The 72,089-nt window shown below is 35.4% G+C and overlaps 1 protein-coding gene and 1 long non-coding RNA gene across 2 annotated transcripts; one reads left to right on the top strand and one right to left on the bottom strand.

Annotated features, from left to right (window-relative positions):
• Nucleotides 1-42,242: 42,242 nt before the first annotated feature.
• LOC115712841 (PHD finger protein Alfin1) lies at nt 42,243-46,908 on the bottom strand. Its single transcript, XM_030641231.2, has 5 exons — nt 46,366-46,908; nt 46,190-46,222; nt 44,806-45,034; nt 42,993-43,122; nt 42,243-42,867 (listed from the first exon to the last, which is right to left on the bottom strand). The coding sequence occupies exons 1-5, from the start codon at nt 46,460-46,462 to the stop codon at nt 42,595-42,597; spliced, it is 762 nt and encodes a 253-aa protein (XP_030497091.1). The 5' UTR covers nt 46,463-46,908; the 3' UTR covers nt 42,243-42,594.
• A 142-nt stretch (nt 46,909-47,050) lies between these two features.
• On the top strand, nt 47,051-50,016 carry LOC115724542 (uncharacterized). Its single transcript, XR_004013220.2, has 3 exons — nt 47,051-47,181; nt 47,323-47,396; nt 49,489-50,016. It is a non-coding gene; the product is annotated as an uncharacterized LOC115724542 (long non-coding RNA).
• The last annotated feature ends 22,073 nt before the right edge of the window (nt 50,017-72,089 follow it).

Below are 72,089 nucleotides of genomic sequence, written 5' to 3'. Positions count from 1 at the left end.
CTAATTCTATTCAAATTCAAATTACACTAATATCTTGAATTAAATTAAAAAAAAATTAAATTAATTCAAAATGATAATTAGAATTGAATTAGGAATAGTAATAGTATATATACAAAACCATACAAAAAATTGGAAGTTAATTCCATGAAAAAGTATGAAAAATTGAAGAAAAAAGAAAAAATTCGAAACTGTACGGACAGTTCTGCGATCGCAGGAAAATATCAAGAAATTTCCGATTTTGTCAAATCTTCAAAAAAATCATAACTAATTCAAATAAAATCCAAATTGAGTTCTGTAAAAGGCTAACTTGCTTAATTTTTTCCATACTATCCAATAAAAATAATTCCAGAAACGAAATCACAATTATGTTTCACGAAAATTTCACAAACATCAATCAATCATCAAATAACACTCAATACAACATGATACCATCCAAAGAACATACAAACAATCGTTTTAAAGTCCAAATTACATGTAAGTAAATCAATTACCATGGCTCTGAGGCCAGTTGTTGGGAATTATTTTACCAGGATGTTAGATCTACTCACAAGTATGTTTATTAACATCCTAAATATGAACTTTCTAAAACGATAAATTAAACACATATAAAGTTAAGAAAACCTTACATTGATGCAGCGGAATAAATGTCTCCTTCCACTCAGATCTCTAACCCTTGATTCCTTTCTGTAGCAGAGTATAATCAAGATCTGAGCCCGAATCTCCTTCTTCTTCAAGCTTTGATCCTTCACAGTCTTCCAATCTATGATTGAGTTACTGCTTGCTGTGTGTGGGCACTTACTCTTTCACTAGGGTCACGAAAAAGATGAAGGGAAAAGAGAGAGAGGTATTTCGGCCAAGGTAGAAAGTGAGGGAAGGCTCAGTTTCTCTGAAGAGAGAAATTTCTGTCAGAAAGCTGATCTGAAAACTTGTGTTTTGACTGAGCCATCACTTTCTATTTATAGGCAACTACTAGGTCTAGGTTTAGAATTATTTGGCATTAAAATAATGAAAATAATAATTTGAAAAATCATCATTAAGTGGCCGGCCATATGGTGTTAATGGGCCTCACTTAATTTTGCAATTTTATCAAATTTTATCTCTATTTTCTCAAAAACGCCAATTTTCCAATTCTAACCTTTTAAATGCCAAAACTAATTATTTAATAACTAAAATAGATTATTAAATAATATTGTCATTTAATTTAATTATTAATTAGACATATAAAGTCTATAAATAAATAAACCTAGAAAACTCTTTTCCTTACAATTTCACCCCTGCTTAGTGAAAATTCATAAAATTAGACATAGTCTAACTTTAGAATTATAATTGACCAATCACGAATCAATTAATGAGTCTTACAAGCAGAATGTTCTCAACTAGAATGGGGACCATGGATCTATATGCTGAGCTTCCAATAAGTGAACCAAATTTACCAAGTAAATTCCTACTTATTAATTCTTCGTTGAATCCACTCTTAGAACTTAGAATTGCACTCTCAGACTTATATAGAGCATATTGTATGTTTCACGATACCAATATACTATCTCATTTAACCATTGTTATAATCTTATTGTGATTTAAAGATCCTCTATATAGATGATTTACATCGAGATGGGATTTCTTTACCGTTCTCACCCCTCAATGTATTTTGCCCCTTAAAACACTTAGCTACCTGTAAATGGTGTTTAGTGATCTAATAATTAGTCAGTTAAACAAGAGCTCATCCATTTACTTCTATTTGCTAAGCTCGAAGGGAATCATCACTTGACTTCTATACACCAGTAGAAGCTATAGATTCCATATTTATGTTCAGGACTCCCACTCAATCATACTATCATGTTCCCAAAATATACGTATCACCCTGACCCAAAAGTAGGCTTAACTAATAAATCAAAGAACATGAATAGCACTCCTGAGTTGAGCCCAAGCATATCAGGATTTAGATTCTTTTAATCTTAAGATCAACTACTGATATTGACTTGGAAAGATATGTATAACGCTAAGTTTGTAATATCTTAACTTAGTTGCAATATCGGTCCAGTCCAATGTATACTCCATACATTCGAAACTAGTATACTTTACTAATGTCCTGGAAAGAACATAACACTTACTCCAAGTGTAAGTACACATCATCGCTGATTATCACATTAGTGTAAATCCAATAACACTGATGAAACAGGGACCAAAACTTTTGATTCATATGATCACAATCACATTCCACTGTGTTGACGATACTGCAATTGTGAATAAACATATGATCTGGATTTAACTGATTTTGTGTGTATGAATGTAATAAACATATTAAACATGTTCAACATATTAAACCATTAGCATGTAAAATTCATGCAAACATCAATCACTTCAAATTTCTTATGTTGATTACTAATCAGATTGTAAAGAGTTTTATTTAGGGCATAAAACCCAACATTTTACTGTGGAGAAAAATTTTAATGTTATTGCTCATAAGCCTTTTGGAGTATATAACATGTTGAAAGAAAGACAATGGGTAGATACCTTGATCGGTTTTGATGGGTATGTGGATAAAATTGTGAAGGAATTTTATGCTAACATCACTGATGAGTTTCTCGATGAGGACTCTTTCATGTTTGGCAAAGTTTTTGTCAGAGGGCACTGGTATTCCTTTACTGTGAAGGATGTTGCTGAGGCTCTCAATTTTCCTATGGGAATTGAGCCAACTGATGTGGAGTTTGATCGTCAAAAGGTGTTCGGTTATCTCTCTGGTGATAATGAAATTGAACTCTCTGACACCATGCATATGTCTCAACTCACCTATCAACATGCTGCTCTCATGAGGTTTGCCCTATCCAATTGGTTTCCTTGCTCCAATCCGGTAAATGTTTCAAATGAACTTGCTTTCTTTTTGTATAAAGTTTCAATTGTTGCTAAAATTGATTTAGCTGACATGATTCGGGAGCAAATTGTTTCTCTTTGAAAGGGTAAGAAACCTAGGCTCAATCTCATTTTTTCTCACTTAATCTATAAAATTTTATCTGATCAAGAGGAATTGATTCTTGAGAATGAATCAATTGAGATGCCTGCTGTTGGACCCACTTTCAAAATTCCTGAGAAGCCTCCTCAAGGAAAAGCTGCTCAAAGAAAGGCTCGGTCTGCTTCCCCTGGTCTTACAAATGATCCTGCTGCTGCATCTGCTTCAACTTCTGCTCCTACAGAAATGGCAGAATTCAATTTGCGTTTGGGAAGAATGGAGACTAGTCAGGCCCTGCTTCTTAGGAAGATGGACAGCATCATGAAATACTTCCGACCCAATGATGATGAATAAGTGGTTCAATCTTTTATATTTTGCTTTTTATTAATGTCTGTTTGAACTTATGACTTTGTCCATGTTTGTTTTTGTTATCTTTGGCTCCTTGATAGACAAAAAGGGGGAGTAGTATTATTTTTTGAACTCTTTGTTACAGCTCTGGACCATTGGTTTTAGGGGGAGTTGCTTGTTAGTGGTTTAACACTTTTTCATTTAAAAAGTTGTGTTCTTCGGTTTGTAAGCTTTTCCGTCCAAAAAAAGTTATATGTTTTATGTGTTAGAGAGCTTTCATGCAGGGGGAGTATTTTCTATACTCTTGTATCTTTAAAAAGCTATTTGCTTTGGTTTCTAACACTTGATGCAGGTTTTCTCATAATAAAATGTTTTGTCAATCAAAGTGCCAAAGGGGGAGATTGTTAATTCCATTTTTGGCATATTTAATTGACAATTTTATTATTCTTTGTATATTTCGGCTGGCATATATTGATATGGTTTCCCTATTTGTGTATATCTAAACTTGGAAGGAAAGTTGACTAGCTTTCCTATTTATGGAATTAAGGTAAATATGGTAAGTTTTGATTACACATTGATTCTTTGCTAACCAGCTGTTATTCTGATCTTGTGTTGAGTTTCCCATTTTCTAAGATCAGGTTTCTTGAAGAGAAAACCGGAGCTAAACTTTCCTTTTCTATAAAAGGAAAGTTGTAGTTACTGCCCACGATTCTCTAGGTACATAAATGGAAATTCCTGGACTGATTGAAGAATTATTTTAGGGAAGTTTCTAGTGGGTTGAGGTCTTGTTCAGACCGAATGTAAGCTGTCTATGAGATGTATATTCATTATAAATACATCTTATAGTAGCTAGGTTTGATATCTCTTTCACACACTTAGAATTGTATTCATATCTTAAGGAAAGAGTGTCTTTGTTTTGTTAAACTCTATTCACTTTCATATCTTAAGAAAAGAGTGCCTTTGTTTTGTAGAGAAGAGTTGTTCTAATCTTACTCTGTTTATTTGTTGTTTGTATTGTCTTGAGTCTGTATTCAAGTCTGCAACAAAGAAGAACATCAGTGCACCTTCGGGAGAAGGGTATTTACAAGCTTTCGGGAGATTGCTTTTGAACTCTTGCATCGGGAGGATACAAGCACACAACCTTCGGGAGATGGTTGTATAGGCTTTCGGGAGATAGCCTTTAAGCCTTGAATGGGGAGGATTCAAGCACTCTTCAAGGTGATCGAAGGTAGTTCGAGCTCTTGGAGTTTTATCAAGATTCGGTTAGTAGGTGGAATACATCAAGCTTGCGGCATACAATAAGAGGGAGTCTATTTATGCATAAGTCAATTACTTTGTATTTTTGATACCGATCTAATGAATCTTATCTCTTGGCGTGGCCCCGTGGACTAGTAACAATCTGAAAGGATTGTTGAAACCACGTACAAAAATCTTGTGTGTTTTTACTTTTATGCACTGTTTGTTTTTCTGGAGTTACAGAGTTATATTCTGTAACTACGAAAAACTGTTTTCAGTACCAATTTTATTATTCCGCATTTAATTAATCACTTAATTAAATAATCAAACTGGGAATATTAAAATACGGAATTTCATATATAAACATATATTTAGTGTATCGTGACCTTAAAATAATATTTAAGAACTTTAACAAAATATTTACCTTAAGCCTGGGCAGAGACTCGTGCTGATAACATGTTATAAAATAATATAGAATAAGAGAGAAAGAAAAACTGAATGAGAATTTTTCAATTGTTTATTCCAATAAGGTGAATCCCTATTTATACAAACATATGACTAAAAGAATGGAAAACTAAATCAATGTAATAAAGAAAAATACAACCAAGCATTAATGGTGATAATTAATTTAGTAATTTGGACATCTATAAATAATATTTCATAGCAACATATTTTTTATTTACTATTAATAGTAATTTTTTCTCTTGATTTTGTTCTTGTATATTATATTTTTGTAAAACTTAAGTTTAAATCTTTTCATTTTATTGAATTAGAAATTTTCTTAATTATTTTTACTCTAATAAGATTTTATTATTATTTATATTTTATATTTTTTTTATCTAATTTGTTATATTTATCATATTTTTAATAGTATAGAAATTGATTTATGGAGTTGTAATTTTTATTAAATATAAATATCTCTTGTTAATTAAAGTAATTTAATAGTAATATATTAATTTTATGAATAATGTAATATTTTATTTTTTGAAATTATTGAAATTTCTTTTATTAGTTTAATATCATCGCTAGGGGATCAATTCATTTTTTATCTTATTTTGTTTTGTAGATGTTTTGAAGACCATTTTTGATATGTTAATGAGTTGGTGTGTAGTATTCAGTAATACAAACTAAAGCTCTAGCTATTTGGATGTGCTGTTTGAGGACGTTATAGCTTTAATGTCTAAATTTTTTAGGACAGTTTTATCGTATAGTATTGCTTGCTGACTTTAGCAGTTCATGATTTGATAAAGCATGCCATTTGGTTAGATGAAGAGCTATCTAAGTTCAAGTTCTTACACTATTTGTTGATGTTTGCATCGTAAATTCATGAGTAATCTAATCGCCACGTCAAATATAATATATAGTAGAACCTCTATTTAAGAATACTCTATTCAAGAATAACCTCTAATTTGTTATAAAAAAATCAAGTCCCAATTTGGGCCAGTTATAAATAAGAATAACCTCTAAATTGTAATTAGTTATATATTTTTTAAGTCCCGTATTACCAAAGTATACCTCTATATAAGAATAATTACATCTTAATAAAATATATATATGTATTTTGTAAATTTATTTATGTAAAATTAATAATTTTATTTTAAATTATAATACATGTATGAATATTATATTTACTCTAAAATATTTCTATTATGGTATAGTATTAATGATTATTTATTGTTATTATTGTTACGTTGATATTTTTTGGTTTTTTAATTTTTTTTTCTAGTATAACTCTATTTAGTTATAACCTCTCAATTAGAATATAATTTACTTGGTCCCAAGTGTATTCTTGGATAGAGGTTCTACTGTATATATAATGGAAGAGGTTTCAATGGTTACATTTTTATTGTAACTATCATGGTTACATTTTTTTTTAAGCCATTGGATTACTATTAAATGGTTGTGATTAATTTGAAAATTAAATAAAAATAAATAATAAATAACTTGTAACCTGAAAGTAACCTAATTATTTATTTCCTTATAAGACTTTAATTAAGATTAATTATATTTTAAAATTAAATTAATTATAATTATTAATTAATTTTTTTGCAATTTATTACTATATAAGGATCTTTTAGCAATTTATTTTTTTATACTTAAATTATTTAAAATTTTATAGCAAAACTTTTTATAATTTAAAATTATACACATATAATTTCATAATTAAAATTTTATTATACTTGTAATCTTAATTTTAAATTATTACACTTAATTATTTAATTTTTTTTATTTAAATATTTAAAAAGTAAAAAATGAAATAAGTTGAAGGATTTTTTAGAAAAAAAAAATGGCTGCACTTGTTATCGATTGATTAGCTTGAGGCCTCATACTTAGTTCATATATTTGTAACAAAATAATTAAATATCATTTAAAAATAGTTAATTATTTAAAAATTTATTATAAGAAGAGAATTTTAATTTGTGTCAAAAGAAGTTTAATTTTTGTAAAAAAAATAAATTTTATTGTAAATATTATAATTAAATGGCTTAATTATTAAAATAATTCAAGTAAGGATTTACATATAAATATTAATAGCTAAAAGAGGTCTTGTTAAATATTTAATTAATTATTTTAAGAAAATAGTTAATTATAATTAATTAATTCAAGTTCAAGTTCTCACACTATTTGTTGATGTTTGCATCGTAAATTCATGAGTAATCTAATCGCCACGTCAAATATAATATATATATATATAATGGAAGAGGTTTCAATGGTTACATTTTTATTGTAACTATCATGGTTACATTTTTTTAAGCCATTGGATTACTATTAAATGGTTGTGATTAATTTGAAAATTAAATAAAAATAAATAATAAATAACTTGTAACCTGAAAGTAACCTAATTATTTATTTCCTTATAAGACTTTAATTAAGATTAATTATATTTTAAAATTAAATTAATTATAATTATTAATTAATTTTTTTGCAATTTATTACTATATAAGGATCTTTTAGCAATTTATTTTTTATACTTAAATTATTTAAAATTTTATAGCAAAACTTTTTATAATTTAAAATTATACACATATAATTTCATAATTAAAATTTTATTATACTTGTAATCTTAATTTTAAATTATTACACTTAATTATTTAATTTTTTTTATTTAAATATTTAAAAAGTAAAAAATGAAATAAGTTGAAGGATTTTTTAGAAAAAAAAATGGCTGCACTTGTTATCGATTGATTAGCTTGAGGCCTCATACTTAGTTCATATATTTGTAACAAAATAATTAAATATCATTTAAAAATAATTAATTATTTAAAAATTTATTATAAGAAGAGAATTTTAATTTGTGTCAAAAGAAGTTTAATTTTTGTAAAAAAAATAAATTTTATTGTAAATATTATAATTAAATGGCTTAATTATTAAAATAATTCAAGTAAGGATTTACATATAAATATTAATAGCTAAAAGAGGTCTTGTTAAATATTTAATTAATTATTTTAAGAAAATAGTTAATTATAATTAATTAATTCAAGTTCAAGTTCTCACACTATTTGTTGATGTTTGCATCGTAAATTCATGAGTAATCTAATCGCCACGTCAAATATAATATATATATAATGGAAGAGGTTTCAATGGTTACATTTTTATTGTAACTATCATGGTTACATTTTTTTTTAAGCCATTGGATTACTATTAAATGGTTGTGATTAATTTGAAAATTAAATAAAAATAAATAATAAATAACTTGTAACCTGAAAGTAACCTAATTATTTATTTCCTTATAAGACTTTAATTAAGATTAATTATATTTTAAAATTAAATTAATTATAATTATTAATTAATTTTTTTGCAATTTATTACTATATAAGGATCTTTTAGCAATTTATTTTTTTATACTTAAATTATTTAAAATTTTATAGCAAAACTTTTTATAATTTAAAATTATATACATATAATTTCATAATTAAAATTTTATTATACTTGTAATCTTAATTTTAAATTATTACACTTAATTATTTAATTTTTTTTATTTAAATATTTAAAAAGTAAAAAATGAAATAAGTTGAAGGATTTTTTAGAAAAAAAAATGGCTGCACTTGTTATCGATTGATTAGCTTGAGGCCTCATACTTAGTTCATATATTTGTAACAAAATAATTAAATATCATTTAAAAATAATTAATTATTTAAAAATTTATTATAAGAAGAGAATTTTAATTTGTGTCAAAAGAAGTTTAATTTTTGTAAAAAAAAATAAATTTTATTGTAAATATTATAATTAAATGGCTTAATTATTAAAATAATTCAAGTAAGGATTTACATATAAATATTAATAGCTAAAAGAGGTCTTGTTAAATATTTAATTAATTATTTTAAGAAAATAGTTAATTATAATTAATTAATTCAAGTTCAAGTTCTCACACTATTTGTTGATGTTTGCATCGTAAATTCATGAGTAATCTAATCGCCACGTCAAATATAATATATATATAATGGAAGAGGTTTCAATGGTTACATTTTTATTGTAACTATCATGGTTACATTTTTTTTTAAGCCATTGGATTACTATTAAATGGTTGTGATTAATTTGAAAATTAAATAAAAATAAATAATAAATAACTTGTAACCTGAAAGTAACCTAATTATTTATTTCCTTATAAGACTTTAATTAAGATTAATTATATTTTAAAATTAAATTAATTATAATTATTAATTAATTTTTTTGCAATTTATTACTATATAAGGATCTTTTAGCAATTTATTTTTTTATACTTAAATTATTTAAAATTTTATAGCAAAACTTTTTATAATTTAAAATTATACACATATAATTTCATAATTAAAATTTTATTATACTTGTAATCTTAATTTTAAATTATTACACTTAATTATTTAATTTTTTTATTTAAATATTTAAAAAGTAAAAAATGAAATAAGTTGAAGGATTTTTTAGAAAAAAAAAATGGCTGCACTTGTTATCGATTGATTAGCTTGAGGACTCATACTTAGTTCATATATTTGTAACAAAATAATTAAATATCATTTAAAAATAATTAATTATTTAAAAATTTATTATAAGAAGAGAATTTTAATTTGTGTCAAAAGAAGTTTAATTTTTGTAAAAAAAATAAATTTTATTGTAAATATTATAATTAAATGGCTTAATTATTAAAATAATTCAAGTAAGGATTTACATATAAATATTAATAGCTAAAAGAGGTCTTCTTAAATATTTAATTAATTATTTTAAGAAAATAGTTAATTATAATTAATTAATTCTTAAAAAAAAAGAATGTCTACTATTTAATTAATTATTTTAAGAAAATTATTAATAAAAAAAATTTATTATTAAACCAAAAACTTAAACCCTAAAAAAACTATACCTTTTTTTTCAAAACCCCAAAAATACCCCCTCACAATTCTCTCTCTGCATCATCTCTCTCTCTCTATCTCACATCCCGGCCGCCACCCTCACCACCACCTCCGACCTCCATTCTCCGACCTCCAACCCTCACCGCCACCTCCGACCACCCGCACCAACACCCCGACCCAGCCCCACTCTCTCGGACCGCCCAAAAGTCGCACCCCGAAAGCCCACTCTCTCTTCCTCTATCTGAAATCGCAGAAAAAAAAAATTGCTCCCGTCCGATGGTCGGACCATGGGTCCGATGACCATCGGACCTGGGAGCAATTTTTCTCTCAGAAATCGCAGAAAAAAAAATGCTCCCGTCCGATGGTCGGACCATGGGTCCGATTGGTCGGACCCCATCAGACCCTTGGTCCGACCATCGGACGGGAGAATTTTTTTTTTCTGCGATTTCAGAGAGAAGAAGAGAGAGTGGGCTTTCGGGGTGCGACTTTTGGGCGGTCCGAGAGAGTGGGGCTGGGTCGGGGTGTTGGTGCGGGTGGTCGGAGGTGGCGGTGAGGGTCGGAGGTCGGAGAATGGAGGTCGGAGGTGGTAGTGAGGGTGGCGGCTGGGATGTGAGATAGAGAGAGAGAGAGAGATGATGCAGAGAGAGAGAATTGTGAGGGGGTATTTTTGGGGTTTTGAAAAAAAAGGTATAGTTTTTTTAGGGTTTAAATTTTTGGTTTAATAATAAAATTTTTTTATTTTTTAAGTATATAAAATAAAAATTCCCTAAATTAATTCTAAAAAAGGAAAGTCTACCTATTAGTAACCTGCTATTACAGGTAAAAGAAAAATGTAACCATATGGTTACAATAAAAATGTAACCATTGAATAGTCATATACCCATATGGAAGAGATTTCACTTTTCTAAATTAGGTGGGAACATTATTTTTCACTTTTCACGTGGATTATTTTTTGTTTACAGTATATATGAGAAATTATAATTTTTGGTATGTTAGTTTACAATATAGCTATCTAACTTATTTTTTAGAAAATTCTAAATAAATAATGATGTAAAAATACAATTTAAATAATTAATTGCATGCACACCTATTTTATTTTATGCGCACATACTATTTTAAACTTTACTTTTAATACTACAAATTATTAAATTAAAAAAAAAAATAAGCAGAATACAACTTTCAAAAAAGAAGAAATAAATAAGCAAAATACCTATTATAACTACAATACGCAACTTTACACAAATAAAAAAATGAAATTCAGTCTCTTAAAATACAGAATATAGGACGGTAATGGAAAAAGTAATGTCATTTTCCCCTAACATACTATTGGGTCCGCCCCTTTTGTTGGGCTTGGACCAATAAGGGCTTAAGGCCCATTTGTTTGATTCAATTAAAAGAAGAAAAAAAAAATGGCAGCAAGCAGTGGAGTGTGCTTCGTGAGCAGCAAGGCAGCCAAAAAGAAAAAGAAAGAAAAAGAGAGAGAGAAATGAGAGAAAGAAAGCTAGAGAGAGAAACGGGTTTTGTCATTTTTCGTTGAAGATCAAGTGGTGGATTCTCATCCATTTTAGCTCAAATTCTGGGTGGTGAATCCTTGCAAGGTGCTCTTCAAATCTACCAATTCCGATTTGGCGATTGTCCTTTCTAAGGTGCTCTTCTACAATACCCACTTTGTGAGACTCAAGCTTTTCTTTTGTGTATTCATATTTTGAGATGATGATGATGATTGTATTGGTGATTCAAGATTTTTTAATCTTGATGTTGTTGTGAGCCTTTAGTTTTTCTAGAGAAGAACTTTGTAATCCCATTGTTAAACTTTGGTGATAGTAAATGATTTGAGCGGACTACGGTCCCGTAGTTTTTTCTCGCATTGGGTTTTCACGTAAAAATCTTGGTGTCTCACTTTTATTCTTGATTTGTGTATTTTATATTGCTTGTGGTGCTTTGGTTGATCTTTGATATTGCATATTGTGGTATTTGATAAGTATCCTATTTTTGACATACAAAGAGGGAAAATATTGTGGTTAATTGCAATAAGTTTTCCCAACAAGTAGTATCAGAGCCAAGGTTGATTGGTGTTGAATTCTTGTGTGTTGAAAAATGGATGAGTCGGATGGAATGATGAATTTGAACTTATCAAACTATTCCGCTTGGAAGAAATAGATGGAAGATTTGCTCTATTGTAAAGACTTGTACAAACCTATTCAAGGTAGTGAGAAGCCATCTAAGTTAGATGATGAGGAATGAGAAGTTCAACATAGAAAAGCAATCGCCTATATTTTAGACGATGGATGGATATAAATCTTCATGAGCATATCTCTAATGAAACCAGAGCTGATGTCGTTTGGAAAAATCTAGAAAGTCTCTTTGCGAAGAGAACGGCTGGCAATAAAATTTCTCTACTTAGAAGACTTGTGAATTTGAAGTACAAGGATGGTGGTAGTATGGTTGAGCATACAAGTCAATTTCAGAGTCTTGCAAACCAGTTAGTTGCCATAAAGATGAATATGGATGATGAGATGCAAGCATAATTACTCCTCAGTTCTTTACCTGACAGTTGGGAAACGTTGGTGATAACGCTTTCTAATTCCACGCCAGAAGGGACTTGTTAGCCCAAGATATGTTTCCAAGAGGGGGGTGAATTGGAAATTTATACTAATTTCGGTAAATCAAAACTTTTAACACAAAATTAAGCAATTAGCCACTTAATCAAATAAAAGCAAGTAATATGGCAAGCAATATATTATGACAAATAATCAAACTTGTAAAGTAAAGAGTTTAAGGATTAGAAAATGCAAACTCTCGATTTTTACAAGGTTCGGTAGAACTATGCCACCTACGTCCTTGGTCTTCAAAGCTATGGACCTAGCTTTGAGTTCCAATATCGAGCCAAGTTAACGGGCTTGACTAACCCTTACAACCGGGGAATTTTTCACCAAGGTTTTTCCCAAACCTCTCACAATAGTTTTCTTCCAAGGACTATCAACCTCGCCGGATTGTTGAAGTGCCAATCTCACTTTTCTCGGGTTGTTTACAAAACCGGTGTCAACCTCACCTACAACCGAGTTGTTTTTCTACCGGTGCCAGCCTCACCTCTCAATACAATGAATATGTAATTTTGAAATACAAAGCAAACTCTCTATAATAAGATGGAAAACAATGTAAAACCCTAGAGAGAATTGCAAGCACACTAGAGAAGATAAGAACAAGTTTGGCTCAAGTGTGTGTGGTTGGTGTGTTTATGAAAAGATGATAACTCTTTAGTTTAGAACACTTAGAATGATGTTATATGATGAATAGAAGCTCAACCAACCTTAATTTTTGAGTGAAAAACAAGTTTATATAGTGTAGGAACAAAAACTAGCCGTTTATAGCCGTTAGCACATTTTTCAAAAAGAATCCTGGGAAAAACGGACTACCTATTTTAAAACGGACTACCTATCTGCAAAAAAACAGACTACCTATTTTCAATAGGTAGGCCGAAAATCAGGCAGGTTCAAAACTTGCATTTTTCGGCACTAAAACGCGCATAACTCTTTACTCGATTATCCGATTTCAAAAATTCCAATTTTGTTCTCTTAGTTAAACAAAATTTGATTTAGAAATTCAATCAAAAAAAAATTTTGGACTATCGTGTGAGAAAACTTGTTGCACAAGTTAGTGAGTGGGCCAAAACTTGTACTTATAAACCCTAGTATACTATGCAAATCACTTTAACAAGACTAAAATAAATTTATACCATTTGATTGTTTGTAGTCTTGATGTAGATGAGCTTCCTAACTTGATTTGCATGTTTTGATCCAAAGTTGACTTTTTCCCGAAAGTTGACTTTGACTTTGACTTTCGGGTTGACGTTTGACTTTTAGTTTTTGAAGTCCTCTTTTGCATAGGGTCTTGAATTCTTGATCTCTTGATAAAACTTTTGATCTTATGAAGTATGAAGTAGTTGATATACTTGTTGAATCCACTTCTTTGATTATGTTTGACTTTACCGAGCAAATATTGATACTTTGTGAATTTGCTTGCAAAATGGTCAAGAAAAGATTAGTAACAAATAATAATCAAATATTTGTTTATCATCAAAATAAGTGAGTGATTGACTTTTGGTCAACATTCTCCCCCTTTTTGATGATATCAAAATATTTGATTATTTTAAAGGAAAGAAAAAGTAAATTTAAACATGTTGAGTTTAGCTCCCCCTTAATATATGCATATATTTATTTATACCGTTTTACCTTTGCATATTTATTGTTACCTTTTCTTAACTTGACAAAGCTCCCCCTTATTCATATACTCAATAAACTTGGTAATACTTTAAAGCATAATATGATTAATGCCAAAATAATCAATTCCAATGTTTCTCCCCCTTTTGATTTCATCAAAAAGGGTGGCATAGGAAGCAAGGTCAAGCTAAATATATTTCTTTCCCTTAATCATACAAGATATGACTTGTATCAATGAAGCACAATAGGCAAAGAGAAATTTTAGAATGGATAAAAAGATGAAAGTTCATATAGGCAAAACAAGTTTAAACATTCAATCTACCAAAAAAATATGTCAAAGACCTTGAAAGTAAGAGATACTGGTAAATAATGGCATAGTTATGATTTCAAATATTTTCTCATACCTCAAGATGATAAAACAAATGTGTTCATGCACTTAAATCAATTAGATGACAAGAATTGAGACTTTTTGGTAGGTTTTTAAAAAGTTAAGCAAAAACAACATATGTACCCAAAATTAGTTTTATGCATCCTTTTTGAAAAATTCTTTTTCCATAAGCTTAAACATGATTAATATGAAGTGTACAAGCTGGAAAAACAGAAAAAGCTTCAAAAATGAGAGATTTTGGCAAGTTTTACTCGTTTTGGTCATAGAAGGTCATTTTAAGCAACTTACTTACCAAAAATTGATTTTATGCAAAATCTTTTTTGACAACTGATAAATGATGAAACAAACATATAACACCCTAACTATCTTAGGCGTATTACGTGATTTTTAAACATACTGTGCAGCTCGTTGCTAATCAACGAGGTTTATGGAAAAACGTGATTAATTAAAATTTTGCTTTTTCATTAAACTTATAAACCATTTTACAAAAAGTCTCGGGATCCCGATTTATAAAAATATTTACAAACGGTTTAACTGTTTAACTTTTACATCAAAATGAAAGTCGTCTAACGACAATTACAAAAATCTCAGCCCTGCTGTCCCGAGGATCGTACGCTCCAGGCCTAACCGCCCCGACATGTACAATCTCATAAGCTCGCTCACGGTCCATCAGCTACAGCCTTGCCTTTACCTACACATGAACATAAACTGTGAGTCGACAGACTCAGTAAGAAAAGCATAATAATATCATACATAAAACTGACTGCCGTGTCCAACACGATACTGAGTCCCGCTACTGCCATGTCCAACATGGTACTGAGCACTACTGCCATGTCCAACCTGGGACTGAGTTTTGAACGTTCAGGGGACGGTACTATTGACAAGTATCCTCCTGATCGGTCGAACCTGGTCATACTCCATTGCCGGTCATACTCCGGCCTGTACCGACGGGATAGGTCAATAAAACCGAACCACCAACCAAGTGTCGGCTGATCGGTCAAACCGGTCATACTCCGGCCGCTTGGTCATACTCCGGCACTGCGTACCGACGTGACAGGTTGGGTGGTTCGAAGCCTAAATACATATCTAATGTAATCTAGCGGGCTTCCTACATGCACGCTAAACATGTAATCTACATATGCATACCGTTATACTAATCTTACACGGATTCCGATTTCGGGTGTGCTCAACTCGACCGGAACTGAAGCTGAACGGCGGATTACTGGCTCCTAAACCATAAAAATCACAACGCTATAAGTGACACGCTAAATCACTTCCCGGGGACTAAAACTCGAAACTAAAAGTTTCCCTATCGATAAAAAGCATGGCAATACCCCTAAAAACCCAAAAACGAGGAAAACTAGGGTTCTGAAAAATCCCCCATCCGGAAGACCGGTTGCCCAACCGGAATTCCGGTTCTGGGAATTTCTGAACCCCCATCCGGAATTCCGGATGCACAACCGCAATTCCGGTTCCTCGCAGGCAGCAACCATAAAATTTCATAACTCGACCAATTTAACCCCAATTGGTCCCAAACTTTCCAGACCTGTTCTAAACACCCTAAAGAACAATTCCAAGGCATCAAACCTACCCAGAAACCACAGATACAAAATTTGCCATTGGAGCTCAAGCTTTGAGTTCCAAACTCAAGCTTGAGCAAACCACCTAAACAAGCATGCAAACCAACTTAATTCAACATAACTAAGCATAATATCACCTCTGCAAACTAACAAGAACAACAGCAACAACACAGAATATAATCACAACATTTTCCTTCCAAAATTCATACTTTTTCACATAAAAAACTAAAAGCTTAACAATCTAACCTACATGCTTTCAACATAGCTTAATTCCTATCAATTTAACATGCTTTGAACCACATAAAATAACCACAGAAAGCAGCAGCAACAACATCTAAAACAACATGCATGCATCATCACTTTTCATCATTTTTCTCAAGCAATTTAAAGAGAAAGAGTTAGAATTTACATACCACAACCTAGAGTTCACAATTAGGATGAATTTAGCTTTGAGAATTGAAGAAAAACCCAGCTTTGCACCCCAAGGTACCCAGCCGAAAGTGAAGAGGAAAAGAGAGAGTTTTCTTTGAAAATTTTCTATTTTTTTCTAAGTGTTGAAAAATGAGAGAAATAAAAGGAGTAATGCCACTTAACCCAAAACCATTTCAGCCAACAATTATTGTTTAAAAATAAACATTAATCCACTTATTGAATCATATAAGACAAAACACTAATGGGGCAAAAAGACCATTTTGCCCCTTCACCATAAAATCATGAAAATCATACTAAAGGGGTATTTTCGGGACATTCTAAATTCCCGGCCATTCCCGACATTCCCAATGTCTAAAACCCGACCCCAAATTACTAACATACTAAGTTGTGACTTCTACTGAGCCAAACGCCGCGTTCCAAAATACCGGACACCGGAAATGCGAAATATAAAAGCTACTGATGACATAATCATGCATATCTGAATTCTATAAATATCCATAATAAATTATTTAAATGGCTATAAATAATTTCATGATTAAACATAAACAACTGCTAATTTCCAAATTAACTAAGCGGGCTTTACAACTATCCCCCCCTTAAAAGGATTTCGTCCCCGAAATCTAACCTGAATAACTCTGGATATTGAGCTCTCATATCTGACTCTAGCTCCCAGGTGGCTTCTTCCACCTTACTGTTTCTCCAGAGAACCTTGACCAATGCTATGGTCTTATTCCGAAGGACTTTATCCTTTCTATCCAGGATCCGCACCGGGCCGTTCCTCATAGGTCATGTCTGGCTGAAGCTGAAGACCCTCATAACTGAGTATATGAGAGGGGTCTGAAACGTATTTTCTCAACATTGAGACATGAAATACGTTGTGCACTGCTGATAAGGCTGGAGGCAATGCTAACCGATATGCCACTTGACCTATCTTCTCGAGAATCTCGAAAGGTCCAGTAAATCTAGGGCATAACTTGCCTCTTTTCCCGAAACGTTTAATCCCCTTCATCGGAGATACTCGCAAAAACACATGGTCCCCTACTCGGAACTCAACATCTCTACGTTTCGGATCTGCGTAACTCTTCTGTCTGCTCTGTGAGGCAAGCATTCTAGCTTTTATTTTCTCTATTGCCTCATTGGTCCGCTGAACTGACTCTGGACCTAAATATTTCCTCTCCCCTGTCTCATCCCAGTGGATAGGGGATCTGCACTTCCTACCGTACAACAGTTCATAGGGAGCCATCCCTACCGTACTCTGATAACTGTTGTTGTAAGAGAACTCTATCAACGGTAGGTATTTACTCCATGAACCCTCAAAGTCCATAACACAGGCTCTCAGCATATCCTCCAATATCTGAATTGTCCTTTCGGACTGACCATCTGTCTGAGGATGAAATGCTGTACTGAATTTTAGCTTCGTACCCATTGCCCGTTGCAAACTCTGCCAAAATTTGGAGGTGAATTTCGGATCCCTGTCCGAAATTATAGACTTCGGTACCCCGTGAAGTCTCACTATCTCCTTGACATATAACTCTGCCAACTGATCCACTGTAAACGTTGTTCTAACCGGCAGAAAATGAGCAGATTTCGTAAATCGGTCCACCACTACCCAGATGGAGTCATACATACCCGTGGTCCTAGGTAACCCGACCACAAAATCCATAGTAATATCCTCCCATTTCCATTCTGGTAGGGTTAGAGGCTGCAACAACCCTGCTGGTCTCTGATGTTCAGCCTTGATCTGCTGACACGTGAGGCATCTCGATACGAATTCTACCAAATTCTTCTTCATACCGCTCCACCAGAAGTACGGTTTCAAATCTTGGTACATCTTGGTGGTGCCGGGATGCAGAGAATATGGAGTAGAATGAGCCTCCTCAAAGATCTCGTTTCTCAAGTCCACACTGTTCGGGACACAAACCCTGGCTTTATACAAAAGCATCCCACTATCTGACACTGAAAAGTCTTTGGCTTGACCAGCCAATACCTCATCTCGGATCTTCACTAACTCCGGATCTGTTGTCTGAGCAACCTTTATTCTTTCTAACAGGTCAGATTGTAGCGTTAAGTTGTGAAGCTGACCTACCACAAACTCAATGCTGGATCTAACCATATCCTCTGCTAGCTGAGGTGAGATCTGAACCATGCTAGCTACTTGCCCGGGACCCTTTCTGCTCAGGGCATCAGCCACTACATTGGCTTTTCCGGGATGATAGAGGATCTCGCAATCGTAGTCCTTCACCAATTCCAACCAACGCCTTTGTCTCATGTTCAAATCTTTCTGAGTAAAGAAATACTTGAGACTCTTATGGTCGGTATAGATCTCGCACTTCTCCCCGTAAAGGTAATGCCGCCAAATCTTCAGTGCAAAAACCACTGCGGCCAATTCTAAATCATGAGTCGGGTATCGCTGTTCATAATCCTTTAACTGACGGGAGGCATAAGCGATAACCCGATCGGCTTGCATCAATACGCACCCCAAACCCTGTTTGGATGCGTCACAGTAGACTACGAACTTCTCCTCGTCCGAAGGCAAAGCTAGCACCGGAGCAGTAATCAACCTCTGTTTCAGCTCCTGAAAACTAGCTTCGCATTTATCTGACCAGATAAATCGCTGATTCTTCTTTGTAAGCTCGGTTAGGGGCATTGAAATTTTGGAGAACCCCTCCACGAACCTACGGTAGTACCCAGCTAATCCCAAGAAGCTTCTGATCTCTGTCACTGTCTTCGGTCTCGGCCAATCCCTGACGGATTCGATCTTCCCGGGATCCACCTTGATCCCGTCTTTACTCACAATGTGCCCTAGGAAGGACACCTGAGACAACCAAAACTCACATTTCTTGAACTTGGCGTAGAGCTTATGTTCTCGAAGTCGTTGCAGTACCATCTGAAGATGTAACTCATGCTCCTCTTCTGACTGAGAGTACACGAGGATGTCGTCAATAAACACAATCACACAGATATCGAGGAAATCCTTGAATACTCTATTCATCAGGTCCATGAATGCTGCAGGAGCATTGGTTAGTCCGAATGACATAACCAGAAACTCGTAGTGTCCATACCTAGTGCGGAAAGCCGTCTTTGGAATGTCCTCCTCTCGGATTCTCAACTGATGATATCCCGAACGGAGATCAATCTTAGAAAAGACCGTCTTCCCCTGAAGCTGATCGAACAAGTCATCGATCCTAGGTAATGGATATTTATTCTTCACCGTCAGCTTGTTCAACTCTCTGTAGTCGATGCACATCCTCATAGATCCATCCTTCTTCTTCACGAACAAAACCGGGGCTCCCCAAGGTGACACACTGGGCCGAATGAACCCTATGTCAAGCAACCCTTGGAGCTGAATCTTTAATTCCTTAAGTTCAGCTGGAGCCATCCTATACGGGGCTTTGGAAACCGGATCCACCCCTGGTGCCAAGTCAATCACAAAATCAATCTCCCGCTGAGGTGGTAACCCTGGAAGTTCTTCGGGAAAAACGTCCAAAAATTCCCGAACCACTCTGATGTCCTCTGGCCGAATGGTGTCTGGCCGAGTGGTGTCCACCACCACGGCCAGAAACCCTAAGCACCCACCGTGCAATAATTCTCTCGCTGACATGGCCGAGATCACCGGGATCCGAGATCCCTGAACCGAACCCACAAACACGAACGGTTCTTCACTTTCCGGTTGGAAGACCACCATCTTCCTCTTACAATCAATGCTCGCCGAATATTTAGATAGGAAATCCATTCCTAAAATAATATCAAATTCGACTAAGCTCATCTCTATCAGATCAGCGCTTAACTCTCTACCATCTATCCTGATCGGCATAGACCTAATCCACCTATTGGAGATAACCAATTCTCCGCCAGGTAACAGGGTTCCAAACCCTGATTCATATCTATCAAAGGGTCTACCCAACTTACTAAAGACTCTGGCCGCCACATAAGAATGTGTAGCCCCAGAATCAAACAGCACTGAATAAAACGAGTTGTTAATAAAAACCTGACCTGTAACAACTGATGGGCTGGCATCTGCATCAGCCTGCGTGATAGCGAACACCCTGGCTGGAGTGGGTATCGCTGGAGCTCTCGGTGCCTCAGGCCGGAGCTGGGGACATTCCCTCTTGAAGTGCCCGGGCATGCCACAATGAAAGCATCCCTGCCCCTTGCACTCACCCCGATGATGCCTCTTGCAACTAGGGCACTCGGGATAGGAGAATCGGGTCTCATTACCACCAAGACGACTCCCTCTGTTCTGGTTCCCCCGGAACCTCTTGTTCTGACTCGAGCCGCCGGAAGCAGTGGGTGCCCTCTTCCTCTGATCAATGGCCGAACCACTACTCCCCCTGCTAAAGCCTGATGCAGGAGGGGTAGGAGCTCCGCCACTAACCGGAGTACTGGCTGATTCTGACATACACCCCACTGCGCCCTCAGCTCGCAGTGCCTTCTCCACCATCTGAGCATAGGTGGTGCTGTCGTCTGTGGTAATCATCAGGTCATGCCTGATCTTGGGATTCAACCCGTCCAAATACTTCTCCTTCCTGCTGAAGTCGGTCGGCACAATTCCCGAGGCTAACCTCGCCAACCGGTCAAACTGAGTAGTATACTCAGTGACACTCATGTTCTCCCGCTGGGTCAGGTGAACGAACTCTTTCCTCTTGGCGCTTCTGACCGCCTCATTATAGTATTTCGCGTTGAAGAGTTCCTGAAACCTTTCCCAGGTCATGGTGGTGACATCATGAATCTGTGACACCATGTCCCACCATACCAGGGCATCCTCCTGGAACTGAAATGTGGCGCACACCACTCTGTCGTTACCGGTGACACCCATGAAGTTCAAGATTCTGGTGATCACCGTCAGCCACTGCTCGGCTTTCGATACATCTGGACCTCCCAGGAATACCGGAGGTGCTTGCTTCCGGAACCGCTCATACAATGGTTCCAATCTATGGGCCGCCACCACTAGCTCGGCCTCGGGCGGCAGGGCAGTGCCACCGGAACTACGGCACCTTGGAACCGGCAGAGCACCCCGTCGTCTCAACCTCTCGAATCTCGAGGTCTTGCTCTTCGATCCGGGCTTGCATCTCCGCAAACCGCAACTCCCACCCGGGCTCCCCGATCGGCCGGGGAGCCTCGGGCAGCTGTGGCGGGTTCTCATCACCCCGACCACGAGCCCTGCCTCGGGGACCTCTGCCTCGGCCCCTAGCAGGTGGGGGAAACTGAGCTCCCTGTCCCTGATTCGACCCCACGGAGTTGCCCTGACTCCTGGTAGTCCGCCTGGCGTCCATCTAGTTAGAACCGCCTGCGAAACCAAGAGTTGGCATATCAGGTCGTATTCAAGGCGAGCTTACTAATGCCGCTTAATTTGGAAACTAGAAATGAAACATGCGCCTATTCTACTATCAGGCTACTAACATGCTTCCTAACAGGCTTTTCTTTTTCATAACTGAATAAAATAAACTACTAAAGCAATAAAGGCTTACTGAACCGTGAACCGAGCTAACTGCTGATGATGATTGTACATGTCGTGACGATCTTCGGAAGACAACACAGCGGCTACGATACCAAATTGTAACACCCTAACTATCTTAGGCGTATTACGTGATTTTTAAACATACTGTGCAGCTCGTTGCTAATCAACGAGGTTTATGGAAAAACGTGATTAATTAAAATTTTGCTTTTTCATTAAACTTATAAACCATTTTACAAAAAGTCTCGGGATCCCGATTTATAAAAATATTTACAAACGGTTTAACTGTTTAACTTTTACATCAAAATGAAAGTCGTCTAACGACAATTACAAAAATCTCAGCCCTGGCATCCCGAGGATCGTACGCTCCAGCCTAACCGCCCCGACATGTACAATCTCATAAGCTCGCTCACGGTCCATCGGCTACGGCCTTGCCTTTACCTACACATGAACATAAACCGTGAGTCGACGGACTCGGTAAGAAAAGCATAATAATATCATACATAAAACCGATCGCCGTGTCCAACACGATACCGAGTCCCGCCATCGCCATGTCCAACATGGTGCGAGCACTACCGCCATGTCCAACATGGTACCGAGTTTTGAACGTTCGGGGGACGGTACTATTGACAAGTATCCTCTGATCGGTCGAACCGGTCATACTCCGCCGCCGGTCATACTCCAGCTGCCGACGGGATAGGTCAATAGCACCGAACCACCAACCAAGTGTCGGCTGATCGGTCAAACCGGTCATACTCATTCTTGGTCATACTCCACTGTACCGACGTGACGGGGTTGGGTGGTTCGAAGCCTAAATACATATCTAATGTAATCTAGCGGGCTTCCTACATGCACGCTAAACATGTAATCTACATATGCATACCGTTATACTAATCTTACCCGGATTCCGATTTCAGTGTGCGGGCCAACCCGACCTGGAACCGAAGCCGAACGGCGGATTGCGGCTCCTAAACCATAAAAATCACAACGCTATAAGTGACACGCTAAATCACTTCCCGGACTAAAACTCGAAACTAAAAGTTTCCCTATCGATAAAAAGCATGGCACTACCCATAAAAACCCAAAAACGAGGAAAACTAGGGTTCTGGAAAATCCCCCATCCGGAAGACCGGTTGCCCAACCGGAATTCCGGTTCGGGAATTTCGAATTTCCCCATCCGGAATTCCGGATGCACAACCGGAATTCCGGTTCCTCGCAGGCAGCAACCATAAAATTTCATAACTCGACCAATTTAACCCCAATTGGTCCCAAACTTTCCAGACCTGTTCTAAACACCCTAAAGAACAATTCCAAGGCATCAAACCTACCCAGAAACCACAGATACAAAATTTGCCATTGGAGCTCAAGCTTTGAGTTCCAAACTCAAGCTTGAGCAAACCACCTAAACAAGCATGCAAACCAACTTAATTCAACATAACTAAGCATAATATCACCTCTGCAAACTAACAAGAACAACAGCAACAACACAGAATATAATCACAACATTTTCCTTCCAAAATTCATACTTTTTCACATAAAAAACTAAAAGCTTAACAATCTAACCTACATGCTTTCAACATAGCTTAATTCCTATCAATTTAACATGCTTTGAACCACATAAAATAACCACAGAAAGCAGCAGCAACAACATCTAAAACAACATGCATGCATCATCACTTTTCATCATTTTTCTCAAGCAATTTAAAGAGAAAGAGTTAGAATTTACATACCACAACCTAGAGTTCACAATTAGGATGAATTTAGCTTTGAGAATTGAAGAAAAACCCAGCTTTGCACCCCAAGGTACCCAGCCGAAAGTGAAGAGGAAAAGGGAGAGTTTTCTTTGAAAATTTTCTATTTTTTTCTAAGTGTTGAAAAATGAGAGAAATAAAAGGAGTAATGCCACTTAACCCAAAACCATTTCAGCCAACAATTATTATTTAAAAATAAACATTAATCCATTTATTAAATCATATAAGACAAAACACTAATGGGGCAAAAAGACCATTTTGCCCCTTCACCATAAAATCATGAAAATCATACTAAAGGGGTATTTTTGGGACATTCTAAATTCCCGGCCATTCCCGACATTCCCAATGTCTAAAACCCGACCCCAAATTACTAACATACTAAGTTGTGATTTCTACTGAGCCAAACGCCGCGTTCCAAAATACCGGACACCGGAAATGCGAAATATAAAAGCTACTGATGACATAATCATGCATATCTGAATTCTATAAATATCCATAATAAATTATTTAAATGGCTATAAATAATTTCATGATTAAACATAAACAACTGCTAATTTCCAAATTAACTAAGCGGGCTTTACAAAACATGTTCAAACAAGAAAATTAGAAAAATATCAAAAATCCTAACTTTTCGGTAAGCTTTTCGATTTGCTTAAAAACTAGAAATCTACCAAAAATGAGTTCGATGCAACCAAATCGAAAAATTCTTTTTTCAGTAGTTCAAGAATTTTAAATGTGAGGTGTACAAACTTACAGAATTGAAAAATATTGAAAATTGATCAAGTTTGGTAAAAAACACTCTTTTAGGTCTTAAAAAGTCAAAATTATGCAAGATAGTACCAAAATCAAGATTTGAGCATTATTTTTGAGACAGTTTATATATGAGTATTTAAACATGTAAAAGCTTTCAAAACAACAATTTTCTCAACAATATGAAATTTTGGCAAATTTCACCCATTATGGCCTTAAAAAGTTAAAAATAAGCAAATAACATACCAAAATTTTGTTCAAAGCATATTTCAATCAAGAAAAACCTTTAGGCATGCTAAATACACTCATTTGGACATGCTCAAACATATAAACATATATACTAGCCAAACATGTAAAAGTTCACATATTCACTAGTTCAAATGTATGTCCAAAGTTCACCAAAAATTTGCATAATGACCTATAATCTGAATTTTTCAGCATGTATAGTTCAAGAATGTCAAAACTCAACTAATCAAAACTTTTATTCATAGAAATAGTATGTGACATACCAATTAAGCATGTATGTATAAGAGAATGAACAAGAAGGATCAAAAGCAAGTCAATTAACCAAACACTTCAAATTTCATTTTCTTTTCATCTGGGCATCTTAATCTCATCAAAATAAGTAGAATGAATAAGAATGATATTACCGATTTCCAAATTTGTTAATTTGGGTTGTGTTCAAGAATTGACACGCTCTTTTTCAATGCTTTTTGAGACTTGTTGGTAATGTAGGAACTTGGGATTCTTCTTAAAGCATCAACACCCAAGAGCCAAATTCGGTTCCTCTTTATTGATACCTACAAAATAAACTTATATCTTTCTTTTTGGTACCCACATAACTTTGGGTCCTTTGATGTTAGTCTTTAAAATCTTTGGTATCCAAATAGCCTTACCAAAATAGGCGTTCTTTTTCACATGGCAATAGGATTTAGTGTGACCATCTTGGTTACAATAAGTGCAAGTTAAGTTCAAATTACTAGATGACTTGACAAAGAAATTCCTAAGTAATTTTTGTTTCACACTAGTGTTATATCCTATACCACTTTTTGAAAAAGTACATTTTTGACTCCCAAGCATCATTTCAAAATTTTCTTTTCCTTTTGTAAAATTGTAAACCACCTTGTTTAAATCATCAATTTTAGCTTTCAAGTTTACAACATCTTTTTCAAATAAGGAACAACTTTTGCATTGGGTTTCAACCAAAAACTCCTTTTCTTTTACTTTCAAAGCCTCAACTTCTTCAAGCAATAAACTTATTTTCTTTCTTTGAGTTGAGTTCTTAGCAAGCAATTTTTCAAAATCAACAAACAAATCATTAAAGGATTTTGATAATTCATCATAAGACATATCAAGTGCATCATCATCACTTTCACTTTCAAAATCACTTGTATGGTTAGGATTACTTACCTTATCATCAATGGCCATAAAGCAAGTGTTGGCTATCTCATGTTGTTCATCTTCGGAACTTTCTTTCTCGCTTTCACTCCAAGTAGCCATCATTGCCCTTCTTCTACTCCTCTTTCTCAAAGGACAATCCGTTTTCATATGACCGGGCTTTTTGCATTCATAGCAAATAATTTGATCATCTTTTCTTGAGCTCTCCCTTGAGTTACTCCCTTTGTAAAATCTATTTGCATTCTTCTTGAACTTCAAAAACTTCTTAAAGTTCTTTGTGAGTAGGGTTATATCCTCCATATCACTATCACCATCCTCACTAGCTTCACTATCATCATGTGAAGTGGATTTGAATGCAATTGTGTTCTTCTTCTTTTTATCAACTTCCTCTTCTTCTTGAGCATTCATGAAAATCTCATGATTCATGAGAGAACCAATGAGCTCTTCCAATGGTAGAGTTGAGAGGTCCTTGGCTTCTTGGATGGCAACTACTTTGCCTTGGTAGGCTTTGGTGAGACTTCTCAAAATTTTGGTCACCATATCCTTTTGTGTAAGTACCTTGCCAAGAGAGTTCAAACTATTAGTAATAGTTGTGAAACGAGTATACATGTTAGCAATGGTATCATGTTGTAACATCTTGAAATTTTCATATTGAGTAACTAAAAGTTGAATTTTAGTTTCTTTCATGGCACTAGTTCCTTGATGAGTTACTTCTAACATTTTCCACATGTCATGAGCCGAGGAGGCATGCTCAATATTTTTAAATATATCTCTATCTAGTCCACATATTAAAGCATACTTAGCCTTAGCATTCTTAGACATCATCTTCTTATCATTTTCATTATATGCATCATATTTCTTTATAGTTTCTACACCATCTACAACATGCATAGGAATGTAAGGACCATAACATACAATATGCCACAAATCATAATCAATGGATTGAAGATACGTTTCCATTCTAATTTTCCAATAAGGAAAGTCTACCCCATCAAAGAATGGTGCTCTACTTGTGCTTAAACCTTCTAGCATGTTATTGTGTGAATTGCTTGGAAACGCCATGCTCTAGATTGTGAAATCTAATCAAATTATTTGAGCCCTTGCTCTGATACCAATTGTTAGCCCAAGATATGTTTCCAAGAGGGGGGCTGAATTGGAAATTTATACTAATTTCGGTAAATCAAAACTTTTAACACAAAATTAAGCAATTAGCCACTTAATCAAATAAAAGCAAGTAATATGGCAAGCAATATATTATGACAAATAATCAAACTTGTAAAGTAAAGAGTTTAAGGATTAGAAAATGCAAACTCTCGATTTTTACAAGGTTCGGTAGAACTATGCCACCTACGTCCTTGGTCTTCAAAGCTATGGACCTAGCTTTGAGTTCCAATATCGAGCCAAGTTAACGGGCTTGACTAACCCTTACAACCGGGGAATTTTTCACCAAGGTTTTTCCCAAACCTCTCACAATAGTTTTCTTCCAAGGACTATCAACCTCGCCGGATTGTTGAAGTGCCAATCTCACTTTTCTCGGGTTGTTTACAAAACCGGTGTGATAACTCTATGAAAATAGAGTTATTTATATCTTTTTGGGCATTAAATTAGCTTTGTTCTCAAGTATTTTTAGTTTATTTTAGTGACTTTTATTTGGTTTTATTTAGTTATGCATAAATAGTAATTTTAGTATTTTTCAATTAATTTTGTAATATTTTATCAATTTTATTTAGTTTCCCATTTTATAAGTTTTAATCTCAATGTTTTGTTTTTATTTTGTAGAAAGTTTAAATGTGTATTTTGGGCTTGTCACATTAGTTCAAATGAAGAGTATTAATGTTCATGGATGGACTCACTAATGACCACCAATATTTGATGTAAAGTGAAATGGACTAAAAGCCCAAACATTTTACACTTGATGGGCTATATTTATTGGGCTTTAGTTGAAAGTCAAAAGAAAGAAAGATTGGGCCAAAAAGAAAAAAAGAAAGAAAGAGAAAAGAAAATCAAGTGAGGGCTTGATTTGAAAAAAAAATAGAAATGAAAAAAAGAAGACATTATATATATATGATGAATTGAGAAGGGCAGTGGCGTGAGTGGATTGAAAAAGAAGCAGGAGGTGGCTGAAAGGGAAAAAAAGAGAAAAATGAAGAAAAAGAAGAAAAAGAAAAAGAGAGAGAGAGAGAGAGTTTTATTTAGGGTTTTAATTTAGCATTTTCATTTTGGAGATTGGCAAATATTCAAAGGAAGAAGAAGAAGATTTAGGCAAGAAAAAGCTTGGAGTATTGTGACAACTCTAATATGGGTTTTTCTTTTCCTCTTTCTATTATTTTAAACTTTGTAATTTTTGCACAATCCATTATGAGTTAATTTTCTTTTTGCTAGAATTATTTTTATTGACTTGAATTGTGATTTGATATTTTGTTGCTATGTTTAGTAAATTGGTTTTGTTCATTCAAGTGTGTTTATTGTGCAATTGCTTACTTTTGCTTGATCACCATTAGTAAGTAGTAGCTAATCTTGATTTTGGAAAAAATAGGGTTAGTGGAATTGCTTGAATGATGCATGAATATCACTTTGGAAAAATGTGGTTTGTAAATGGCATAGGAATATGTTATTTACCATGTATGGCTTAAAGGAATTGTGCTTAAATTGGTATTCTTAAAATTAATTGGGCATAGGAATATGTTAATTAATTAGAGAATTAAACCATAAACCCTTTGGAAAAAGGATTATGACATTTTAAATTCCTAGTTGACATTATCAATTTACAACAATACTCCTTAGCACCATTATATCAACTTTGCATTTTTAGGCCAATTTAATAATTCTAGCTTGCTTTCCTCGTAGTTTGTGTTCGTTAATTTGTTTACATATTCTCATCACTTTATTTTATTTTTGTTGAAACCAATTTGTGAGTAATTAGTTTTATAAATTAATTTCCAATTTTCAATCCCTGTGGAGACGATACTCGATTTATCACTTTATTACTTGTTACGATTGCGTATACTTGCGTACACAATTTTTCACAACAAGTTTTTGGCGCCGTTGCCGGGGATTGATTTAGTGAAATTTTATTTGTGGAACTTAATTACTATCAATTTGCTTTTTTTTTGTTTTTCATTTGTTTCGTTTTATTTTCCTTGTTCTATTTTACGCTTTGTTTGTTTGTCTTGGTTCCTTTTTCAAGGTACTTGGGATGTCTCATCGACAAGTCCTTATGAATTTTGTTCAACATGACTTGGAGTCCTTGTATGAAGTATGGTGGAGATACAAGGCACTCCTAATGAGGTTTCCATATCATGGGTTGTCCAAAGAATGTCAACTAGAAATCTTCCTAAATGGGTTGAATCCAAGCACACGAAAATGGGTAGAAAGAGGAAATGGTACCGCCAATTTCTACCAACTATCAATTGATGAAGCCTATTGGATGTTGGAAGACATGGCGGAGTACAATGAGTGGTGTTGTAATTGTCCAAACAATGACCATGTTTGGGAGGACAATTACAACAATTTGGAGCCAAATTTTGACACTTACACTCAAGGACCAAATGATGAGATTTTAGAAGATTTACAAGAGTTCAACATAGAAGAAGATCTTCATCAAATGGCTCAACCAAGCTCACTTGAGGTGTTGATGATGGAGTTCATGGCTAAAAATGATGCCTTAATTCAAGGCCAAGCTTCATCCTTGAGGAAATTGGAGAACCAATTTGAGCTTTTGGTCAATGAGTTGGGTGATAAACACCATGAAACTTTGGGCATTGATATGGAAAATTCAAGGGAGAAAGAAGAAAATGAAAATGTCATTTTGAGGAGTGGTGATGAGTTGGAGATACTTGGGGAAAATTTTGAGCAATTACAAGAGCTCACTTCAATCCAAAGTAGTGAAATAAAAGATAAGGAAGCAAGCATTCCAAGTTGGTCAACATTTATTGCTGCTCATAATGCTGTAGCATTATCACAGCAAAACTGCCCAGTTTTTGAAAAAATTCAGCAAGAGCATTTTTGCATTCCTCAAGTCAAAGAGCTCGTGGTAATGGAATATCATGTTTATGAAGATCCTTTTTGGCCACCACCTCCTCCTCCACCATTGGCATGGTACCTTGGCATCCATCTTGTGCATTCATCGAATTCAAGTCAAGTTGAGCATTGTGCCTATTCAATTCCATATCTCGCCAAGCTTGAGGGCGTCCACAACAAAGACCCATTCGTGAGGGCATATGCTACTCTCTATGGGCGGAAGCCGCTCTTTGATGAGTGCTTCTCAAAAAGTCAAGCCGACGACTTTAAATCAAGCGCTTCTTGGGAGGCAACCCAATCTTTCTAAACTTTGTCTTTATTTTGTTTCAAATTCAATAAACATGCAATGTTAAATGGCTTTGACAATTGCATTGCAGTTTTTTCTCTCTTTCTTTTCTTTTTCTCTCTTGTAGGTGCAAGCATAAAGTCAAATAGAATTGGACTCACTTATGGAGGTTGACACAAGCAAGTTTGCACATCATTGCCTAGGGGAGTTCTTCTTTAACTCTTCTTTATTTATTTTTAAACTTGCTCACACATATTTGAGAATTTTGTGCTTAACATGTTTTGGGAAACTAAATATTATTTTTTTCTTTTCTTTTCTTTTATTTTGCTTGTTTGAATTTTATTTTTTTAGGCATATGTGCTTTGGTTTGGTGATTTTCCACATTCTAATACATGATTGATAGTGTGCATAGCTTGTTGAAAAATGTAAATATTGTTTGAGCTTGTGACTAATTCTTGTGCTAGTTTCATTTTGATTGAGATATGTCTAATTTTGAGCACGAATGCCTTGATCATTTTATTGTGTGTGATTTGGTGAAAGTTTGTGTAAATATATGATTTTGTGATCTCACAAGTCTTAGAATTTTGTTTGATTCTCTCTTGAGGCGAAATCCTAGACAATGCTTAACCAAAGACATGATTTAGGCCATTTGTGGACCGTTTGAGCCTTTTGAGCCAACCATGATATTATTTTATCCCTAGTCACCCTCTTTGAGCATAATTGAATCCCTTTTTTTTTACCACATGTAAGCCTAGCTAAATACAAATCTTCTCACCATATACCCTTTGAGCACCTTATTATTCCAAGATTTTGTTTGTTGTGTCATGAAGGGGGTGGGAGGGGTGCAATTTTTGTAGCGTGGTAATTGGGTGAGTGTTTTCATTGTGGTACTTTATTATTCTCACCATTGGGGACAATGTTGAATTTTAAGTTGGGGGAGAATTACCATATTTTGTGTATATTGCCATTATTATATTTGTATTGTTAGTTATTCCAAAAAAAAAAAGAAAAAATAGAAAGAATTTTTAAAATTAAGTTTGGGGTGTGCCACCCCTTGCAAAAAAAGTGTGTTTAAAATTAAGTTTGGGGTTTGCCAAAAAAAAAAAAAAAGAGCAAGATTTTTCTTAGAAGCTTTAAGTCTCAGGTGTTATAGCATTGCTTCAGCATTCTGGAGCAGAGACACAGAAAAAAATGATATGCTAAAGCATTGCTATAACTCCTGGGAGCACATTATTTTGGAAAATTTTGGGACAATAAATAATGGCAATATTAATACTCAAATTTTTTGTGGGATATTATTTGAGGAAGTAAGTGTGAGGTCTCATTTTGGTCTTAGAAAAATTAAGGTGTTTTTAGGTGATTTGAGCCAAAAATGACTTCTCTTAACCACCTTCACCTAAGCCTTACATTACAAGCTTGAAAAAGTCCTTTTGATCTTTGGTTTTGTGTTTGTCTACATTAGTGGAGAGAGAGATGAAAAACAAACCTATGAGAATTTGTTACTTTAGAGATTTTGTGCTTAATTCATATTTACATAAATTGATCTAAATTGCAAGTAATATTTTGATAAAAGGCATTTCACACACACACTTGGAGTAATCAAAATTGGAATGAAACTTGTCCTTGAATTTTTCACAATCATTGGACAATCTTTTTATTTTTCTCTAAGCTATGTTCATTAATCAACCTTAAGCTTTAAGGAAATGTGGAGATCACCAACTTTAGTATCATATTGCCTCTTGTTTTATTTTCTTTATTTTTTCTTTTTGCTTGAGGACAAGCAAAGTTTTAAGTTTGGGGTGTGATAACTCTATGAAAATAGAGTTATTTATATCTTTTTGGGCATTAAATTAGCTTTGTTCTCAAGTATTTTTAGTTTATTTTAGTGACTTTTATTTGGTTTTATTTAGTTATGCATAAATAGTAATTTTAGTATTTTTCAATTAATTTTGTAATATTTTATCAATTTTATTTAGTTTCCCATTTTATAAGTTTTAATCTCAATGTTTTGTTTTTATTTTGTAGAAAGTTTAAATGTGTATTTTGGGCTTGTCACATTAGTTCAAATGAAGAGTATTAATGTTCATGGATGGACTCACTAATGACCACCAATATTTGATGTAAAGTGAAATGGACTAAAAGCCCAAACATTTTACACTTGATGGGCTATATTTATTGGGCTTTAGTTGAAAGTCAAAAGAAAGAAAGATTGGGCCAAAAAGAAAAAAAGAAAGAAAGAGAAAAGAAAATCAAGTGAGGGCTTGATTTGAAAAAAAAATAGAAATGAAAAAAAGAAGACATTATATATATATGATGAATTGAGAAGGGCAGTGGCGTGAGTGGATTGAAAAAGAAGCAGGAGGTGGCTGAAAGGGAAAAAAAGAGAAAAATGAAGAAAAAGAAGAAAAAGAAAAAGAGAGAGAGAGAGAGAGAGTTTTATTTAGGGTTTTAATTTAGCATTTTCATTTTGGAGATTGGCAAATATTCAAAGGAAGAAGAAGAAGATTTAGGCAAGAAAAAGCTTGGAGTATTGTGACAACTCTAATATGGGTTTTTCTTTTCCTCTTTCTATTATTTTAAACTTTGTAATTTTTGCACAATCCATTATGAGTTAATTTTCTTTTTGCTAGAATTATTTTTATTGACTTGAATTGTGATTTGATATTTTGTTGCTATGTTTAGTAAATTGGTTTTGTTCATTCAAGTGTGTTTATTGTGCAATTGCTTACTTTTGCTTGATCACCATTAGTAAGTAGTAGCTAATCTTGATTTTGGAAAAAATAGGGTTAGTGGAATTGCTTGAATGATGCATGAATATCACTTTGGAAAAATGTGGTTTGTAAATGGCATAGGAATATGTTATTTACCATGTATGGCTTAAAGGAATTGTGCTTAAATTGGTATTCTTAAAATTAATTGGGCATAGGAATATGTTAATTAATTAGAGAATTAAACCATAAACCCTTTGGAAAAAGGATTATGACATTTTAAATTCCTAGTTGACATTATCAATTTACAACAATACTCCTTAGCACCATTATATCAACTTTGCATTTTTAGGCCAATTTAATAATTCTAGCTTGCTTTCCTCGTAGTTTGTGTTCGTTAATTTGTTTACATATTCTCATCACTTTATTTTATTTTTGTTGAAACCAATTTGTGAGTAATTAGTTTTATAAATTAATTTCCAATTTTCAATCCCTGTGGAGACGATACTCGATTTATCACTTTATTACTTGTTACGATTGCGTATACTTGCGTACACAATTTTTCACAACAAGAACCTCACCTACAACCGAGTTGTTTTTCTACCGGTGCCAACCTCACCTCTCAATACAATGAATATGTAATTTTGAAATACAAAGCAAACTCTCTATAATAAGATGGAAAACAATGTAAAACCCTAGAGAGAATTGCAAGCACACTAGAGAAGATAAGAACAAGTTTGGCTCAAGTGTGTGTGGTTGGTGTGTTTATGAAAAGATGATAACTCTTTTGTTTAGAACACTTAGAATGATGTTATATGATGAATAGAAGCTCAACCAACCTTAATTTTTGAGTGAAAAACAAGTTTATATAGTGTAGGAACAAAAAGTAGCCGTTTATAGCCGTTAGCACATTTTTCAAAAAGAATCCTGGGAAAAACGGACTACCTATTTTAAAACGGACTACCTATCTGCAAAAAAACAGACTACCTATTTTCAATAGGTAGGCCGAAAATCAGGCAGGTTCAAAACTTGCATTTTTCGGCACTAAAATGCGCATAACTCTTTACTCGATTATCCGATTTCAAAAATTCCAATTTTGTTCTCTTAGTTAAACAAAATGTGATTTAGAAATTCAATCAAAAAAAAATTTTGGACTATCGTGTGAGAAAACTTGTTGCACAAGTTAGTGAGTGGGCCAAAACTTGTACTTATAAACCCTAGTATACTATGCAAATCACTTTAACAAGACTAAAATAAATTTATACCATTTGATTGTTTGTAGTCTTGATGTAGATGAGCTTCCTAACTTGATTTGCATGTTTTGATCCAAAGTTGACTTTTTCCCGAAAGTTGACTTTGACTTTCGGGTTGACTTTTGACTTTTAGTTTTTGAAGTCCTCTTTTGCATAGGGTCTTGAATTCTTGATCTCTTGATAAAACTTTTGATCTTATGAAGTATGAAGTAGTTGATATACTTGTTGAATCCACTTCTTTGATTATGTTTGACTTTACCGAGCAAATATTGATACTTTGTGAATTTGCTTGCAAAATGGTCAAGAAAAGATTAGTAACAAATAATAATCAAATATTTGTTTATCATCAAAATAAGTGAGTGATTGACTTTTGGTCAACAGGACTTTGACTATGGATTTGATCAAAGATAGTTTGCTTAATGAAGAGGCCAGAAGGAAAGCACAAGGTGAATCTTTTTCTTCTTATGGGGTTCTTGTTACTGAAAAGCATGACAGGCGGGGACGAAGTCAGACTAAAAATTAGCATGGTTCTAGACGAAGATCCAAGTCTCGAAAAGATATCAAGTATTGTAACAAGCCAGGTCACTTAATAAGGGATTGCAAAATATTGAAAAGAGAGCAGAATCAAGGAAGAAAAATGAGAAAGAGACTAATACAGTTTCCACTGAAGGTGATGTTGTCATTGTATGTGATGATGGGTGTGTTAGCCTTGCCACCCAAGATTATAGTTGGGTGATTGATTCTGGCGCTTCATTTCATGTTACTACTCGTAGTGATTTCTTCACTTCTTACACTGTTGGTGACTTTTGGCACTGTCAGAATGGGAAACAATGGTGCATCAAAGATTGTGGGTATCGGAGATATTTACTTGAAAACCAGTGTTGGTAGCAAATTGATTCTCAAAGATGTTAGGCATGTTCCAGACATTCGCCTTAACTTGATATCTATTGGAAGACTTGATGATGAGGGGTTCATAAACTAGTGTGGTGAAAGTAAATGGAAGCTCACCAATGGTTCTCTTGTAGTGGTGAGAGGAAAGAAAGTGAATACTCTCTATGTCAAGGAAGCTAAGCTACACAAAGGAGAGATTCATGCAGTTCAAAAAGATGCAAACATTGATCTTTGGCACCAGAGGCTCGGTCATATCAGCGAGAAAGGACTTTAAACTCTTGCTAGAAAGCAATTCTTACCGAATTTTCAAGGTACGCCTCTTAAAACTTGTGATCATTGCTTAGTTGGAAAAACACATAGAGTTTCTTTCAATACACGTCCACCATCTAGAAGATCTAATGTTATTGATCTGATTCACACTGATGTCTGTACTATGCAAACTAGAACTCTTGGAGGTGCACTTTATTTTGTTACTTTTATTGATGACCATTCTAGAAAAGTTTGGGTTTTAGCTTTGAAATCTAAAGACCAGGTGCTCAATGCTTTCAAAGAACTTCATGCCAAAATTGAAAGAGAAACTGGAAGAAAGTTGAAGTGTGTTCGAGCAGATAATGGTGGTGAGTACAGGGGTCCATTTGAATACTATTGTAGACTCCATGGAATCAAGCTTGAGAAGTCAGTTCCAAAAACTCCTCAACATAATGGTGTGGCAGAAAGAATGAACAGAACAATTGAAGAAAGGATTAGGTGTATGATTTCCCATGCCAAGATACCTAAGTCCTTTTGGGGGGAGGCTATGAAAATTGCAATTGATTTGATTAACCTTTCTCTTTCAGTTCCTCTGAACGGTGATGTGCCTGAGAGAATATGGAGAGGGAAAGATGTCTCATTTGGTCAATTGAGAGTCTTTGGGTGCAGAGCATTTGTTCATATTCCTAAATATGAGAGATCCAAGCTTGATGATAAGGCAAAACCATGTATTTTCTTGGGGTACGGTCATGAAGAGTTTAGGTACAGATTATGGGATCCAATGAACAAGAAGATTATCAGAAGTAGGGATGTGGTGTTTCTTGAAGATCAAATGTTTGAAGACAGTGACAAAGTTCAGAAGCAAAAGTTCCCTCCTAATGTTCCTGTGAGTACTAGCTTAGTTCCTTCACCCATAGTGCATGATGATCATGGGGGAGATGAACAGGAAAACCATGAAGAACATGTCAATGAGGAAGCAGATGAACATGAAGATTGTGGTGAGAATATTGATTATGATGTTCCTACAATTGATGATGATGGTGAGCCAACTGAACAGGATCAAGAAGCACCTCCACCACCACCAGTTGAGACTCCAGTAAGGAGATCGACAAGAGAGCGTAAACCAACTTCAAGATACAATCATCATGAGTATGTAATGCTCGCTGATGGGGGAGAGCCAGAAACTTACTAAGAAGCCATTCTACATGAGCACAAGAATGAGTGGGATGGAGCCATGCAAGAAGAGATGGGATCCCTGCATGAGAATCACACATATGACTTGGTGAAGTTGCCTAAAGGGAAGAAAGCTCTCAAGAACAAATGGGTTTACAGGCATGAGACTGAAAATAATGGCTCACAATGGTACAAGGCACGATTGGTTGTGAAAGGGTTCGGTCAGAAGAAAGGTATTGACTTTGAAGAAATATTTTCTCCTGTTGTGAAAATGTCCTCTATTAGAGTTGTTCTTGGTTTAGCTGCTCGCTTGAATTTAGAAGTAGAACAACTTGATGTGAAAACTACATTTCTTCATGGTGACTTGGAAGAAGAAACTTACATGGAGCAACCCGAGGGTTTCAAAGTCAAGGGAAAAGAAAATCTTGAGTGCAAGCTTAGAAAAAGCTTATATGGACTCAAACAGGCACCTTGACAGTGGTACAACAAGTTTGATTCCTTCATGTCGAGCCATGGATATACCAGAACTACTTCCGATTATTGTGTGTTTACAAAGAAGTTTTCTAATGATGATTTCCTTATTCTCTTGTTGTATGCTGATGATATGTTGATTGTTGGCCATGATGTCAGAAAGATTGAAATGCTAAAGAAAGAGTTGAGCAAGTCTTTTGCCATGAAAGACTTAGGATCGGCGAAACAGATACTTAGAATGAGGATTTCTCGTGACAGGAAGAATGGAAAACTTTGGTTATCTCAAGAAGCTTATGTTGAAAAAGTTCTTGAAAGATTTTACATGAGCAAAGCTAAAGCAGTTAGTTCATCACTTGCAGGCCATTTCAAGCTAAGCTCCAAACAATGTCCTACAAGTGAGAAGGATAAACAAGAAATGGCTTCAATACCTTACTCATTTGTAGTTGGTAGTTTGATGTATGCTATGGTTTGTACGAGGCCAGATATTGCTCATGCAGTTGGAGTTGTTAGCCGATTCCTCTCTAATACTGGTAAGGCTCAGTGGGAAGCAGTGAAATGGATATTGAGATATCTTCGAGGTACTTCCAGGTTGTGCTTATGCTTTGGCAATGGTGAACCTATGCTTGATGGGTACACAGATGCAGACATGGCTGGTGATTGTGATTCTAGGAAATCCACTTCAGGATTCTTGACGACATTTGCAAGGGGAGCTGTTTCATGGCAATCGAGGTTACAAAAGTGTGTTGCTTTGTCTACTGCAGAAGCTGAATACATAGATGTAACTGAAGCTTGTAAAGAAGCTTTATGGATGAAAAAGTTCCTACAAGAGTTGGGCTTGCAACAAGAAAGATACATTGTCTACTGTGACAGTCAGAGTGCCATTCACCTCTCTAAGAATTCAACTTTTCATTCAAGATCCAAGCATATTGATGTTAGATATCATTGGATTCGTGATGTACTTGAGATGAAAGAATTGCACTTAGAAAAGGTGCACACCAGTGAGAATGGTTCTAATATGTTGACAAAGACTTTGCCTAAAGAGAAGCTTAAAGCTTGTAGGAGAAGAGCGGGCTTAGTAGAGCCCACCAACTGAGGCGAAGGGGGAGATTTTTTGGGTCCGCCCCTTTTGTTGGGCTTGGACCAATAAGGGCTTAAGGCCCATTTGTTTGATTCAATTAAAAGAAGAAAAAGAAATGGCAGCAAGCATGGGAGTGTGCTTCGTGAGCAGCAAGGTAGCCAAAAAGAAAAAGAAAGAAAAAGAGAAGGAAAGGAGAGAAAGAAAGCTAGAGAGAGAAAGGCGTTTTGCCATTTTGCTTTGAAGATCAAGTGGTGGATTCTCATCCATTTTAGCTCAAATTCTGGGTGGTGAATCCTTGCAAGGTGCTTCAAATCTACCGATTCCGATTTGGCGATTGTCCTCTCCAAGGTGCTCTTCTACAATACCCACTTGGTGAGACCCAAACTTTTCTTTTGTGTATCCATCTTTTGAGATAATGATGGTGATGCTTGTATTGGTGATCCAAGATTGTTTAATCTTGATGTTGTTGTGAACCTCTAGTTTTGCTAGAGAAGAACTTTGTAATCCCATTATTAAACTTTGGTGATAGTGGATGATTTGAGCGAACTACGGTCACGTGGTTTTTTTCCGCATTGGGTTTCCACGTAAAAATCTCGGTGTCTCACTTTTATTCTTGATTTGTGTATTTTATATTGCTTGTGGTGCTTTGGTTGATCTTTGATATTGCATATTGTGGTATTTGATAAGTTTCCCATTTTTGACATACAAAGAGAAAAAATAGTGTGGCTAATTGCAATAAGTATTCCCAACACATATTCACTTACAATAAGTAAATATAATGGAATACCATGTCTACTCAAGGATGGCGGAAGCAGATGTGAACTCAAGCAGTCAAAATCTTACCAAATTGGCAATCTTACCAAGCATGGTGGAAGCAATTTAACTCCTCCCAAAATTAAATATTTTTTTTTTGGCAAGCTTACCATGATATTCTTCCAACCAGTCACAATCTATATAAGTGAAGGACTTTATCTTCACCAAGTTGTTTCTGCTGCCACTACCACGATGAGATCCTATTCATGCTCTTTTCAGGTGTTCAATTGTCCAACAGCTATGAGAATTAAATAACTTTTTTGTTTTTATTGAAAAACATGCATTTCTCAATTGTATGAATTTACTTACCTAGCTGCTAGCACCTTCACAGCTAGCAACTTTCAGTTTTTTGTTTGTTTGATTTAACAATTATAGAATTGCAGGAATGAACTTTTGCACCACGGTTTGGTTCTAGTGCCCATGAATGTACTACAGTGAGTTGAAGATTACTTGGACCAATACCAGCACCATAACAGTTCCCTTTCAACTATTCTTCCTACATCCTCACTGTAGCCAACACATAGTGAATCACAACCACCAACATACAAACTCAGGCTCATGTGAACGCTACCCAAGATACAACAAACAACAAAATGGGTTTTGGCATGGCTATTCACAACAATAACAGGGAAGTATTCTTGACTTTGACAATGCCTTGGAGCGGCATCCATTTGCCTTTGATAATGCAAGTACACGCCTTGCACCATGCTCTCACTTGGTGTCGACATCATTTTATTCAATCGGATTGCATTGAATCAGATTGTAAAATACTTGTTAACTATATGTGTAGCAATGATTCTCACAATCTCTATCTGAATAAATTTATCTTGGAGATTCAAAGTTTACTATCTTGTCTCCCTAAAATTAATTATAGCTAAATTCTTAGAGGGGCTAATAAAGCAGCTCATCATCTAGCTAAGAAAGCTTTAGGCTTAAATCAAGAAGCTTTGTGGAAAAGCAATAATTTCCATCTTTATTTTGTTTCCTGAAGATTGGTTTTTCTTCTTTAATGGATACATCTTTCCTAAAAAATTATGTATCATAATAATTTGATATATCTTGTAATTGTCTGGACTCAAATTTAATTTTAATTAATATTAATTTTATGAAGGGATATTAGCGGCTAAACCACCTAAACTTTACGGTTTGTAACACTTAACCACAAAAGCCGAATTTTTGGCGGCTAAACTACCTAAACCCTAGTTCCGTTTTGCTCTGCACACCTCCGTCCAAAAATCACAGTTAAGTGCCACGATGGACTGTTTGCGTGTACACACTTGTACACATGACAAAATTTTAGTGGTCCACGTAATATTAGTTTTAAAAAATAATTATAAATATTTAAAAAAAATTATAAATAAATAAATTATAAGAAAAAAAATTATAAATAAATAAATAAATAAATAATTTTTTCCTTTTCCTTTTTCTTTTCTTTCTTTTTTCTTTCTTTTTTTTCCCTTTTTTTTTCCTTATTTTTCTTTCTCTGTAAGTGGAACCATCGATGGTTCCTTTTCTTGTTCAACAGAGGTGTGCAGAGCAAAACGGAACCAGGGTTTAGGTAGTTTAGCCGCCAAAAATTCGGTTTTTGTGGTTAAGTGTTACAAACGGTAAAATTCAGGTGGTTTAGCCGCCAATATCCCTTTTATGAATATAACCAAACCACAATAATGAATTTTACATTTAAATTTAAATACTTAATTATATATCTTAAAAAATAATTAGCAGTATTAATAAACAAAGGCATACCAAATGATTATTTAAATAATATAATCTTATATAAAATCAAATCTATCCTCACATTTTTGTCATGAAGCAATACCAAATACTTTCTACCGTCTTTCAACCAACTGCAGAAATATAATATTTTATTTAGAGGTGTTCATCCAATCTAATATGTACTATTTTGCTCATAATACATTTGATCTGCACTAAGTGCGGATTTAATATTTTGGATTCAATCCAATTCATATATTAACTCAAATCCAATCTAATCCATAAAAGTGCAGATTGGATCAGTTATTTTAAACTAATTACTTTTTAATATTTATTAAAAATATATTTTTTTACATAACTAACAATAAAATAAAATAAATTATTATTGTTTTATGTCTTAAGTCCAACAATAAATTAAAATAAATAAAATTAAAGCAAGAAAAAAAATTATATATATAAAGAAATGTTAAATTTAGTTTTAGATTATATTTTCCTTGTAAATAGTAATAGAATATACATTTGATCTACTGTATTTTGAAATGTATTTGTATCATATTTATTAGATTTTAAATTATTATATTTTACATTAAAATATTAATTGATATAATTCTTTTTTTAAAATATACATAAATGGAACACTTGTCACCCATTGATGGGTACTAAACAATTTTAACTATAAATATTAATTTTAAAAATATTAAACCATTAAATTTTTGTCTGATAGCGAATAATAAAAGAGAAATTTAAATTTCTATGCTTAAATTAGCTACTTAATTAAAGAAAATATCAAAAAATACATTTTTTACACTATATCAAAAATATGTTTATATAAAAAATATTTAAGTCAAACTCAACTTTTTTTATTATTTTTTTGCCGAATTTTTATTTTTATTATCTTTTTTCAGCTGATGAAACAACCCCAACCTGCATAATGTAAAAATGAGAAATTTTTCTAATTAAATAAAAAAATTAATCATAAAAACTTAATTTTTTTAATATTACTCATTCATAAGTAATACATATTAAGAGTGCACCCATATATAAATATGCATGAATTAGATTAGATTGGTTATTTTTATATATCAATCAACATCTAATCAGCACAAGTGCAGACTTTAGATTTTCCAATCTAATCCGCATAAGTGCAAATATCCACACTTTGCGGATTGGATTGAATTTTTATGAAAACCTGTAAATTTATTTCTATTCATACCACTATAAAGAAACAAATATTCCTTTTTCTAATATTAACTAATATAATTGCCATATAGAACAGTCTATTAATTATCTCACATAATATGTGAATAGATTCACTGCTTTTCTCTTCCTCGAGGTATTCCCAAAAATTTTAAAAAATAAATAAATAAAGAAATAACGAAAGAAAAGAAGATGAGAAAGGTAATCTTTACATATTTTTCTTTCAACTTTTGTAAAGTGTAAATTATTGATTTAACTGGCCAAACTATGGCTTTTCTAGCTGATAAGAAGTGCACCTTTGAATTTCCAGCCTCTCGGGAGATGAGATACGCTGACCACGGCCATTGACTCATAGCATCCTCTGTAATATGCATCTTACAGTACAAGCAACATCGCTGACGACACAAGAGATACTATGGATTCTCCCAAATCTATGGAGTTTATCTTAAAAGAATGCTAGCAACTCAACTTCTAATCAAGTCAAGCAGATGAGAATAGCTCAAACTCAAACAATTGAATTAATTGAGGTTATATTATAAACTAAAACAAGAAAGAAACTAGATATTTAAAAAATAGAAAGCTAGTGTTTCATACTAATGTAACAACAATTCATAAACACATTAATGTATGCATCGATCGAGATTAATGCAGAACAACTGGATGGACATATATAATATTGCTAGTTGCAACTGACTATTCATATTAGAAACAAATTCCTTGAAAATTAGGCAGAACATAAAACAGGAGTAGCAAAACTTGGAATCCCGTCTCAAGTCATTCAAATTCACTTAACTAAAATAGACAAATGACTCTGCTTTAGTTCCCAATGGCAATGGAAGAACTGGGCCTTGTCTGCTTTCTTCAAGTTGGTATCAGCCTTCAAATTAAGAACAGAAATTCAAACTCAAACTCAAACTCAAACTCTAGCCCTCTTGCTACTGCAACCAGGGCACTTGTACTGCTTGATGTGCTCAGCCTTGGCTGGTGTAATCTTCACACATTTACCATGGAACCATCTCTCGCACACATCACAGCAGATCCAGAATTCATCGGCACCATAGTTATCTCCACAAGCCCCACAGGTAGCACCTTGTTCGTCATCTTCTTCTTCCTCTTCACCACTTTCATCCTCATCCTTTGGTGGTGAAGACATCTTTACTCCCTTGGGTTGGGACTCAGATTGTCGTGACTGCTTAAAAGACAGACATTCATGTAGCAAAAGATGATTAAAGTATGAAGGTAACAAAAAAAAAATTAAAATAAAAGCAAATAGATAGTAGAAAGGATGAGTGATACAACTTCTTTTATTCCCACCTTGCCACTTGATTTGCTTTTGCCACTATTGTTCTGGGTAGCAGACTGCTCCTTTGATTGTTTGACGACACTCCCCGTTACTACTTCAAATATGGTGGGAAGATCATTTATCATCTGAAAAAGCCTTTTCCTGCAAATTCCAATCAAACAAGTGGGAACCCTATGACTTTTAATTTAATATGATGCTAATAATAGTAAATTTGCACATTAATCTTGGATGGCAAGGTGGCAATATTTCCTAAAATCGTGTAGGATTTAAAAAGCACATAATAGCCAATAGATTTGTCTTCCAAGTATTTAAATGTTGTGTAAGCCAATTACACAAGAAAGAGACATCAACAAAAAGATACCAACAAACTAACACAGACGCTAATTTATACAGCCAGGAATATACTCTGCAATCGATGCAAGTAAGAATTTATACAGGAAAGGACCATGGCTTATATACCATATAAAGTAAACTATCTATGTTCGATTTGATGCATAAATTAATTGTCTAAGGAATTGAAAATATACAATTGATCTGTGCAGTACATGCAAGATTCTCTTAGTTTCCTAGCACCTGAATCTGTATAAAACACAAATCAAATTACCAACATCTTAGTTGCAGGCAAAGCCAATATAAGATGAGTCAAGAGACTTGCCAGAACTTCAAGCAAAAGATAATAATAATATATAAATACATACTATTTTCTTTAAGCAAGCAGCTTCTAAATTACAGTGACAAAATTGTTCAGGTCACACCAATTCAATGTACAATTGAAAAAGAAGAAATTTCCCAATCAAGGGAAAAAAAAAATTAATGTGTTCCATATTTATTATTCTTTTGATTGTACTAAGTCACTACCACTGTACAACTCTTGTCGAGCCCTCTTAGATTACCACAACTAAGAACAGTACATCATAACAACAATAACTAGTAATTTGTAGAATGTGAAAACATGGTGTGAACAAGCAACTCTAAGTAGAATAAGTTGCACGCTAGTAATTGAAGTATCAACATTGATTGCAACATCCTATACTGAAAGTTGTACAAAATTACTATAACTGAATCTTTCTAACAAGTCAACTTATCAATTTTAGTAGCCTGAGCTGAGGAAAAGAAATTGAAGCTTGATTCCAAACATAGATGCCCAATATGGTAGCCTAAAGAATAGAAGCAAGAATAAGGTCTGGAAAGTTAAAATAAATCTCATGATCATTAGAAAACGATTACTCTGACAGGTGAGAGTATGAATTTTCTAGAGCACAAAGAATTTGTCTTCCCCAAAGTGAAAACAAAACAAAATTGTTTTGAGCTAGACCATACCATTCTGCAAGAGAATACACACACAGAGAGAAAGAAGTGGAAGAAACAACAGAAATAAAACAATCAAGGATGCCTAAGCATTACTATATGAACAAAATAATTTCATTTTCAATGGACCATCACTCCCCAACTTTGCATCATAGAAAACAGTTACTAATTTCTTTACTCATTCCCTTGAAAAGAAAAACACAATTCTGTCACTGGAGTTTCTATTTATAATTATCAATAAAAAGATAAAAAGAACATAAAAAAAAAAAACATTCCACACATGTTATAATACAGTAGAAACCTAGGAGGAAACTAATTGCATACCAAAGAGCATATGCAAGACATGATATATCATAATGAATTAAGGCATTCCACATAGCATATACCACAAATACAAATCAACAAACATAAATCAGAAGAACTGAAAAAAAAAATGAGAAGTTACTATAAAAATAAATTTTATGGTGTCAAATCACATGTTCTATAAGTGCATAGGCTGAGAAAAATGGATCATACCTTTCACTCTTACCAAAACCAAAGCGGGCACCAAAATAAAACGCAACAGCAAGCAACCATGAGTCGCTGTGAACTGCAACCAATGACAACCAGTCCTTCTCTTGCATCCCATCCCTCGCAAAGTTTATACCTAGGGCCGGTTCAGGAAGCTCAGGAGGCACCTCTTCAACAGGTAGGTTGACTTCCCATGTCTCATTTGGAAGTCCATACAAACACAAATTTTCCTTCTCTGTAGAGCACAATCATTAGAAATATCAAAACTAGGAAAGTCAAGTTTAACGCTACTTTGAATGTCTTTTCAACTCAAACGCATAGGAGAACAAATGTAATAAGTAACGATGACATAATTTTTTCCCGTCTAAATCATCAACAGATAAATTTTAACATGAAAGTGTAAAAGTACCAACATCCAATAAAATCTAACTTAAAAATATTATTTAACATATCTTTGAAGGAAACAGAATCTCAGTTAATTGCTTTCACCATAACATTCAAATAGACCTCAAAGTTCAAACCATCAAACATTTAGATACAAATAAAAGACAGAACACTTCTCTTTATATACAATTATCTCAAAATCGTAAAAGAAGTACCGAGCTACCAAAACTGAGAATGGGTGTTAGAAAAATATATTGAATATTCAGTAATCTATATTGTTATTTTGTTACTTGTTCTAAAATTTAAGACTGCATGGTGTGTTGTGTCGAAAGACTCCAAAGTTAACACTAAAGAAAGCAGATGAACATTCAAGAGTGCGGTTAGAATTAGAATATAGAATAAGTGTTGTAAAGATGATGGCAGTAGCTCAATCTTACGTGATTCACATTCAATAGTGCAGTTAGAATTAGAAAATAGAATGAATAACAAAATTCATTTTTAGTTTCAAATAAAAAATTAAAAGCGACAATTTTCCTACTAAAAGTAGTATTATAAACAGACCAAACAAGTCAATTACACAGAGAGAAAAAAAAAAAAAGAGAGAGAGCCAAAGCAAAACTAGACATAATAACCAGAGTAGGTTTCCTACAACCTCGTGTGGCTCATCTACAAAGTATAGGACCCAGGAAACAAGCAAGCAAACTATTTCTCCTATCATTCTATTAACTCAACAAATTACTAAGCCAAAATACTCTATCAATTTCACAGCTACAAACAAACCAACTTGCAAATAGTTTTGTGGAAAACCACCATGTATGAAGACTAAAATGACTTCCAAAAAAAAAATCTCAATTACTATCGGTAGTAAAAAGGGTGACAAAGTTAATTCACCCATTGTTGTCTATACCCACCAGTAGCATAAATTAGGAAAATATAAAAAATTTTGGCGAAATTGGAAACAAATACAACTCTCCAAACAACATTTGAAGGAAAAGAGCTAACCCACCGGGATCGCACTGCTGGTAAAACTTTTCGACATCTGCATAGAAAAATAAAATTTGAAAAAGATAAAATTATAACAAGAAACAGTATAATTGATACATACCCAATATAAGAGAAAGGGAGAAAAGGAAAGATAGATAGAGCAGAGAGAAAACATATAAAGAAAGATGGAAAAGAAACCATTAGTTAGGGCTTTAATCAAGCCTGAGCGTCTGCCTTTGAAATCGCTGAAGACTTCCTCCACAGTTCGAGGTATTGGGTGCGGTATGCCTTCCATGGCTCTCTCTATCTCTCTCTCTCAAGCTCTCTCTACACAGTTTCTCTCTTGTTCGTCAGAAACAACAAACCCACAACACCAATTCAAATGTCAACCCTATCCTGAAATCCAACCCAAGGGGAAAAAACAAACAAAAGTGTCCAATATGCAAATGAATGAATTACAGAGACGTGCTGAATTCCTAAGTAAAAATTAGAAATTCAATCGAGAAACGAAATGAATAAAGCTAAAACCTAGAAACCCCAACGTGTGAGTTAGGGTAGGGTTTTGTTAGGGGTTCGATTGGAGGTGACAAGTTTATTAGGGTTTGTTTGTTGTTTACTGGAAATTTTTGCAGAGATTTGACGTTAGGAGTGGAGGGGAAACTAAAAATATTAAACTGCTACCTATCAATATATATTTTTTTATTTCCTCCAAAAAAAAAAATATTTTTTTTATTTATTTAGGGTGTGTTCGGTAACCCTTTTAAAAATGGTTTTTTGTTTTTAAAATTAAAAATTTGAAAATACAAATATAAATTGTGTTTGATAACTCTATTTTATTTTTTATTTTTAAAATTAAAAAACAGAATGGAGTGAATTTTAAAAACATATTTTAGATGATTTTAAAAAATTTTAAAAACACTTTTATCTCTCTCTCTCTCTCTCTCTCTCTCTCTCTCTCTCTCGTTAATCACCACCTTCAGACAAGTTTCCATGGCTTCATCTTCACCATTACAGGTAAATCTCTTCCTCTCTTTATCTCTCTCTCTCTATCTCTCTCTGTGTATTTATATAGCTCTCTGTTCCACTCTCTATATATCTCGCCTCTCTCTCTATCTCCCTATTTCTCAGATTTTTTTGTTATTCCTTCATTCTCAGATTTGAAATGAAAAAATGAGAAAAGCATGACGGTGAAAGAAATTTCCTAGAGAGAGATTTTTTGGCTATTACAGGTATGATTTTCTCTTTTCTCTTGTATTTTATTTTGATTTTAGGTTTTTTGTTTGAGAAAATTTGTTCTTAGCTTTTATTAGGTTTTTGGATTTAATCTTTCAAATTAGTTTTGGGATTTGATATCTCAATGCCGAGCCTGATTTTGGATTGCCATTTTCTGGGTTTGATGTTATTTCTCTAGGTTCAATGGGATTTTGGGTTTGGGTTTTTTGGGCTGAGAAAAGTGGTTGTTGCTATACTTATTTAGGTTATGTTATTTGGATTTCTAGCATTTAGTTGTTAGTGGAATGGCTTTCAAGCTTTGATTAGTCTATTTTATTACCTTATTTTCTTTTACAATTTCGCAATGTGTAGAAGATTTTTCATATCCGCTCTCTTTTTTGTTGTTGCTATATATTGTCTCAAGTTCTCTTTTTTGTTCCCATGAATTTATATTGCAGCATAATTTTAGAAACCTGATACATTCTCTAATATGGGGTATATGATACTCAGTGGGAGAGATATATACTCAGGGGGAGTAAACTCAGGTGTTGTTGGTTTTACAAAAACATATTATGAAATTCTACTGGTCATGATTGAAATTGATTGATTCTAGCCATTAGATACACTTTCTAAAATGAATCTAGCCCTTCATTTGTTCCTCACTGTGTCAGGAAAATAATGACTATGGCAGCTAGTGGGTGGTCCAAATAGAATTTTATATATACAATGTGATTTACGTAGGAGATTGTCTCACTCTCTCCATCACTGAAATATTTTGGCAAAGAGAGAAAAGAAAAAACTAATGAATATATAGCTAGTGCTCAATCATTTATATATATACAGTTTGTTTTACTTGTAAATTTGATAAAGAAAATTATTAATTAATTAATAGATTAACTAGTTGTGAGTAGGTGTTGGATAAAATGTACATACAGCATATAATTCTATTGGACTATTATTATATATATATTGACCATAACATATACTAGGTTAGAAACTCATGAATAAAAGTTGATCATTTGACTTATCTTGTTTGGATATATAGCTATATCTGAAATTCATGTGATTAGTCTCTAAACTTTTTGTGCTGTGAGCTTAAGAAATTTTGACCTACCTAGCTAGTCTTCTCTATTGCCAATATTTGATCACACACTTCCTGCAGTTGACCTTAAAAGTTGCTTTGATATATACTATTAGTTTCTCATTCTTCCCATAGCATAGTAAATGTAGTAAACTCCATCTTTTTTTTTTTTTACTTTAAAACCATCAGGAAGTATCATCTATATCTACACCCAATTCTTGAGGACCATAAGGGATGTCGTGTATATCACAATTAGCTAGTAAAATGATTCTTAAAAACTAATATTCATTAGCTTTTCATGGTTTTGGTGAGTCTCTGTGAGTTCACATTACTATTAGTTTCTCTCAATTCAAAGAATATGCTATAGAGATATACTGTAATTAAAGTACTTGAGAACTACATGCCTTTTTATTTTTCCTATCGTTTTCTTATTTTGGTGGCTAAGCTCTATAATCAATCAGTACTTGGGAAAAAAGGAAACAATGGTAATGGTGATAATGATAATGATGTTGAAGTTGATTGAAGAGAAAAGTTTGGTGATAATAATATATAGGACATGTTTGTCTATAATGTTTGCCTTGTTTTTCTATTTTTTTTTTTTATATATTACGTCATTAGCTCTCATTTTTAATTACCCGTCTCTCAGTGAGTTTTACATAAGTTTTTCAACTTGTCAATTAAACTTGTCATCAAAGCCAAGTTACCTTATAAAAAATAAATTCTTCAGCAGTAACTTTAATTTCATCTTGTTATACTCTGCTAGATTATCAGTGTCATCATATCATATACCCATTTTATTGAAATTGATTCTTATATTGAGAAAATTATTGTGCAGATTTTTATTTTGTTAGAGACAAGACAATGATTGTAATTTTTTTTTTCTTAATTTTATTGTTACTTTGTTGGAATGGGATTGGATTGGATTAGTTTATGCTTGAATGTGTTAGTGAGCTTTATATATTGATATCCAACACTTGTTATTATTGATTGAATAGAATTAGTTTTATAATTACATGTAGATTGAATAGATGACAGGAACAGATAGCGAGGTGGTTATTATTGATAATAGCGAAGCTTCTGTTTAGCTTGAAAAACATGAAGAAATTTTTATTGAACTTATGGAAGAAGAAGTTTTGAAGGGAAATAGGAATACTACAACCTTTACAAAGCAATCATGGAAGCGTATAAAGGAGGAGCTTTATGCACAAGCGAAGAGAAGTTACACTGATACGCAATTAAGGAACAAATACAATCTGTTAAGACAAAAGCACAAGGATTTCAAGTCTTTACTGAAAGAGACTGGCATAGGATTTAGTGTAGTGAAATGGCTAATGTCCGTGATGAAATTGCTGATCATATATGGAGAGCAAATCGACGATGAAGATAATGGGTGAAGATTATTAACAATTAGAACTTTTTTAATAGTTTTCTTCAAGATTAGACAATTATTAGTTCATATTTTATTATGAATTTGTCGGTTTTGTGTTATAGATAATGTATTTCGTGATTTTAAATTACTTGAATTTTTTAAAATGTTAATGAGTATTTTTATTTGATTTTTTTTATAATTTTTATATATTTGTTTAAAAATAAAAATAAATGATATTCATAATTTTTTATTTAAAAAAAAAATCAAAATTTATGTTTTTTGTTTTTAAAATTGAAAAATAAAAATGGTTACAGAACACACTTTTGTTTTCTGTTTTTAAAATTATAAAACAAAAGTGGTTACAGAACACACTTTTGTTTTCTGTTTTTAAAATTTAAAAACAAAAGTAGTTATAGAACACATTTTTGTTTTTTAAAAATAAAATTTTAAAAACAAAAAATCTACTTTTATTTTTCTGTTTTTAAAATTAAAAAACAAAAGTGTTACCAAACGCCACCCTAGTTAATAACAATACCAGTATACCACGGACCACGGTCCGCATCATAACACCACTCTCTCGGTCTCTCTCTTCCTTCCTCTCTAATTTTTTTTAAGGAACTCTTCTCTCTAATTAATCTCTATATAAATTTATCTCATTTTCACTTTTCCTTTTTTTCATTTTATTTTCCTCAATGAAGATTTCTCTTTGTTTTTATATGAGAGGAAACTTATGTTACTATTTTTCTCATATTTGTGCTTTGTGCATGATTGTTTATTTTTTTAAGTGATAATATAAGTAATTATTTTTATAGTACAAAAGAGAATAAATATTAAAGAACTCTTAAACAAATTAGAGATTCAAAAAAATACAACTAATAATATTAAGAGTTAGTCTCATATTGTTAATGTGTGGAAATAAATTGTGATATATAAGATGAATGGGCTACTCCTCTCATTGTCAATTGGTTTTGAGATGGAACCTCGTTCATCTTATCCCCAAATTCTAACATGGGATCAGAGCCACTTGTGATCCGTTGTAACCCCAAAGTGCCACCAGTCCAAAAAGTCGTTTGTGATCCGTTGTGAGTCAAAGTGCTACTGGTCCAAATAGATACTTTCGCTGTCTCCCCTTTAACCTCCATTTAGGACATTTCGGCCAATGTGTGCCAATTTCTAATGTTGGGGTCTGTAACCTGTTTCAAAATTCACAAATTTCTCGACGTGTACACCCACAAATTTCTCGATATTTGACCTTGTGGGATTCTTTTAAATGTCATGTTTGGTCTTGTGGTCTCTTAAAGGTCGTTCGTTATACCCACACTTTCTAGGCCCAAACGTGAGGATGGTGTATTAAGAGTTAGTCCCACATTGCTAATGTGTGGAAATAAATTGTGATATATAAGATGAATAGGCTACTCCTCCAATTGCCAATTAGTTTTGAGATGGAACTTCATTTATCTTATCCCCAAATTCTAACAAATAAATCTATAGAAAATAGAATATACGATTTCAAAATTATTGTCATCATTGTCTTGTAGTCGTTATACAAAATTATTGTCATCACCATGTCTCACTAATAGTAATCATTATATTCATAGTCATTATTGTCACTGTATCTCACTTATATAGTCACTACTACAATTATTTTTTACTTATAGTCACTACTAAATTTAAAGTCATCGTTATCACCGTATCTCACTTATGAATCCAATCAAATGTAAATAATTATAATTCATGTAAGTTTTCTTTCAAATAATGTGTGTTTAAGAAATTAGAGTATCTTTATAAATCTATAATACTCTAGATTCGGTAGACTTGCATATATTTTTCTCTAAAAGCTAGAGTTTAATAAATAAACATAAACAATAAAAAACGATAAAATAACCTCGTCTTTTCTTTAGACTTGAAACACAGTAACCACACTCTAAATTTGCACTATATCCTTCTATGAATAATATATTGATATCCCTAATCTCTGCTAATAAAAATAAATAAATAAATAACTACATGACAAGTATTGTATATAAATTACAAATTACAGTAAAATTTCAAAACTCACACAATCTCTGCTAATAATTATACATATACTTTCTCTCAAAAGAAAAAGAAAAAAGAAATTATGCAGATGTTTCATTGTTTCTCTCGATAATATTAAAGATTGTGAATCATCTGCAAGAAAGAATTGAAAGGTTAGAGACTTGAAAAATAAATGAAAGATGAAATATATATTTTATTATTATTATTGTACAGAAATATATATATATATTGGGATTTTTTCTATAATACGAGAATTATCGTTTAATATAAATAATAATTACATATAACATGTATTCTAAATAATTTTTTGATGAATCAGACTTTCATTCCACACAAACAATTTTACACCTAATGACCATCAAGAGATGTCATATGATTCTATACAATTTCCACTATTACTTACAACTTCTCAAACCATTCAACTTCTTCTTTCTTTACATTCTTTGGCATAACAAAAGTAATTCTATTCTTAACTTGCCACTTTGTTTGTTGAAAAATGTTTTGAACACTAGCAGCCCCCTCATAAAAAATACATCATTTTTTGTCAGCCAAATATTGTACACCAATGCTACTATACCAGCCATAATCACTCTCTTTCGAAATTTGCATCCCTTAACTCTGTCCAATTTCCGAAGCAGCCCCTGTAATGGAGTGAGGGCCATCTTCCAACCAAACCACTGCTCTAAAAGATGTATGCATTCCTGTGAAAAAGAACATTCAAAGAACAAGTGCTCAACAGTTTCAGAATTCCCACGACAAAATAAACATCTATCATCTGATACAATATGATATTTGAGCAACCTATCCTTTGTTTTAAGTCTATTCAGCAAAGCAATCCACACCACAAAACAATGCTTGAGAATATTGAGTCTATTCCAAGCATGTTTGCTCCAATGGTAATGATTTTCAGCCTGATTATACATTTTGTAACCTGCAGCAATCATATATTTATTATTGATAAAGATAGCAGGATCTATTCGGTTTTTGAGCTCATTCTTGAGCTCAACTAACTTCCTCCAATACCAACTGCTTTGGAGAGGGGCTTTGTATCCCCACCAGTCTTCATTTTTGATGTAGACACTATGGACCCATTTGACCCACAAGTTGTCTTTTTTTGTTGCAATTGACCAGATGTTCTTGATTAAAGCAGCTTTGTTCCAATCAGTTATACTCAAGAAACTGATCCCTCCTGCTGACTTTGGCTTACAGATCTTAGCCCAAGCAATGTTTCCTGACCCAACCATTTGACTTGTACCTTTCCATAAGTAACTTCTACATATACCCTCTATTTCATGAACTACCTTTGTTGGAAGAAGCAATATTTGACTCCAGTAAGTATGTATGGTCATAAGAACAGAACTAATCAACACACTTCTCCCTGCAAAGGAAAAATTCCGAGAACTCCATGTTTTAATTCTTCCAGTCATATTTTCAACAAGAATCTTGCACTCTGCTGCTGAAATTTTCTTGGCACGTATAGGAATGCCAAGATACCTAAAAGGTACCTCTTGCTTAGTGAAACCCGAGACATTAACTACTCTTTGAATCTCTTTCTCCTCCATGCCACAACAATAGATTTACGATTTGCTATTCTTAGGAAGCAAACCAGAAGTCTGAGAAAACAGCTTCAAACCCTGTAGCATGAGATGAATACTGATAAAGTCACCCTTACAAAATAATAATAATAATACGTCATCTGCAAAAATTAAATGTGTTAGCTTCATGGATCTGCATCTTTCATGATAATCAAATTCCTTCTTCTTTCCCACTACTCCCATTATTCTGCTCAAATACTCCATTCCAAGTACAAATAGGAGAGGAGACATGGGATCTCCCTGCCTTAGCCTCCTCTTGGCTTCGAAAAAAACCATGAAGAGAGCCATTGAAAAGGAGGGAGAACCTCGCGGTAGACACACATTGCATGATCAATTGTATAAACTTCTTAGGAAACTGGATAGCAATTAGCATCTCCTCAAGAAATCCCCACTCAAGTGTATCATATGCTTTTTGAAGGTCTAATTTAATCATACAGTTGGGCCTTGAATGTTTCCTTCCATAATGCCTTAGCAAATCTTGGCATATCATTGTATTATGGGCGAAATATCTACCTTGAACGAAACCTCCTTGGTTCTGAGCAACCAAATCTGGCAATATATGCTTGAGTCTGCTACAAATTAACTTGGTAATAATTTTATACAAGACATTACAACAAGCTATGGGTCGAAATTCACTCACTTTGTTAGGGCATTTGATCTTCGGTATGAGAGTGAGCACTGTTGAGTTCACTTCTTTCAATATCTGCCCTGAATGTAAGGCTGATAAGATTGATTCAGATACATCTTAGCCAACCAAATCCCAATTATCCTGAAAAAAGGAGCTGCTAAATCCATCCGGACCAGGGGCTTTAATCCATGGGATACTGAAAAACTGCTTGCTTAACCTCCTCTTTCGAAAAATTTCCTTCAAGATAAATGGCTTGCTGACTAGAAACAACCGGACCCATCTCCACCAACTTCTTTTTGACCTCCTTCCTATCTTGCATTCGGGTTCCCAGGAGGTTCTTATAAAATTCAGTAAAGGCTTCAGTAATCTCAGCAGGTTCTTCAACCCTTTCTCCTCTCATGTTTTGAATCGAGAGGATATTATTTTTGGTCCTTCTTTCTCTGATGTATACATGAAATAATGCAGAATTACTGTCTCCATCTTTTAACCATGATAGTTTAGCCTTTTGCTGCAAGAAAGAGCAGTAATTGCTATGTATTTCAGCATATTGAGTTCTCGCCATTGCTTCTTGTCGTTGTAGCTCATCACTGAGCAGATTATTGTGCATCAACGATTGACACTCAGCCAGCCTAGTACAAGCTTGGATATCAGCTTGTTGTAAATTAGAAAAACCACCTTTGTTCAGCTCTCTAAACACCGGTTTCAATGCCTTGAGCTTTGACACAACTTGGAACATTGAAGTCCCAACAATCTTTCCCTTCCATTTCTTTTCCAGCAGAACCTTGTATTGTGGATGAGTACTCCACATCTTGAAGTACTTGAAGGGTTTTCGACCACTTGGTCTCTTAGGATGAATCTTGAGTAGTGCAGGGGTATGATCAAACAACCTTTCATTCGCAAAAAACACTTCAGCCATTTGAAATCTATCTATCCATTTCTGATTAGCAAGAACTCGATCTATCTTTGAATAAATTCTATCCGCCCCATCTTGCTTATTACTCCATGTATAATAACTCCCACTGTATTTAACATCTTCTAATTGGCACTGATTCACATATTCCAGGAAAGCATTATTCCCATTATGTCTTACTTGATCTCCAATTCTCTCTTCTTTAGCTAGTATGTCGTTGAAATCTCCAAATAGAACCCACGGATCAGTCCTAAACATCTCCTTAAGGTCCTTCCAAAGACTCTTCCTCCCTTCCTCTCCATTAAATCCATAAATAAAGGTAGCAAGGAAAGTATGTTTATGATCAGCTGTAGATACTAAAAGATGCACATATTGACTTCCACATCTTAAAATACTTACTGTAAAGCCCGCTTAGTTAATTTAGAAATCAGCAGTTGTTTATGTTTAATTATGAAATTATTTATAGCTATTTAAATAATTTATTACTGTTATTTATGGAATTCAGAAATGCATGATTATGTCATCAGTAGTTTTTATATTTCGCATTTCCGGTGTCCGGTATTTTGGAACTCGGCGTTTGGCTCAGTAGGAATCACAACTTAGTATGTTGGAAATTTGGGGACGGGTTTAGACATTGGGAATGTCGGGAATGGCCGGGAATTTAGAATGTCCCAAAAATACCCCTTTAGTATGATTTTTGTGATTTTATGGTGGAGGGGCAAAATGGTCTTTTTGCCCCATTAGTGTTTTGTCTTATGTGAGCTTTTTATTTGAAAATTTAAATGCTTAAGTGTTTAATTGTTGGCTGAATAAAATGAGATGTTATAGCTTTTATTTCATTTTTCCCAAACTTAGAAAAAAATTACATTTTCTCAAAGAAAACTCTCTCAACTCTCTCTCTCTCTTTTCGGCCATTTGAGGCAGCTTCTAGGGTGATTTTTTCCTCTTCAATTTCAAGTAAATTTCAGCTTGTTGTGTGTCTCTAATCAAGGTAATTCTTGTCTTGCTTTTTCTAATTAGTTTTCTTGAGATTTTTATGAAATTGGATGAAATGCATGCATGATTTTGGTATATGTTGCTGCTGTGATTTTGTTGTTGATTTATGTGGATTAAAGCATGCTAATTGAAGTTAAATTGGGCTGTGTTAAAGCATGTTAGTTAGGTTGTTCAAAGCTTTTAGTTTTTATGTGAAAAAGTTATGAATTTTTGAAAGAAATGGTTCATTTTGTTTCTGTGAAATTGCTGGGGGTTCTTGTATGTTTTCAGAAGCTTATTCATGCTTATTTGAGTAGAATTAAATAGGTTTGGATGCATGTTAGTGGATTTAACCAAGTTTGAGTTTTGGAACTCAAAGCTTGGTCTTTAATGGTGAATTTTGCCTCTGTGTTTTTTGGGTGGTTTTGAGGCCTTAGAATTGTTCTTTGGGGTGTTTAGAACAGGTCTGGAAAGTTTGGTACCAATTGGGGTTGAATTGGTCGAGTTATGAGAATTTTAGTTGGCTGCCTGCGAGGAACCGGAATTCCGGTTGTGCATCCGGAATTCCGGATGAGGGTTCGATAATTCTCGGAAACCGGAATTCCGGTTGGGCAACCGGTCTGCCGGTTGGGGAATTTTTCCGAACCCTAGTTTTCCTCGTTTTTAGGTTTTTAGGGGTATTGCCATGCTTTTTATCGATAGGGAAACTTTTAGTTCCAAGTTTTAGTCCCCGGGAAGTGATTTAGCGTGTCACTTATAGCGTTGTGATTTTTATGGTTTAGGAGCCGATGTCCGTAGCTCGGCTTCAGTTCCAGTCAGGTTGACCGGCACACCTGAAATCGGAATCCAGGTAAGATTAGTATAACAGTATGCATATGTAGATTACATGTTTAGCGTGCATGTAGGAAGCCTGCTAGATTACATTAGTTATGTATTTAGGCTTCGAACCATCCAACCCTGTCACGTCGGTACAGGCTGGAGTATGACCAGCAGCCGGAGTATGACCGGTTCGACCGATCAGGCTGACACTTGGTTGGTGGTTCAGTGCTATTGACCTATCCCGTCGGTACAGGCTGGAGTATGACCAACAGCCGGAGTATGACCGGTTCGACCGATCAGGAGGATACTTGTCAATAGTACCGTCCCCTGAACGTTCAAAACTCAGTACCTTGTTGGACATGGCAGTAGTGGCTCAGTACCATGTTGGACATGGCAGTAGCGGGACTCAGTATCGTGTTGGACACGGCAGTTAGTTATGTATGATATTATTATGCTTTTCTTACTGAGTCTGTCGACTCACGGTTTATGTTCATGTGTAGGTAAAGGCAAGGCATGGGCGATGGACCTTGAGCGAGCTTATGAGATTGTACATGTCGGGGCGGTTAGGCACAGGAGCGTACGATCCTCGGGACAGCAAGGCTGAGATTTTTGTAACTGTCGTTAGACGACTTTTATTTTGATGTAATAGTTAAACAGTTAAACTTTTTGTAAATATTTTTATAATCGGGATCCCGAGTCTTTTATAATATGTTTTACAAGTTTAATCAAAAAGCAAAATTTTAATTAATCACGTTTTTCCATAAACCTCGTTGATTAGCAACGAGCTGCACAGTACGTTTAAAAATCACGTAATACGCCTAAGGTAGTTAGGGTGTTACAATTTGGTATCGTAGCCGCGGGTTGTCTTAGAAGATCGTCACGACATGTACAATCATCATCAGCAGTTAGCTCGGTTCACGGTTCAGTAAGCCTTTATTGCTTTAGTAGTTTATTTTATTCAGTTATGAAAAAGAAAAGCCTGTTAGGAAGCATGTTAGTAGCCTGATAGTAGAATAGGCGCATGTTTCGTTTCTAATTTCCAAATTAAGCGGCATTAGTAAGCTCGCCTTGAATACGACCTGATATGCCAACTCTTGGTTTCGCAGGCGGTTCTAATCAGATGGACGCCAGGCGGACTACCAGGAGTCAGGGCAACTCCGTAGGGTCGAATCAGGGACAGGGAGCTCAGTTTCCCCCACCTGCTGGGGCGAGGCGGCGAGAGGTCCCCGAGGCGGGGGCTCGTGGCGGGGTGATGAGAACCCGCCACGGGCTGCCCGGGCTCCCGGCCCGATCGGGGAGCCCCGGGTGGGAGTTGCGGTTTGCGGAGATGCAAGCCCGGATCGAAGAACAAGACCTCGAGATTCAGAGGTTGAGACAGCAGGGTGCTCCTGCAGTTCCTGTGCCCGTAGTTTCAGTGGCACCTGCCCCTGCTGCCCAGGCCGAGATAGTGGTGGCAGCCCATAGATTGGAACCATTGTATGAGCGGTTCCGGAAGCAAGCACCTCCGGTATTCCTGGGAGGTCCGGACGTGATGAAAGCCGAGCAGTGGCTGACGGTGATTACCAGAATCCTGAATTTCATGGGTGTCACCGGTAACGACAGAGTGGTGTGCGCCACGTTTCAGTTCCAGGAGGACGCCCTGGTATGGTGGGACATGGTGTCTCAGATTCATGATGTCACCACCATGACCTGGGAAAGGTTTCAGGAACTCTTTAACGCGAAATACTATAATGAGGCGGTCAGAAGCGCCAAGAGGAAAGAGTTCGTTCACCTGACCCAGCGGGAGAACATGAGTGTCACTGAGTATACTACTCAGTTTGACCGGTTGGCGAGGTTAGCCTCGGGAATTGTCTTGACCGAGCTTCGGCGGGGAAGGAGAAGTATGTGGACGGGTTGAATCCCAAGATCAGGCATGACCTGATGATTACCACAGACGACAGCACCACCTATGCTCAGATGGTGGAGAAGGCCTTTGCGAGCCGAGGGCGCGGTGGGGTGTATGTCGAGAATCGGCCGGTACTCGGTTAGTGGCGGAGCTCCTACCCCTCCTGCATCAGGCTTTAGCAGGGGGAGTAGTGGTTCGGCCATTGATCAGAGGAAGAGGGCACCCACTGCTTCCGGCGGCTCGAGTCAGAACAAGAGGTTCCGGGGGAACCAGAACAGAGGGAGTCGTCTTGGTGGTAATGAGACCCGATTCTCCTATCCCGAGTGCCCTAGTTGCAAGAGGCATCATCGGGGTGAGTGCAAGGGGCAGGGATGCTTTCATTGTGGCATGCCCGGGCACTTCAAGAGGGAATGTCCCCAGCTCCGGCCTGAGGCACCGAGAGCTCCAGCGATACCCACTCCAGCCAGGGTGTTCGCTATCACGCAGGCTGATGCGGATGCCGGCCCATCGGTTGTTACAGTCGGCTTTTTATTAACAACTCGCTTTATTCGATCTTTGTTTGATTAAGGGCTACACAATCTTATGTGGCGGCCAGAGTCTTTAGTAAGTTGGGTAGACCCTTTGATAGATATGAATCAGGGTTTGGAACCCTGTTACCTGGCGGAGAATTGGTTATCTCCAATAGGTGGATTAGGTCTATGCCGATCATGATAGATGGTAGAGAGTTAAGCGCTGATCTGATAGAGATGAGCTTAGTCGAATTTGATATTATTTTAGGAATGGATTTCCTATCTAAATATTCGGCGAGCATTGACTGTAAGAGGAAGATGGTGGTCTTCCAACCGGAAAGTGAAGAACCGTTTGTATTTGTGGGTTCGGTTCAGGGATCTCGGATCCCGGTGATCTCGGCTATGTCAGCGAGAGAATTATTGCACGGCGGGTGCTTAGGGTTTCTGGCCGTGGTGGTGGACACCACTCGGCCAGACACCGTTCGGCCAGAGGACATCAGAGTGGTTCGGGAATTTTTGGACGTTTTTCCCGAAGAACTTCCAGGGTTACCACCTCAGCGGGAGATCGATTTCGTGATTGACTTGGCACCAGGGGTGGATCCGGTTTCCAAAGCCCCGTATAGGATGGCTCCAGCTGAACTTAAGGAACTAAAGATTCAGCTCCAAGGGTTGCTTGACATAGGGTTTATTCGGCCCAGTGTGTCACCCTGGGGAGCTCGGTTTTGTTCGTCAAGAAGAAGGATGGATCTATGAGGATGTGCATCGACTACAGAGAGTTGAACAAGTTGACGGTGAAGAATAAATATCCATTACCTAGGATCGATGACTTGTTCGATCAGCTTCAGGGAAAGACGGTCTTTTCTAAGATTGATCTCCGTTCGGGTTATCATCAGTTGAGAATCCGAGAGGAGGACATTACGAAGACGGCTTTCCGCACTAGGTATGGACACTACGAGTTTCTGGTTATGTCATTCGGACTAACCAATGCTCCTGCAGCATTCATGGACCTGATGAATAGAGTATTTAAGGATTTCCTCGATATCTGTGTGATTGTGTTTATCGACGACATCCTCGTGTACTCTCAGTCAGAAGAGGAGCATGAGTTACATCTTCAGATGGTACTGCAACGACTTCGAGAACATAAGCTCTACGCCAAGTTCAAGAAATGTGAGTTACGGATTTGTCTCGGGTGTCCTTCCTAGGGAACATTGTGAGTAAAGATGGGATCAAGGTGGATCCCGGGAAGATTGAATCCGTCGGGGATTGGCGAGACCGAAGACGGTGACGGAGATCGAAGCTTCTTGGGATTAGGCAGGTACTACCGTAGGTTCGTGGAGGGGTTCTCCAAAATTTCAATGCCCCTAACCGAGCTTACAAAGAAGAATCGGCGGTTTATGCGGTCGGATAAATGCGAAGCTAGTTTTCGGGAGCCGAAACGAGAGGTTGATTACTTGCTCCGTACTAGCTTTGCCTTCGGACAAGGAGAAGTTCGTAGTTCATCGTGACGCATCCAAACGGGGTTTGGGGTGCGTATTGATGCAAGCCGTCGGGTTATCGCTTATGCCTCCCGTCAGTTAAAGGATTATGAACAGCGATACCCGACTCATGATTTAGAATTGGCCGCAGTGGTTTTTGCACTGAAGATTTGGCGGCATTACCTTTATGGGGAGAAGTGCGAGATCTATACCGACCATAAAAGTCTCAAGTATTTCTTTACTCAGAAAGATTTGAACATGAGACAAAGGCGTTGGTTGGAATTAGTAAAGGATTATGATTGTGAGATCCTCTATCATCCCGGAAAAGCCAATGTAGTGGCCGATGCCCTGAGCAGAAAGGGTCCCGGGCAAGTAGCTAGCATGGTTCAGATCTCACCTCAGCTAGCAGAGGATATGGTTAGATCCAGCATCGAGTTTGTGGTAGGTCAGCTTCACAACTTAACGCTGCAATCTGATCTGTTGGAAAGAATAAAGGTTGCTCGGATGACGGATGGGAGTTAGTGAAGATCCGAGATGAGGTATTGGCTGGTCAAGCCAAAGACTTTTCAGTGTCAGACAGTGGGATGCTTTTGTATAAAGCCAGGGTTTGTGTTCCGAACAGTGCGGAACTTAGAAATGAGATCTTTGAGGAGGCTCATTCTACCCCATATTCTCTGCATCCCGGCACCACCAAGATGTACCAAGATTTGAAACCGTACTTCTGGTGGAACGGTATGAAGAAGAATTTGGTAGAATTCGTATCGAGATGCCTCACTTGTCAGCAGATCAAGGCTGAACATCAGAGACCAGCAGGGTTGTTGCAGCCTCTAACCCTACCATAATGGAAATGGGAGGATATTACGATGGATTTTGTGGTCGGGTTACCTAGGACCACGGGTTTGCATGACTCCATCTGGGTAGTGGTGGACCGATTTACAAAATCTGCTCATTTTCTGCCGGTCAGAACAACGTTTACAGTGGATCAGTTGGCAGAGTTATATGTCAGGGAGATAGTGAGACTTCACGGGGTACCGAAGTCTATAGTTTCGGACAGGGATCCGAAATTCACCTCCAAATTTTGGCAAAGTTTGCAACGGGCAATGGGTACAAAGCTAAAATTCAGTACAGCATTCCATCCTCGGACGGATGGTCGGTCAGAAAGGACAATTCAGATATTGGAGGATATGTTGAGAGCCTGTGTTATGGACTTTGAGGGTTCATGGAGTAAATATCTACCGTTAATAGAATTTTCATACAACAACAGTTATCAGAGTACGATAGGGATGGCACCCTATGAACTGTTGTACGGTAGGAAATGTAGATCCCCTATCCACTGGGATGAGACGGGGGAGAGGAAATACCTAGGTCCAGAGTCAGTTCAGCGGACCAATGAGGCGATAGAGAAGATAAAAGCTAGAATGCTTGCCTCACAGAGCAGACAGAAGAGTTACGCAGATCCGAAACGCAGAGATGTTAAGTTCCAAGTAGGGGAACATGTATTTTTACGGGTATCTCCGATGAAGGGGATTAAACGTTTCGGGAAAAGAGGCAAGTTATGCCCTAGATTTACAGGACCTTTCGAGATTCTCGAGAAGATAGGTCAAGTGGCATATCGGTTAGCATTGCCTCCAGCCTTATCAGCAGTGCACAACGTATTCCATGTCTCAATGTTGAGAAAATACGTTTCAGACCCCTCTCATATACTCAGTTATGAGAGTCTTCAGCTTCAGCCAGACATGTCATATGAGGAACAGCCAGTGCAGATCCTGGATAGAAAGGATAAAGTCCTTCGGAATAAGACCATAGCATTGGTCAAGGTTCTCTGGAGAAACAGCAAGGTGGAGGAAGCCACCTGGGAGCTAGAGTCAGATATGAGAGCTCAATATCCAGAGTTATTCAGGTTAGATTTCGGGGACGAAATACTTTTAAGGGGGGAATAGTTGTAAAGCCCGCTTAGTTAATTTGGAAATCAGCAGTTGTTTATGTTTAATTATGAAATTATTTATAGCTATTTAAATAATTTATTACTGTTATTTATGGAATTCAGAAATGCATGATTATGTCATCAGTAGTTTTTATATTTCGCATTTCCGGTGTCCGGTATTTTGGAACTCGGCGTTTGGCTCAGTAGGAATCACAACTTAGTATGTTGGAAATTTGGGGACGGGTTTAGACATTGGGAATGTCGGGAATGGCCGGGAATTTAGAATGTCCCAAAAATACCCCTTTAGTATGATTTTTGTGATTTTATGGTGGAGGGGCAAAATGGTCTTTTTGCCCCATTAGTGTTTTGTCTTATGTGAGCTTTTTATTTGAAAATTTAAATGCTTAAGTGTTTAATTGTTGGCTGAATAAAATGAGATGTTATAGCTTTTATTTCATTTTTCCCAAACTTAGAAAAAAATTACATTTTCTCAAAGAAAACTCTCTCAACTCTCTCTCTCTTTTCGGCCATTTGAGGCAGCTTCTAGGGTGATTTTTCCTCTTCAATTTCAAGTAAATTTCAGCTTGTTGTGTGTCTCTAATCAAGGTAATTCTTGTCTTGCTTTTTCTAATTAGTTTTCTTGAGATTTTTATGAAATTGGATGAAATGCATGCATGATTTTGGTATATGTTGCTGCTGTGATTTTGTTGTTGATTTATGTGGATTAAAGCATGCTAATTGAAGTTAAATTGGGCTGTGTTAAAGCATGTTAGTTAGGTTGTTCAAAGCTTTTAGTTTTTATGTGAAAAAGTTATGAATTTTTGAAAGAAATGGTTCATTTTGTTTCTGTGAAATTGCTGGGGGTTCTTGTATGTTTTCAGAAGCTTATTCATGCTTATTTGAGTAGAATTAAATAGGTTTGGATGCATGTTAGTGGATTTAACCAAGTTTGAGTTTTGGAACTCAAAGCTTGGTCTTTAATGGTGAATTTTGCCTCTGTGTTTTCTGGGTGGTTTTGAGGCCTTAGAATTGTTCTTTGGGGTGTTAAGAACAGGTCTGGAAAGTTTGGTACCAATTGGGGTTGAATTGGTCGAGTTATGAGAATTTTAGTTGGCTGCCTGCGAGGAACCGGATTCGGTTGTGCATCCGGAATTCGGATGAGGGTTCGCAATTCCCGAACCGGAATTCCGGTTGGGCAACCGGTCTGCCGGTTGGGGAATTTTTCCGAACCCTAGTTTTCCTCGTTTTTAGGTTTTTAGGGGTATTGCCATGCTTTTTATCGATAGGGAAACTTTTAGTTCCAAGTTTTAGTCCCCGGGAAGTGATTTAGCGTGTCACTTATAGCGTTGTGATTTTTATGGTTTAGGAGCCAGTAATGGTCGCGCTCGGCTTCAGTTCGGTCGGGTTGACCGCACACCCGAAATCGGAATCCGAGGTAAGATTAGTATAACGGTATGCATATGTAGATTACATGTTTAGCGTGCATGTAGGAAGCATGCTAGATTACATTAGTTATGTATTTAGGCTTCGAACCATCCAACCCCGTCACGTCGGTACGAGGCCGGAGTATGACCAGCAGGCGGAGTATGGCCGGTTCGACCGATCAGACTGACACTTGGTTGGTGGTTCAGTGCTATTGACCTATCCCGTCGGTACAGGCTGGAGTATGACCAGCAGCCAGAGTATGACCGGTTCGACCGATCAGGAGGATACTTGTCAATAGTACCGTCCCCTGAACGTTCAAAACTCAGTACCATGTTGGACATGGCAGTAGTGGCTCAGTACCATGTTGGACATGGCAGTAGCGGGACTCAGTATCGTGTTGGACACGGCAGTTAGTTATGTATGATATTATTATGATTTTCTTACTGAGTCTGTCGACTCACAGTTTATGTTCATGTGTAGGTAAAGGCAAGGCTGTAGCTGATGGACCGTGAGCGAGCTTATGAGATTGTACATGTCGGGGCGGTTAGGCCTGGAGCGTACGATCCTCGGGACAGCAAGGCTGAGATTTTTGTAACTGTCGTTAGACGACTTTTATTTTGATGTAATAGTTAAACAGTTAAACTTTTTGTAAATATTTTTATAATCGGGATCCCGAGTCTTTTATAATATGTTTTACAAGTTTAATCAAAAAGCAAAATTTTAATTAATCACGTTTTTCCATAAACCTCGTTGATTAGCAACGAGCTGCACAGTACGTTTAAAAATCACGTAATACGCCTAAGGTAGTTAGGGTGTTACACTTACAGTAAAACTTAGAGGATTCCATGCTATGATGATCCTCCCTCCTTTGTGCCACGCTATATTCGATGTGAAACACCAACCTTGAAACATATTTACATATAAGGCTCCAAGCTTTGGAGCCTTAACTCTCGTTTCGAGGAGACCAACTAAACCAACTCCATTCCTTGAAATGAAGTTCTTTACTATTTTTTGCTTTTGCGTACTGTTTATCCCTCGGACGTTCCAAGCAAGGATCTTATCCATTAGAAAGAGGAGGCACTCCCCCTCCTCCTTTGCTATCTAGAATCATCCCTACTTGTTCTTCAATCTCCTACTCTTCCCTCAAATCCGTAGCTATCTTTAACTCATCAAGAACTTGATAAGAGTTAGACATTTCAGTATTCTTCCCAGGTTCCTTACTCTTGACTTTCCAACCATTTGTGACCATTTGGAATCCATCAGCCTCTATTTTCGAATTAGTCTCTATTTTCTGATGATCCTTTTTAACCACCCACTCCTGTTGCTTACCCTCCTTCCTTCGACACTCACTCAAGGAATGCCCCATTCCTTTGCAATGGCAGCAAATGGTAGGCTTCCATTCATAAGTGACCGCCACTAATACATTGGAGCCAAGTTCATCTTCAAAATAAATTAAATCTGGGAACTCTTGTTGTATAGAGACTTCAATTAGTACTCTTGGATAGCTTAGCTTGTCCCTCTCCTTTGTAACATCATCCACCACAATCGGAACACCTAGCTGTCCAACTATCTTGAACAACGACTTCTTCCCCCAATATTTCAGTTCTAGATCATCCAATTGAATCCAGATGGGAACATTGCTTGTATCCTCCTTTCTAAAATTTGTATTAGGATCCCAAGGCTTCATTATAACCGGCCTTTTGTTGAAAAAAGTGTAGCCCCCATTAAGTATATCATCCCGATCCTGAACACTATGAAACCGGATTAAGAAAATCCCATATGACAACATTCCAACCTTATATATTTTTTCCTTCCATAACCTCCTTACAAATCCATCTAAACATTCAGAGGAGGGTTTGCTCCCAAAACATAGCAAACTAGAGCAGAATTCTAAAAAGAAATTTCTTCTTCTATATCTTCAAGTGTAATTTTGACCTTATCAACTTTCTTAGACTTATCAAAAGAGGTTTCAAGATTCCTTACCACATTCCCAGATCGGAGAACGGGAGGAGAAACTTGCAATCCCTTTGACAGTGAATCTGAGCAAACTTGATTTGCAGCTAAGAAAAAAATTGAAATCAGCCTTGATACTTTCCTGCTTCTTGATCAGCTCCAGTGATGATTTTGGCGAAAGGTACCCCTGACTCGCACCATGGGAATGATGCCCTTGCTTCACACCACACGTCTCACCTAAATCCAACCCTTCTTCATCGTTAGTGAACTCCAGGGGATCGATACCTATTTCTTCAATTTTCTCGTCGTCGTTCGCATCAGTTTTTGCCCCTTTCTTCTTCTTCTTCTTCGCAGAAACCTTCACCTTTCCCTACCCTCTTGATCGAGTGTTTGCCATGGCACCAGCTAGGAGAAGCTGCACACACCAGGAGAGAGAGAAAAGTTGTATTCTAAATAATTGAGTTCAAATATACTTATAGAGTATGTGTCTCCTCTCGTTTAGTGATCTAACATTTGTATCATTTCTATTGTAAGGTATTATCAATCACTCAACCTAAAACTTCTCAAAAACTCGAACAAAAACTCAAAGTCTTCACAATCTTCCACAAAGCTCTAAATGTTGTAATAACTAATAGTGAGTTATTGCTCAACACTTAGGCACCAAAAAATAAATAGAGAGAGTCCATAAGGGTCGGCAACTATGATTTAGGATTGAGAGGAGAGAATTTTCTTTATCTGACAATTTAATTGATAAAGCATTAGGTCAGAATGCTCTTCCATCTCATTCTTAAATAGGCAACCATTAGGGTTAAGCTTCATTATTTAGCTAACTAATTAATTAAAATATAAAATATAAAATTAGAGTAAAATCACTCTATGGGTGAAATCGCTATGGGTCAAAATTCCCGAGATTTTCCATAGCAGACTGCAGCCTCTCCTTGACTTGGCGATCCACCAACACCTTTGCTTGGTTTTGGACTTCTTTTACGTTAGCCATAGCCTCAACTTTCTGTGTGTCTGAAGCTGCTCACTCAGCTCTAAGATTCTCTAGCTCCAAGGACATCTTAGACACTACTTTCGAACAACGCTCAACTAACAAGTTCCCCTAGAAAGAATAGAGTAAAAACATTTATTAGTAAAAAGTGCTAGATAGAAATGATGTTAGAATGGAGTTAGAATGTTCACCTCATCAAGTTGATGTCGAAGAGAATAAGCGAGGAAAGTTGGATCTTCGCTGGCTATTGTAGCCCATCTCTGTGCACCCAGTTGACAGTAAGTGTCACCTGTTTGCTCCCATAGATTCCTACAAATGGAGCCAAGTCACTCCTGACTACAGGCTTAAGTTTCTTAGAGACCACTGAGTGATTAATGATTGGATCATGTGCACCAACTCCCGAAGCTAAATCAGCTAACTCAGCTTTGCGTCTTGAAGCGATCACATTGGTTCTTTGACGAATTTTAGTCGCTTCTACTTTGAACCGCTTCCAGAAGGGTTGGGAGTATCCTCAAGCTAGATCCTGTATTCTTTCGTCTACTCAAGCAGTTACACTAGGAAAGATAAAGTAGACTAAGGCACTGAAGGAAGTGTCATCCCTTTGGATGATGGTTGGTTGTAAGTTTTGGAACTTGATCTGGAGTCCCGGGACTTGGGGTTAGGAATTTGTATTTTTATGTTATTTAATTATATAGAAAAATATATTTAAGTTAAAAATCAGTTCTCAATTAATTTTAGACTAACTTAAATTAGAATATTTTATTGGATATTAAATATTAAATCAGTAATTAAGTTGATTTAATTCAATATACTTAATTAATTAATTTTATGTTAATACATTTAATTAAATAGAAAATTATATTTAAGTTAAAAATTTATTAATTTTAGATCAACTTAAATTAGAATAATTTTCAAAATATATGTTATTTTTATTTTCAAAAGACATTTTTTTTAAAAATGTTAGAATTTCAAAAATTAAAAGTTTGAAAATTAAATTAAGGTTAAACATTAATTTCTTAATTAATTTTGGATCAACTTAAATTAAGTAATTTTTATTAATGATTAATTAAAATAAATAGATTAAAATATATTGTAATCAGAAAACCAACACTTAGTTTATGAAATAAATTATAGATAATTAATTTCTAAGCAAACTATTTTGTATTTTTTCTATATATAATTGAATAACAATTAATATTTAAGTTGATTTAATTCAAGATACTTAAATATTAAATAAATTTGTATCATTTAGTTAAATAAGAGAATTATATTTATTGTTGACCTCAAATTTGATTAACTAACAGTGAAGCCTTATTTATAACTGACAATCACCACGTGTAAATAGTAAAAGCAAATAAAGAAATTGACACAACAATTTATGGAGGTTCGGCTCCCTTATTTTATGAGTAATGACCTACTCCTCTTTTAGTTTTATTTATTTGAGAGATAACATCACACAGATTACAGGCTTTTACCTTGTAATTTCTAGCTATGGCTCTCTTTGAATGTTGCAATGGTGAGAACTGAATGTATGATAGATTCTGAACAAGTGAGATGAGAAAATAGACTTAGTGTCTAGTAAATGAAGGTGGTGCGTCAGATTGGAGAAGCAAGAGTGCTCTAAGGCTTTGAGGATTAGAATTTAGGTCCTTTTCACTAGGCCTAATGCCTTTTATATAGCTTAGGGCATTAGGCAGAATATCTATATTTAAATAAGTTAATATCCCTAAATAAATAGGAGATATTACTCTTTTATCATATAATTAAGTTACAAAAATAACTAACTAATATCCCTAAAAGATAGGTAGATAGTTTGGGGTTGAATCCCTACTTTTAAGGGTTGTTGGAGTCGTCTCGTAGCTAAAATTGAGTTGTGACCCGTCTAGGAGGATGGTTGTGGACCCGACCATTCAATCGGGCCTCTTTTGTTGCCCTTTGTCTATTATTAACCTCAAAAAGTGATCAACTGACGGCGGGGTCATATAGATCTAATGCTTGCCACGTGTTTGCACAAACAAGAACGAAAAGTAATAAACACATAGCTTTGTTATAGAGGTTTGACCCTCTTGTGATAGCGGGTAATGACCTACTTCCCTTTTAGTTGTATTAATACCGAGGGTTAATACTATCCAGATCACTAAAGATGGGATCTACTATAGCACCCTTAGGAATACAAAGTATGAATTAAGAATGGCAAAACTTAAGTGTTGAGATGATGCTTGTATAGGCGTGTGAGAGAGGAAGTGAAGAAGAGAGAATTTGTCAGACTTAGGCTTAGAGCTTGGCGGCAGGTTTTAGGCTTAGATTCAACTTAGGTTTCTAGGTTAGAGTTAAGGCCTTTACATAGGAGGCCTATGTTGGGAATATTTTACCAGGATCTAGATTTACTAACAAGTATGTGTTGGAATTTTATGCCCTAGATAAAACCCATTTCAATATAATCTGATTTGTTATCAATAGAAGATTAGAAGTCATTTATGTATACATGTAGTTCTCATGTTTATGGTATAATGTCTACAAAATCTGTTGAATCCAGAACATATAGTTATTCACAATTACAGTGGTGTCAACACAATGGAAGGTAATTGTGACTATATGCTTCAAAAGATAGTCTTATTATTCATAAGTGCACTGAATTTACACGGATGTGATAGTCAACGATAATGTATACTTACACCTTGGATAAGTGTTATGCTCTTTCTAGAACATTGGCAAAGTATGCTAGTTTCGGATGTATGGAGTATACATTGGACTAGGCCGATATTGATCTTGGTAAAGATATTATAATGTTACCGTTCTATCTTTCTAATTCAATATCACTGGTTGATCTTAGATCAAAAGATCTTAATCCTGATATGGTTAGGTTCGATCTCAAGAGTATTATTTGTGTTCTTTGATTTGTTAATTAAAGCCTACCATTTGGTTCAGGTCGAACATACATTTTGGGAACATGATAGTACAATTGAGTGGGAGCATTAAACATAGATTTGGAATCTGTAGCTTCTATCTGGACATAGAAGTAAAACGATGATTTCCTTCGAGCTTGGCTTAATAGAGATAAATGGAAGAGCTCTTATTTCAGTGATTATATTAGTTTAGTGAAATATCATTTATAGGAAGCTAAGTGTTTCAAGGATAAAATACATTGAGGGGTGAAACGGTAAATTTGTCCCTACTCGGTGTAAATCATCTATAGAGGATCTTTGATTATTGGGATTAGAACGATGGTTAAATTTTTATAGCGTATCTATATCGTGGAACATATAGAGCGTTCTATATGACTGAGAGTGCAATTCCAAGTTCTATAGTGGATGTAATAAGGAATTAATAAGTTAGGAAATTTACTTGGTAAATTTTAGATCTGCTTATTGGAAGCTCGGTTGTATAGGCACATGGTCCCCATACTAGTTGAGACAATACTGCTTGTAAGACTCAGTTAATTGATTTTAATTAATCAATTATAATTCTAAAATTAGACTATGTCTAGTTTATGAATTTTCACTAAGCTAGGGCTTAATTGTAAATAAAAGAGATTCTAGCTAGGGTTTATTTGTTAATTAAGAGAATTTATTAAGTCTAATTAATAAATATGTTAAATGGCAATTTTATTTGATGATTAATTTTAATTATTAAATAAATAGTTTTGGCATTTAAGTGGTTGAATTGGAAAAATGACATTTTTGAAAAAATAAGATAAATAGTTGGAAAAATGGCAAAATTGGATAGGTGGGGCCCACATCCTATGGCTGGCCACTATTGCTCTATTTTACCATTTATTTTTTTTAATGCCAAATAATTCAAACCTAAACCTAGGTGGTTCCCTATAAATAGATAGTGATGGCCTCAAATCAAAGGATGATGAACACACTTGCCTTCAGTTAAAAATTTGAGCCTTCTTCCCTATGCTATTCGAACCTCTCTTCTCTCTTTCTCTCTTCATAATTTCGAACCTTATAGTGATAGAATAAGTCCCCACACACATCAAGTGGTACTTAATCATAGTGTGTAAGGCTGTGAAGAATCCAAATTCAAGAGAAGGAGATTCAGACTTAGATCTTGGTGATACTCTGCTTTAGACAGGATACAAGGGTTAGAGATCTGAGGAGAAGGAGTTATTTTAATTCCGCTGCACCTAATGTAAGGTTTCTCAAACTTTATATGTGTTTATTTACATTGTTTTAGAAATTCATATTTAGGATGTTAAACAACATACATGGTAGTAAATCTAGATCCTGGTAAAACATAATCCAACATTCATGTTGGTTTATATGCTTGTTTGATGATTGTATGGAAATCGCAATGTGTGTTGTAAAATATTTTTTGTTTCGTTTTGAAAATATTTTTACTGGAAAGTAGACAAAAAAATTAATGAATTTAGGCTTTACAGAACCTAATTTGGATTTTTTATGAATTAGTTATGATTTTTTAAATTTGGATGAAAATATTTGATTTTGGGAACCACACGTGTGTGCGCGGGGATGAGTGTACGCTCGGACAGCACGCGTCTTTAGACAAGTGCCTGATCGAGGATACTCGGACAAGACCCTATCTGAAGGGCTGCTCACACCGAGCTCCCTCGTGCAATAGAGGCTGCACGCAACCTGTTCCCTCACCCATTCCCCTTCATTCGCACGCGCAAGGGTATGCATTGCATACCCTGTGCCCAATTTTATTTTTGTCATATCTTTTGATTTAAAAATTATTTTTCATTGAAACAAAATTATAATTGTGTGCAAAGGAACGACCTGGCTTGAGCTTTTCGTTCCCACAAACAGTGCTAAATTGTTGACGGTGAGAACTCGTCAACTAATCTAGTGGCTGAAAAATACAAAGCAACCGAAAAATTAAAAGATGATAAAGATGAAGATGAAAAGATGTCTGAAAGTTTTTTTTCTCTCTATTACATTCAAGGCCTGTGTTACAGCAAGTTATTTTTCAACCCCCTTTCACATCTGAGATGGGGGTATTTATAGGCTCTAATGGCCTGGTGTACAAAGTGGTCCCATGGGGACAAAATGTCACTTTCACACTGCATGCCGCATGTGCTGGAGGTGGTGTGGCACCTCGTACCATTGTCTGGTGTCAGGTGGTCTCTGATTGCAGGAGAGTGATCCTCAATCGCAGGCACGTG

The sequence above is a fragment of the Cannabis sativa genome, chromosome 4, assembly GCF_029168945.1.
Source record: "Cannabis sativa cultivar Pink pepper isolate KNU-18-1 chromosome 4, ASM2916894v1, whole genome shotgun sequence".
Lineage (NCBI taxonomy): Eukaryota > Viridiplantae > Streptophyta > Magnoliopsida > Rosales > Cannabaceae > Cannabis > Cannabis sativa.
This window is presented reverse-complemented; position numbering and strand designations above follow the sequence as displayed.

Coding starts and splice junctions, on each gene's coding strand:
- LOC115712841 (XM_030641231.2), bottom strand. CDS start 46,462: ATGGAAGGCATACCGCACCCAATACCTCGAACTGTGGAGGAAGTCTTC. Junction 45,035..46,189: donor TTACCAGCAGTGCGATCCCG/GTGGGTTAGCTC, acceptor TGTGCTCTACAG/AGAAGGAAAATTTGTGTTTG. Junction 42,868..42,992: donor AAAGCAAATCAAGTGGCAAG/GTGGGAATAAAA, acceptor TCTTTTAAGCAG/TCACGACAATCTGAGTCCCA.